Raw genomic sequence first — 71,568 nt, forward strand, 5'->3', positions numbered from 1 at the left:
TTGTTTCTTTCATTTATTTCCTATTGATAATCTTTTTTTTAGGTCATGGGCAGATTTATAGGCATATCACTGCATGTGTATGACTGTGTATGTGACAAAATATTAATTTGAATATATAATAAAGTTGTAGTAACATTGTCGACCCAAAAGGGGGCAGCAGAAACCATCAAAACTGGATCAGAGAGCCTGTGTTGGGGGACTGATATTAAAGACAAGGAGGTAGCCCAGGTAGGTGTTGCTTTATGCCAAAAATGCTAATGTTTTAAATGTAGTATCTCATATGTATCTGTTATTTTTCTCACATCTGTAAGATGTTCATTTGCATTCATCACATCTCTGTTTCAAATTATTCTGCTTTAGGAGGCACTGGGAGAGATGCTGAGGCCTCGTCGCTCTACCAGCCCTGTCAAAGGGGCATCGACTCACCGCAGTCCTATCAGACATTCACCTGTTAAAGTACTATGACCAGCAATACATTTTATGGAGGTTATTATTAAGTCAAGACACTGCACGGTTTTTATTTTTGTTTTTTAATTTTTGAGATTTATTTTTTAATTCATAATTTGCGAGAAAAAATTGTACTCTCAGTATTTTTTTTTTTAATTATGGAGTGATTAAAATCATGATTTTGGACTGATCTCCAAAAATCCCTCTTTAAAAATCATTGACTTTAAGATGTTAAAATACAATAAAGGAAATGAGAATTTGTACTTGACATCAGATGTTTGTTCTATAAATGTATGCAAATTAGTGTCATTTGCATATCTAAACGTGACATTTTAGAGCACTAAAAATGTTTGCAATTTTACAAATCAATTGCAAACATTTTTTAGTATAACAAATGCTCTAAAATGTCATGTCGAAATATGCAAATGACACTAATTTGCATACATTTATAGAACAAAGATCTAAAGTCAACTGGGGAAGTATGGGGTAGCTACAATTCTATTCTCTTGCAGTGTCTTGTCTTAATAATAAAATAAATTACTTCATTCTTTAAATGCTGATTTGTCTCTCTGTTTTATTCAAGGGCGGCTCATTTGATTCAGAGCTGATGAGGGTGTTACGAGAACGAGATGAGCTGCAGAACATGCTGGACAAACATGAGCGGCATCTCTCAGAAACTCAGGCCAATGTTAAAGTGCTCACAGCTGAACGCGACAAGACCAGAATGCACTACCAGCAGGTAATTGATTTGTAAATTTGGGGTTTTGAAACACACATGCACACACATTATAAAACAAAACAAAAATGTCATATACTTCATGTTACTGAGGTACACTCACTGGCCACTTTATTAGGTACACCCTACTAATACTGGGTTAAACCCCCTTTTGCCATCAGAACTGCCTTAATCCTTTGTGTCATAGATTCACAAGGTACTGGAAATATTCCTCAGAGATTTTGCTCCATATTGACATGATAGCATCACGCAGTTGCTGCAGATTTGTCAGCTGCACATCCATAATGTGAATCTCCTGTTCCATCACATCCCAAAGGTGCTCTACTGGGTTGAGAACTGGTGACTGTGGAGGCCGTTTGAGTACAGTGAACTTATTGTCATGTTCAAGAAACCAGTCTGAGATTATTCGCGCTTTATGACATGGCGTGTTCTTCTGCAGGAAGTAGCCATCAGAAGATGGGTACACTGTGGTCATAAAGGGATGGACATGGTCAGCAACAATACTCGGGTAGGCTGTGGCGTTCACACGATGCTCATTTGGTACTAATGAGCCCAAAATGTGCCAAGAGAATATCCCCCACACCATTACACCACCACCAGCCAGAACTGTATATACAAGACAGGATGGATCCATGCTTTCACGTTGTTGAGTCCAAATTCTAACCCTACCATCTGAATGTCGCAGCAGAAATCGAGACTCATCAGACCAATCTTTTCCAATCTTCTATTGTCCAATTTTGGTGAGCCTGTGCGAACTGTAGCCTCAGTTTCCTGTTCTTAGCTGACAGGAGTGGCACCCGTTGTGGTCTTCTGCTGCTGTAGTCCAGCTGCCTCAAGGTTGGACGTGTTGTGCCTTCAGAGATGCTCTTCTGTGTACATCGGTTGTAACGGTTGGTTATTTTAGGTACTGTTGACTTTCTCGAACCAGTCTGGCCATTCTCCTCTGACTTCTGGCATCAACAAGGCATTCGTGCCCACAGGACTGCTGCTAACTGGATATATTCTTTTTTGTAAACCCTAGAGATGGTTGTGCATTAAAATCCCAGTAGATCAGCAGTTTCTTAAATACTCAGACCAGCTCGTCAGGCACCAACAACCATACCATGTTCAAAGTCACTTAAATCACCTTTCTTCCCCATTCTAATGCTTAGTTTGAACTGCAGCAGATTGTCTTGACCATGTCTATATGCCTAAATGCATTGAGTTGCTGCCATGTGATTGGCTGATTAGAAATTTGCGTTAACGAGCAGTTGGACAGGTGTACCTAATAAAGTGGCCGGTGAGTGTATATCCAATAGGAATACTCAAACTCATATACGCCACCTTTTTTTCAGTAAACAACATGCCCTATTTTGTGACTTAACCCCCCTTGCAGGCTCAAGAGGAGATCGCAGCCCTCAGACGGGAGGTGATGAAGTCAAAAGCATCGCGTGGGCCCAAAAGCAGCGTGACCGCCCAGAGCATCCTAAAACGGGTTGAGACCGAACGGGACGAGGCCATCTCAGACCTCAACCGCATGACCACAGAGAGAGATAGCCTGAGAGAGAGACTCAAGGTACCACACACACACTACACATGTCATATTCACATGCATTCGTGTTCTCCAGCCTCATGGAGATGTTATTTAGGAGCACTAAAGGAAAAAATCACTTACACACTGCAGTAATAAATTGAGTCATCTCTCCGGGGACGGTAGCGATAATGCTAGGAGAGAGCTGTGCTTTTTTTAGCCCCGCTGAGTGTGTCTGTGTTCTCTTTGAACGGCACGTCGCCTCAGATCTCTCAGGAGACATCCATCAGCGAGAGAGCTCACCTGGAGCAGACGCTGGAGGACCTGCAGGCCGCTGTGCTCACGGTAAGAGCTCTGCATTTACCTGTGACGAAAGCCGGAGATGAATCTTAATACACACACTAGTTCAGAGGAAAGCAGGGAAAAGTAAAATGACATCTCAATTTTCAACAATAAGACTCATTGGAGAACAAATGAGGGTAGTTCTTCACAAACAAAATAAATGAAAGTTCTGTCATTATTTACTTCTCTACTTGTTCAGACTCTTATTTTCTGTTGAACACAACACTGAAGAATGTTGGAAACTTGTAGCCATTGACTTTCATGTTATTATATGGTTCCCAACTACAGTTTCCAACATTCTTCAAAATATCTTTTTTTGTGTTGAACCTAAAAAAGAAACTCATTAAGGTGTGGATCCACCTGAGAGTTAGTAACTCATGAGGATTTTTCATTTATTAAGTTTTTTGGGGTGAATTATGGGTATGGGTATGTTTTTTGGACTTTTCTTTTTAAAGTCATTTTGGAATTTTTATAAGGGATCTGGATGTCTCAAAGTGAATGAAAATCAGACAAGAGACGAAATTCAAATACACAAATATTTTCATTCATTTATTTTATTTTCGGCTTAATCCCTTCTTAATCCGGGGTCGCCACAGCGGAATGAACTGCCAACTTATCCAGCACATGTTTTACGCAGCGGATGCCCTTCCAGCCACAACCCATTTCTGGGAAAACAAACATTTTAAAGTAATTATAATTTGATTAGAATGTTTTCTTCATTATGAGCATTCCTCTGGCCAATACTATACTGAGCCTATGGAATACTTGATTGTGATTGTGACAAAGGTATGCTATTCCCATAATTTAACAACTGATTAAACTAATAACACTACTTGGACAGTAGTACATATATATACATTCATTAATTTTCTTTTTGGCTTAGTCTCTTTATTAATCAGGGGTCACCACAGCGGAATGAACCACCAACTTATCCAGCATATGTTTTAAGCAGCGGATGCCATTCCAGCCACAACCCAACACTGGGAAACACCCATACACTCTTGCATTCACACTCACACTACGGCCAATTTAGCAATATGGCTGTATATCGGCACTGGTGGGAGGTGTGCTTTAGTGTCCCACCAGTGACGATATACAGCCATATCGCACTGCTACGAGTGTGATATTGCGTTTATACAACAGTTCGAAAATCAAACATGAGAGTCTAACCACCCTTTTGTAAGAGGAACTACTTTTTCCGCCGTTCATTTACATCTGCAGCTGATGTCAGAACAGCAGAAACCATCACAAACGTCACTTTACAGCTAGTATTTAAATGATTCTCTAGCGTAATATCTAAAGTGATGACAAAACAGGTGATTTTTCTCACATTTTAAGTTTATAAGGCTGAACGGCATGAAATGCCATCAGTTTACAGAGATTTCTCCCAGTATTTCTCTGTTGCAATCGGGAGGTCGCAATAATTATCCCCAAAAAAGCCAAAGCAGTGCAATCACTACTAGATTACTGTTGTGTTTGCGACAAGGATAAACGGTAAACACAAGTGGACATTTCTTCTTTCTTTCTTTACTGAACTAGTCTGCAGTAACGAAAACAGGAGACTCATTAGAAACAGATGACCAACCAAAAAATAACGCAGAGCTAATACAAAGAGTGGCCAACACAAACTACATATATTCCTGATATCTGAGTCCCATCTCACACTCAATACATTATAATTACTATGGTATAAATACAGCACTGCAACACACAAAAGAAAGAGATTAACTTAGTAAGTCACTTACCAGTTTAATAATGATTTGATAAGCTGTAGTTGGAAATTACACTGTTTTTCTCTTCTAAGGGCTAATTATGCGGTCTCTGTCGCCATCTTGTGGATGGACAACGTCAACCGTCTTTGGTCTGCTCAATGACAGGCTAATGGCCGCCGACGTGCTGTCTCTCAGAAATGATAAATATTTAAAATAGGCACTATCCTTATAAATAAACTGCATAGTTGCAATCTAAACAACTACATTCTTGACTAAAAAAAGCCTCAAAAGTACATTATGTTGTCCAACAGCAGCAATATTTGTCAAACTGCAGAGTGTATTCTGCTTGTTGCTGTATGTGGGTGGAGTAATACACAAGGGATAAAGGTGAAAGGTTAAGAGGCTGGACGAGTGCTGTTATTTGCAGAATATTTCACGGCTATCAGCCAATCAGATTCAATAACCAGACAGAACTGTTGTATATATATTTTTTGGTTCCTCCAAGGTTCAGTTATTTCTTAAAACCTTAGCACAAAAACGTTGTATAAATAAATATATTATACAAAAAAAAATTAATGGAATGTTCTTACAAACTTTTTAAAAAATATATGGATGCATTCAAAAGTTAACTAAAATTAACAAAAACAAACAAATCAATTTCAGAAATAACTTTCATAAGGCAATGGTTAGCAAAACATGCTTGGAACATTGTTGTTAGCTGTATTGTACTATACTATGCTACAAACTGTATAATATAAATTATTGTTATTGCTATGAATTGTTCTTCTCTTTTGTCATTCTGTTTGCCAGCTGGAGCAGGAGCGCGGGGAACAGAAATGCAGACATACTCAGATGAGAGAGAACATGATGGGGCTGGAGGAGGAATTGCACACACTTACTCGAAAACTCAGTGCCAGTGAAGAAGAACTGATTCGCTGTAGAAATGAGTGCAGCAGCCTCAGGTACATTCACACAGTGTTGTGTATATATTTATATATTAGTAGCATATGTAGTAATTGTGTGTGTGTGTGTGTGTGTGTGTGTGTGTGTGTGTGTGTGTGTGTGTGTGCGTGTGTGTGTGTGTGTGTGTATCAGACTGGCAAATAATCAGATGGAAACTTCTCTAAGTGAGAATCAGAGGAGACTGACCAACAGGATTGGAGAACTGCAAAACTCTCAGGAGAGAAATAAATCGCTGGATGAGATGAATGGTGAGAAATCCAAAAAATAAATGTAAAGTTTAAACTGCTACTAAACAGATGTCTTCCTTTACTATGTTAAAATTTTTAGTAGCAGATGTGAAATTAGGATACATTTGGTTAAAGTATACTACTGTTCAAAAGGTTTTTTTTCTAAAAAATAATAATAATAGTTCAGCAAAGATGCATAAAAATAATCAAAACTGACAGTAAAGACATTTATAGTGTTCCAAAAATTTCTAATAAATGTATTTGAATGTGCAGGTGATTGTCTTCAGAAGCATTTTTTGTTGTGCTGGTTAAAAGTCTCTTCACATTCCAACAGTAATTATTAAAGTAAATGATCTAAATGTATTTACAGGTATATGTATTTTTATATTCTGGGTAAGGGCATAAAGCAAACAATGTTCATCCAATTAAATATTGTTGGGCTGATAATTCTCATGATTCTGATAGGTAACCCAAACTGTCTGTTAGCAAATGTAGATATGGACAACAGCGCACCCGTTCACGCAGATCCGCCGTTAGTGCGTATACATGCACTGTGCGTTCATGTGCACACGAGAGATATATGCACAGAAGTGTTGTTCAGCCACTGAAATCTCTCAGTGAAAGATTGATGTGACTATTTCTGGTTTCATAAGTAATTTTTATTTAGTTTAACAACAAAACAGAAGAAAACAGCGCTATTCCACCTAGCCTGCTTTACTGAGGTGAAGTTGGCTTTATATTCACATCACATTGGTTCATTTTTGAACAATGACTATGTTTACATGGACATCAGTAATCAAATTATTTCCCTTGATCTAAATAAGACAATAATAAGTTTAAGACGTTTACATGAGTTGTTTTTTGAATGTTCCTTTCATGATCCTGTTTTACATATTATAGCACATAATTCGATTAACGTCATTGCGTCACCACGCTATCCTCGTTTCCTCCGGAGTTTTATGTAATTTCAGGTGTTTCATTTTTAATTTGTCGACTTTAACTATAGTTTGGCGCTTTCACTTTCACTCTGGAACATTTCAACGAGATATTGGATGCAACTATAAACTGCTGGAAGAGTGTAGTTTTAATGGAAGTTCATACCGCACGCTGAATGGGAGAAAAAAAAACCTCTGCATTTTGCGATGCAGGTGTCTGTGGTCTTCACTGACTTGGTGCAGATAATAGTGTCAAACAGCCGTGTGTGTATAGACTATCCTGTCGCAAAACGCGGTGACAAGTCCTACATGACGGTAATAGTTTGATTACCGTTTACATGTCTGTACTGCACTTCAATAATGCGAATAAAATCAGCATACTTAACATGTCTTAATTCCATTTCTCTTTAATTGGATTATGACCAGATCACCTACTGCACCTTTAATTTGATATTTCTGTTCACAATGAATCCTGAAAAAGTGGGAAATAATATTATGCGCAATATTGTTTTCGACATTGATAATACTAAGAAATACTAAGAAATACTTCAAAGCAGCATTCATAATAAAATATTTCTGAATATTTATGTCACTGAAGACTGGGGTAATGATGTGGAAAACAATTAGCTTTGATTCACAGGAATAAAATATATTCAAATAGAAAATAGTTATTTTTAATTGTAATAATATTTCTTGATTATTTTTTATAATATATAAATGTTTTTTTAATAAAGTTATATAAAAACTCAAATTTTTAATATCATAAAAATATTACTGTTTTAATCAAATTATTGCAACTTGTTTGGACATGAAAGTGTTTTTTGTCAAAAAAAAAAAGACATTTGATGGATAGTGAATTGTTTTGAATGAATGTTCTGAATTCTTCATTTAGATTGTATAATGAATTCATTTAAGAGTTTTAAGGGTGTTTATGTATCACTGACTCTCAGTTCTATTTGTGTTTGAGACTCTCTGATGCGACAGGTGACTGTTTTGCGGGAGGAACTGAACACACTGCGGGCTACAATCTCACAACTGGACCAGCAAAGAAACACACTGCAGGAACACCTGGAGAAGAAGAGCGATCTGATCAACACAGCCAATCACCAGCTGGAAGAGAATGTAAAAACACCTGCGTACACCTATTTATTTACATGGTTCTAACGGGTCACGGAATTTCTGGAATATCATGGAATTTACAAAGGTCTATTGCAGACATTGAAGGACATAGATTTTTAAAGATTAATTTGTCTATGTCAAGGAATATCAGGGATATTTGTTTGTCATTTAAAATTGGACCTTTAAAAAAATCTATTAATTAATTTTACTTTCTTTTTTACCAAAATTTCTGATTATTGTGGGCAAAAATGGCAGTTTTGGCGACACATTTTCATAAAATTGCAGCATTTGCGGCAATATTTAGCAAATTCTTGTGTTGTTTTGTTGTAATATTATTTACAAATTTACACAAATCTTACTTCTTCATTACTTTTTTTTTTTTACATCTAGAGCCATTGGTTTCTATAACTGATATAAAGAGAACGCTGAGAGAAATAAAGTGAGAACTGTATAACCAGATAAAACCTACAGTACTCTATGACTCTATATGACTCTAAATGCTGAAAATAAATAATTTTTAAAATCTCTTCAACAACAGTATTAGAAAAACCATGTTAAAAATGTACATTTTAGTGACCGATACAAAGAATATAGCTTTGATCAAATAGGCTCTGGCTGAATTTGCGTATTGATGATGAAACATGACACGTCAAAAAATCTCTGGTAGCCTTCAGTTTTTGGTAGCTCAAAGTAAGTGGCCTGAATAGAAAATACATTATTGACTATATAAAAAGAAATACAATTACTATATTGTTTTATTAATTTATTTATTTTCTTTTTATCAATTTATCAATCCTTTTCTTTTGACAATACCAGTTAGCGCTAATGCAAATGGAAAAATATATTAATAGTGGATCCTTGATGCATGAAATTAACATACTGTACAACATAATTTGTGAGCCAGTGCAAAAGCATTGAAATTGGCTATAGATTAATAGACGTCAGACTAGAAGTTTTGCGTGCCCTGCAAAGGTGAATCACACCTGCACTGCCTGACATACTCGAGGTATTGCACACCAGATGTGCACTTTTTATGCACTTTAAACTGCAAATATAATGTTATTTCATATAAAACAAAGCAGATTGTGTGGAAGGAATTTGAGCAGAGTCCTTGCTATCAAAGCACATGTGCACCAATTAAAAAAATGCAAGCTACCCTAAATTTAGCATAATTTTGCGTTCAATTCAGCTTTTTATTATTTTTTTCCATTTAGTTTTTTATTGCAGTTTCCAAATTCACATACAGATAGGGTTTTCCACAGTGTATTTACAAACCAATCAAACATCGGATTCCCGAAATTGTAGAAATAAATAAAATTATAAAATACAAAAAATTCCATTAATAAATATGGTTACATTAATGATTCAAGCACATTATAAGAAACAAGAAAAACAAAACACGTATAATTGTTTTGTATATCATCAAAAAAAAAAAAGAAACAGTTAAAATTTATTTGTTTCTTTTCAGATACAATTCAATTGTGTACTTTTTTAACCATATTGTGGCACCCAGCTGCAATCTAGCCCTTATCTTACTTTTTCCTTTTTTATTATCTAAACTATGTACATATAAAACTGTGAGGATGGTACTTTTTGATCTTTCATGTAATATATATATATATATATATATATATATATATATATATATATATATATATATATATATATATATATATATATATATATATATATATATATATACACACACATATTTTTTTAAATATGTATTGTTCTTCTTACTATCTTTCTGTTATGTTTTCTCTCATTACTAAAAATAATACACAAAATAAACTAAATAAAATTCACATCTTTCTGACTATTCATTCTATAGTAAATCTGGTCTTAATGGAAGAATATATTCTACCCATTTTCTCCATGTCTCATTAAACTCCTCAGTCTGTAAATGACGGTTCATTGTTAGCCCCTCCATTTTATAGATTTCATAAATTATGTCAAACCAGTGACCAATTTGAGGTATTTCACGCTGTAACCATTTTTTTGGTTATGGCTTTTTTCAGCAAAATCAACAAAATTTGTAGCAGTTTTTTGTCAGATTTTTCTTCTAAAATAGGATCGATTCAGCTTCTTAATAGTTGATATTCTGGTTTAGTGTGGGAACCCTGTATTTAGCAAATGCTTTCTGTTAAGTTAGTACTGTACATTTATTGATAATATTATTTTTCTCCAGGAGAAAACCATAAGGAGTTTGAAGCTGAGAGCTGAGGATCTTGAGACGACTCTAATGTGAGTTCTCTGTTCATTTCTCCTCATGCATAGTGACTCTTACCAAAGATGTAACTCACTGTATGATTTTCTGTTCAATGCGCAGCGTGTTATGCTCCCCATCCAGGTATAAACTCACAGCTGATGTTGGTGTATCACAGTTAGATGTCGTAGTTGTTCTCGGCTGTAGCTCATGTTTTTTATTTCATTGGTAGCAAATGATTACACAGTCCTCTTGTTGAGGTTTATTTTGCGCTAAAACACATCTGGCATTGTTGTAACATGTATTATTATTATTATTTCAGTTTTACTTTTAGTTGTTTTAGAGTTTCATGTTAAAATTAAAAAGGTTTTAAATCTTTTATTTCCGCTATTGTTTATATCGCAACACAAAGATTTTTTAATAGTTCATTAAAACTGTATTTATCATATGCATATTCGTTCGGTTACTAAATATTTTTATAGAATTAGTTTGTGCAGTTTTCCCATTACATAGTATCCTCAGTGCATGTATTACTATTAAATAGCATTTGTAGATTTACCTGAGTGTATGTGTTTTAAGTAAGTGTTAGTCAGATTAACACACCCTAATATGTAAAATGGTGCATTTCTTTCTAATGATTTATGATTATGATATACTAGGAGTGGGCGATATGGACAAAACAATCACAATAAATGAATCTATATTCATTATCATGATAAATTTGACATTTCTATTTAAGTTCAAATTTTGTTTTTAATTTTTGCGTGTTTTTAAAAAAATGAAAAATAACATTTACATTATATTGAACATTTTTCATTATATTGTGATAACTAGAAAAGTGAAGTTCGTAGACAAACTGTATGGTGGTTTGAGAAAGCCTAGTCTGAATGTTTATTGCTAGAATGATTTGGTATGTTGTTAGTTTGTTCAATGTAAAGTCAATGGCAGTTTTTTACAATGGAAGTCAATGGGACAGTTGCTAGGGTGCCATAAGGGGTTGCTAGGCTGTGTCTAGTGAGTTGAAAGGCCATCAGTAATTGGCAGATTGGTAGTCGGAGTTAAATGAGCCCAACCTTAGGTCTGTATGACAGTCTGGTACAAAGTTTTGAGGTCACAAAGTTTGGCCCAATGTTAAGTCAATGGCACTTTTCCAAATTTTCCAGTTGGATCAATTGGAAAAGATATAGCAACTTAATTCAGTATAATTAGCAGGTTTGGAGTTAGTTTGGTGGTTGTATGAATGGTCTAGGATGAGATGCGTTCTTAAAATAGTCAAGAAGAATAAGTTCATGTAGTATAACAGTATGTTGGCTTTCTCAAGCCACCATAATTATCATTATTATTTTACACCCAGTCCTATGATAAATGAATGAGAAGTGGGTAATAACAATGTGACTTCCTGCCCGCAGAGCTTTAAGAGACACCATATCTGGCAGAGAAAGAGAGCTGGATGTTCTCAGAAGAAAGTTGTCAGACTCTGAGAAAGAAATGGACACGGTGATGAAGGTCAAAGATGAAACATCACAAGAAAACGGTCAGCTGAGAGATGACCTTGACAAAGCACATCAGGAAAATCAGGTACTCTACACCAAACAATTGTATGCAAAGGCATCCTATTAAATAAGATACCAAGCCCTGAAATTGACTTTTATTTCAGACCCTACAGTTCAAGCTGGATGAGGCGAATCTGGAAATAGGGGACTTGCAGAAAAAAGTGAAAGATCACATTGAAGACATCTCACGTACTGAAGATTTGCTGTCTGCTAAGGTGATGAATCACTTAAAGGGATAGTTCACCCAAAAATGAACATTTATTACTCATCCTCAAGTAGTTATAAACCTTTCAAGTGGTTTCTTTCTTCTGTCGAAAACAAAGCTGGAAAACTGACCATTGACTATTTCAACATTTTTCAAAATATCTTCTTTTGTGTTCTACAGAAGAAAGAAACTGTAACAGATTTGGAACAGGGTTGAGTAAATCTTGGGGGAAAATGCATCATCATCACCTGCATCTTGTTTGCTGTTCTTCAGGAGCATGAGTGTAGAGAACTGCAAGAATCTCGAAGGAAAGAGTCTCTTCTGGTGGAAAGCTGGGAGGACCAGGCCCGACGTGCTGAAACCACAGTCATTGAACTCCGTCTTGAGCTTCACAACGCTAACTCAGAGATTCTTCGACTCAGAGAAAGAGCAGATAGTCTAGAGAACAAACTCCAACAGGTCAGCTGGTCATCATGATGCTTGCTGGTTAATATTGGTTAAAACACCTGAGTAGTGGCTAATGGGGATCTTAATAAACAATAACAAATATGCAGGAGACAGAATTAGTTTACTCAAAAAATGAAAATTCAGTCGTTAATTACTTACCCTGATGAAGTTCCAACCACCTTGAGACCTTCATTCATCTTCAGAACAGAAATGAAGATATTTTAGATGATATCCAGGAGCTCTCTCATCCTCTATAGACAGCTAATGCTTTAAGCCAAACATCATCAAGCACAACCTATGTTGCCAGAGCTCCTCACTCAGGTACTGAGCAGTTATAAGTCAGTCTCTCATTAAGTGCGGTTTGTTGCTGTGTGTCCAGGCACTAAGTGCGGAGAGAAGCTGTACTAGTCAGCTGTCTCAGTTAAACCGAAAAATGATTCACATGGAGGAGGATCTGTGTCAGGCGCGGACTGAGCACACACAGGCGCAGGCAGACCTGGAAAAAACACGGGAGCTCTGCGTCAAACTGGATGCCAGCAAAGACACTGTGAGTGTTCAGATGGGATTAAATCAGTCTGCCAGTAAAATGCTCTTTTTTAGTCTTACCTACTTGTCATTGGAACAAAAATTATTCAATTTTAGCACGTCTACTGATATTAGATCTTAGCTGAGTGATGCTATATATATTTAATAAGACCTTGCTTTTACCTACAGTAAAAATTTCCCCTTTAGACATGATGACCCATGTCAGACTGGAATACTAATACAAGTTAGCAACATGGTAATTCATGGTAGAAACATGCTAGCAATAAATGTGTTCATGTTAAAACATGTTAAAATATCTTAAGTTTAAAAACATGTTAACAACATGTTAATTCATGCTAAAAACTTGCTAGCAACATGCATTTACATGCTAGAAATGTGCTAGTAAATTGCCAGTTCTCAGTAAGATAAAGCTGATTCATATTTACAATTCTGTAATATACAAAACATGCTAGCAACATGCTAATTCTTGCTAGAACCATCCTAATGTTAAAACATGCTAATGACATTCTAATTCACACGATAAAGCATGCTAGAAACATGCCAACAACATGCTAACAGCAAGTTGATTTGTGTGAACAATGTTCTTACATACTAGCACTTGCTAGCAACTTGCACATTTTTGTTAGCAACATCTTAAGGTTAAAAACATGCGAATGACATTGTAATTTGTTATAAAAACATGCTAGCAGCATGCATATTCTAAGTAAAAGCAAGCTCTTTGATATTACTAATATTGTAGCATACTAAAACATGCTAGCAAGATTCCAATTCTTGCTAGAAACATCTTAATGTTAAAACCTGCTAATTACATTCTTATTCATGTTATAAAACATGCTAGAAACATGTTAGCAATGTTCTCAGTAACTGCAAGTTGATTTGTATAACCAAATGTTCTTACATACAAGAACATACTAGCAACTTGCGAATTTTTGCTTGCAATATCCAAATTAATGTTAAAAACATGCTAATTACATTCAAGTTTGTTATAAAAACATGCTAGAAGCATGTGAGTTCTCAGTATCAGTAAGCTGACTCATATTACTTATATTGTAACATACTACAACATGCTAGCGACATGCTAATTATTGCTAGCAACATCCTAATTATTGTTAAAATATGCTGATGACATTTTAATTCATGTTATAAAACATGCTAGCAATTTCAAATTCTAAATAACAGCAAGCTGATTCGTATGAACTATGTTCTAACAAACTAGAACATGCTAGCAACGTCCTAATTAATGTTAAACCATGCTACCTACTTGCTAATAATTCTAGAAGCATGCTAGCAACATACAAATTCATGCTAGAAACATGCAGATTCATGCAGCTTTGTCAAACCAACATCAAAGTTTGACAACAAACTTTACTCATCTAGTTTAAAGTTTATTGTCATAAGCATTTTTCATAAACTGGACTGAAGTGTGCTAAATGTACTTCTGCAGGTGCAGCGTGAGCTAGAATCCTGCTGCTCTGAGATCGAGTTGTTACAGAAGCAGCTGACCAGTGAACGTCTGTCCGTCCAGACTCTAGAGAGCCTGCTGGTGTCCGCTAGAGAAAAAGAGCTACAGAGGCAACTCACCTTTCAGGAAAGACAGACTGAAATAGAAATCCTCAAGGACAAACTTAGCATGGCTGACAGTAAAGCGTGAGTTTAGTACACACACTTATGTTTTTTCCCTCACTTTATTTCAACCTTACAACTGCTGTTTTTTAACATCTCTAGGAATTCTCAGAGCAGAGAAATGGCTCAACTGAAGACACGATCATGCCAGCTGGAGGCAGATCTGGAGATGACCAAGAGACATCTGTCTACTGAACGCTTCGAAAGGTGAGACACAAGCCATAACGGGATACTTAATTCTGTGTGAAATCAAACGTTTGGAGTTGTGGTCCTTCTCTGATGATGTTAATTTGATGGCTTCAGCCACAATATACTTATTATTATTATTATTATTATTATTATTATTGTACTTATTATTATTATTATTATTATTTCCGTCTACACTAATCCAGATACATTTGTTGGTGCCAGATGTGCTGATCTGAGTTTTTCAGAAACTATTCATCAACTGGTATTTTCACACGCAACCATCTCTAGGGTTTACAGAGAATGGTCAGAGTAAGAGAAAATATCCAGTGAGCGGCAGTTCTGTGGGCGCAAATGCCTTGTTGATTCTAGAGGTCAGAGGAGAATGGCCAGACTGGTTCCAGCTGATAGAAAGGCAACAGTAACTCAAATAACCACTCATTACAACTGAGGTCTGCAGAAGAGCATCTCTGAAAGCACAACACATCCAACCTTGAGGCGGATGGGCTACAGCAGCAGAAGACCACACCAGGTGCCACTCCTGTCAGCTAAGAACAGGAAACTGAGGCTACAATTCACACAGGCTCACCAAAATTGGACATTAGAAGATTGGAAAAACGTTGCCTGGTCTGATGAGTATCTATTTCTGCTGCAACATTCAAATGGTAGGGTCAGAATTTGGTGTCAACAACATGAGAGCATGGATCCATCCTGCCTTGTATCAACGGTTCAGGCTGGTGGTGGTGGTGTAATGGTGTGGGGGATATTCTCCTGGCACAATTTGGGCTCATTAGTACCAATTGAGTATCATGTCAACGCCACAGCCCATCTGAGTATTGTTGCTGACCATGTCAACCCTTTATGACCACAGTGTACCCATCTTCTGATGTGTTATCCTCCTTCCAGCAGGATAACACGCCATGTTATAAAGCGTGAATCATCTCAGGCTGGTTTCTTGAACATGACAATGAGTTCACTGTTCTCAAATGGCCTCCACAGTCACCAGAGCTCAATCCAATAGAGCACCTTTGGGATATTGTGGAACAGGAGATTTGCATCATGGATGTGCAGCCGACAAATCAGCAGCAACTGCGTGATGCTATCATGTCAATATGGAGCAAAATCTCTGAGGAATACTTCCAGTACTTTGTTAAATCTATGCCACAAAGGATTAAGGCAGTTCTGAAAGCAAAAGGAGGTTCAACCCGGTACTAGTAAGATGTACCTAATTAAGTGGCCAGTGAGTGCATATACATCATTATACATAAACGCAAATAGTAATAAGTAGATGTAAATAGTACATATAGATAAGGATTTTCTTCCATACCATGCCCCTTTTAGGGGCCGTTCACACGGAATGCGCTTTTCCTTTAAAACACAATACTTTTCTATGGTTTTTAAATATAAATACACTTGACGGATGTCTTTGACCATTATGTTGGTGTCTCGCGTTTTTTGAAGCACCCTACATGTGAGTGTCAAGGTTTTTAGACGGCTTATCAAGTTAAAAGATGTGGGCCAATCAGAATAGCTTGGAAGTGGAACAACCGTTGCAAGCTTCTGTTTATAGTTTTATTTACTATTTTATCATGGTGGAGGAGGTGCTCATTACGCCTTTGTCCAGATATCCTGATATATCTTCACATGCTTATAATAACATGTTGTTTTCCTATTTCTAATGGGTTCACTATTGTCGTTATTACATCAAGTTCATAATATCGTGTCACATAGACCTCGTGCTGTGTTGCACTGTGCTTTTTTTAAAGTCCGCATGAACTGAAAGCTGCAACCGTTTTTTTTTCGTATTGTGATGCAGTTCCTGGAGATATTAAAGGAGAAAACAGTGGGCGTGGCTTGTTTTTTCTACTGCGAGCTGATTGGATGTAGTAAAGTAGGCATTTCATTCAGAAAGATCAGGAAAAAGGTTTTAGAAGAGTTATTACACAGTTATAGACACCTCCTCCTCACCTGTTCTGTTTGTTGTCAAAACTGACAGTTGGAGGGGCGAGGTTAAATATGTTAGCCACGCCCAAAACCTCAGATGTATGCTGAGAATTTTTTTTTCTTAATGACATGCACAGATAAATTGTTCACCACAAAACTAGCAAAGTAAGCGTACAAAATCATATGGTTAGTTTTGATTTCATTTGCATTTTAAACATATTCATGAGGGCTGTGTCTCCCGTTTTAGACGTTGAGATGCGTTCGCTGTAAATGAGCCCTTACTGTTTGTTTTCTACGAGCGAATGATGTGCAAAAAGAAAGCCCCGACACAACTCAATATTCTGTTTCAGTTAAAAGTACATCAACATACTGAAATAAAAGTTTTGGCAGCTTCCATTTCACGCAGACTTTGTAAATGTTAATTCTCTGTGGTCTGAATAATGAGACCTGTCTATGTTTATCAGGGAGCGTGCGGTTCAGGAGCTGCGCAGACAGGGTCTCTCAGCCATTTCTCCTGTCCTCACCTCCACAATGCGCTCCTCATCCTCGTCCCATCGTCGCTCTCTGAGTCCTCACAGATCCTGGTCTCCTGAACACTCTCACCACAGCACTCCTGACCCACTGCTGCTGTCTCACTATCCCGACAGGTGCGATTAAATCAGACGGCCATTCTGGTTAGCACATTTGATTTCGTTTGTTTATTAAACTGTTTATGCTCTAACAGGAATCTAACTTTTAGGGACCTTCACGACTGAGACGTCAATCTTTGATCAGTCTTGGATTTACTCTGAAGACAATCAATAGACTGTGATCTTTTGGGACATTGTGAGCGTGCATTTCAATAAACAGCTTTTTTACTATGAATTTAAAAGGGTGTTTACTGTTTTAAACTGAGTATTAAAGGGTTAGCTCACCTAAAAATGCTAATTCTGTCATCATTTAGTCACCTTTCACTTGTTCAAAACCTAAATGAGTCTTATTCTTCTGTTGAATACAAAAGATGATATTTTGATGAATGCTTGTAAGTGGCACCCATTGACTTTCATAGTAATTTTATTTCCTATTATGGGAGTCAATGGGTGCCATCAACCAGCATTGGTTAGAATACCTAAACAGAAGAAAGAAACTCATAAAGCTTTAAAACCACATTCATTCATTCATTTTCCTTCGGCTTAGTCTGATTTATCAGGGTGGCCACAGGGGAATGAACTATTCCTGCAAATGTTTTACCCAGCGGACGCCCTTCTAGCCGCTACCCAGTACTGGGAAATCAAAACCACATAAGGGAGAGTAATTATATAGATAGTAAGATATGAACCTGATATAAACATCCAACTTTCTCAGTTTGTCACTGACCAATCAAATGCTCTCTAGTATCTCACATGCCCCACCCCCTTCAAGCCACTTCTCATTTGCATTTTATTTTATGCGCTTAAGCTCAACCACTTTGACTGACAGAGCTGAGATAAAAACGAAACACTATTGGCTGTATTTTTGAAGGGGAGGGGCCACTATATGGCCTGCCTTCCCTTTAAATTTCCATTGAGATTGTCAAACATCGAATAAAAATGCACATTTCAAAGCATTCCTGGGACCTTTAATGTTGTACTGTATATAGGTTTAAAGAGTAACTTAATAGCAATATTTGGTTGGTCTCACACGAGGCACCAACAATTTTAGTGCTAATTTTGGTCTTTAATATTGACGCTAATATTGGTATTATCAATATTGATATTTTAATTTGTCCGATGATTGGTTTCATACATTTTTTTAAATCAAAAACACCACGTATTAAGTGAATACATACACTCACCAGCCACTTTATTAGGTACACCTGTCCAACTGCTCGTTAACGCAAATTTCTAATCAGTACATCACATGGCAGCTACTCAATGCATTTAGGCACGTAGACATGGTCAGGACGATCTGCTGAAGTTCAAACCAAGCATCAGAATAGGGAAGAAAGGTGATTTAAGTGACTTTGAATGTGGTATGGTTGTCGGTGCCAGATGGGCTGGTCTGAGTTTTTCAGAAAATTATGATCTGTTGGGATTGTCACGCACAACTATGTCTAGGGTTTACAGAGAATGGCCAGAAAAAGAGAAAATACCAATTGAGCATCGTGTGAACACCACAGCCTACCTGAGTATTGTTACTGACCACGTCCATCCCTTTATGACCACAGTGTTCCCATCTTCTGATGGCTATTCCAGCAGGATAACGACACGCCATGTCGTAAAGCACAAATCACCTCAGACTGTTTCTTGAACATGACAATGAGTTCACTGTACTCAAAGGCCTCCACAGTCACCAGATCTCAATCCAATAGAGCACCTTTGGGATGTGGTGGAACGGGAGATTCGCATCATGGATGTGCAGCTGACAAATCTGCAGCAACTGTGTGATGCTATGATGTCAATATGGAGCAAAATCTCTGAGGAATATTTCCAGTACCTTGTCCTAAAGGCAAAAGAGGGTCCAACCCGATAACTAGTAAGGTGTACCTAATAAAGTGGCCAGTGAGTGTATTTACAAGTATTTCAGACAAGCACTCTTGGTAAAATGGTATTTTTGTAAAATGGAACCTTCCGTGATCTGTAAAGACCTTCATTTCCTTTGTATTTTCAAGAAACATAGGGAAAAACCCAGTTGAGTGACTGAGGCTGGTGGTTCACCTGATGCTGACAGCAGGGAAAATGCTGATTTGGTCACAGTGTCATGCTGATATTTTCCTTCCACATTTAATGATAAAGGTAAAAGGAAAACAAAGCAGTTTCAGAGTGGGTGAAACTATACTGGTTCTGTCACTTCATAAACACTACATGGCTTATGTCAAGAGTTGGTTATTTACTCATACTTACAGCCAATAAGGCGATACTCGTAAACAAAAACAAAAGCATGGATCACACATGAATATGTTGTTCAGTCTATTTATGCTGTCTAAACCATGGAAAAATATGTGGAAGCTGCTTAATCATATAGAGAAAGACCAGTATGCAGGAAAGGGTGCAATATTTTGACAAATTCTGCTAAGCTAGCATGGTTTACATTCTGTGCCTGCAGTAATATGGCTGGCCATCATGAAAACTCTATAGTATCTCATTGTTTATTTACTGTAGTTGTCAAATACTCACATGTACAAATGTCCACACTCGTGGTCCACTTGAGAACTTATGCCTTCAACAAGAAACAAGACTGTCCCAAATATTGTGTCTAAAAAAAAAATGAATTTGCTAACAAGAAGGACTAACATTTTCACACTTGGTGAGTTTAGAAATTCTGTATGTACACTTGTGATCTTGATCCCCATTTGAACCCTTGGGCCAATTACAGAAAACATGTCATGTAGTCAAGTGGCCAAGCCCCCATGTATTTAGACAAGGCCACATACTGAACAGACACATTTTGTAGTTTATAAAACGCAGGACAACTTGTCATTTCTAAAACTTGCTCTATGAAATATGGTTTTAAAATCCAAAAAAAAAAATAATAAAAATAATAAAAATAAATAAATATATATATATATATATATATATATATATATATATATATATATATATATATATATATATATATATATATATATATATATATAACATATTTAGGAGGAGGCAGTCATGTAAATATACCCATAGATTGGTGATTACTTTTGGTACAATATGTTTAAGCATTCTACAAAACGTGATTATGTTTTTTTATTTTTTAAAATATCTTCGTTGTCTGACACAAGTTGTCTGTTTGAATATAAATAACTATGTTCTGTGAACTGAGTTACTGTATATAACCCTATAAAAATTACTACAGTAATTTATATTAAATACTGTACTGTTTTTGAACTAATACTATAGTGAATTACTTGAATTCTTGTTGTCATGGTAACACAACAACAGTACTAATTAAAACAAACAACCCAATATTGTTTTCTTCCAACTATATTTTATACCACAATCATCACAGTTTACTGTGGTAAAAACTAAAGTGTACTATAGTATTGCAGTTTATCAGTTCACTATAGTAGCCTGCAGTATGTTGTAGCATACATTAACAAAGAGTTGTAAATGCTATAATATACACCGTATAATACACTTTACTGTAGTATACTTCAAAAACACTACATTTATACATTAAATATTACATTCATTCAATCAATCATTAATTTTCCTTTGGCTTAGTCCCTTATTTATCAGCGGAATGAACCGCCCAGTATTACATTTGTGTAGTATATTTTCCCGTGGGTACTTAATATAGCGTAAATATTACTTTTCAAGTTCTTGCACAGATTAAATTCCTAATTTTTAGCAATATTAACAATTTTCTTCGCGTATAAAATCCACTCGGACAATCGAAAAACACAAATAAACGACACGCAGGAAAGAGCAAACATAAGCAGTGTATGCTGTATGGCTCATTAGTGGAATAGCACCTGTACGCCTCAGCGCGCCGCCAATGTCGTCATCACGTGGGCGTGTCCAATCACGTGCCCTCACTTCACTAGTTTCGTCGAGCCTCCTGAGCTGCGAGACTATTTTTTGATATTCGAGTCGCAGGTGCATCTTCACCTTCATTCTGCAGAGGTAAGACAAGAATTATATGAATATTGTGCTGCTGTAATCATATATCTGTTCATTCATCTTCTCTATAGATTAGTTTGGTGTGGTTTCTATCTATCTATCTATCTATCTATCTATCTATCTATCTATCTATCTATCTATCTATCTATCTATCTATCTATCTATCTATCTATCTATCTATCTATCTATCTATCTATCTATCCACCTATCCACCTATCCACCTATCCACCTATCCATCTATCTATCTATCTATCTATCTATCTATCTATCTATCTATCTATCTATCTATCTATCTATCTATCTGTCTTTCTGTCTGTCTGTCTGTCTGTCTGTCTGTCTGTCTGTCTGTCTGTCTGTCTGTCTGTCTGTCTATCTATCTATCTATCTATCTATCTATCTATCTATCTATCTATCTATCTATCTATTGTTATTTTGTTCTATCTATCTATCTATCTATCTATCTATCTATCTATCTATCTATCTATCTATCTATCTATCTATCTATCTATCTATCTATCTATCTATCTATCTATCTATCTATCTATCTAGTGTTATTTTGTTCTGTCTGTCTGTCTATGTGCACTTTGTTTTGTTCATTTGCTTTGAACGAATAACTCTGCATAAGGCTTGCTATATGTTGTTTGTTATGATGTCATGCACTAGTTAGGGGGTAGTGTGCTCGCTTAAGCATGTGTGCATTAGATCATTTAATGACACATGGTTACTGTATTTAGTTGGTGAATTAAAGTGCATTTTTAAAGGGATAGTTCACCCAAAATGGAAATTCTGTCATCATTTACTCACCAACCACTTATTTCAAAACAGTTTGAGTTTCTTTCTTCTGTAAAACACAGTATATGTACACATTTTAACCTAGAGGGATAGTTGAAACAAAATGTCAAATTTACTGACCATTTACTCACTTTCAGGTGATTCCAAACATTTTTATGAATTCATTTTTTTATTATTATTTGCTGAACACCAAAGGAAGATATCTTGAAGGATGTTGGAAACCGGTAGCCATCTTTTTTGTGTTCAGCAAATAATATTAATAAAAATAATTATGCATAAAAATGTTTGAAATTACCAGAGAGTGAGTAAATGTTCATTCAAGTTGATTGAGCCTAAAACGATTATGTTGTCCCCTTAAAATATCAAGAATTGTGTTGTGTCAGCTCATTTTTTTTAGGGTTTTTACCTTTAATGTATAGGACAGTAGAGATTATTAACAGGAAAGCATGGGGTGCAGAGAGAGGGGAAGGATCGGCATAGGGCCGCGAGGCAGGAATCGAACTTAGGTCGTCGTGAGCACCGGAGTGCATGTGTCGACGCACTAACCACTACACCACTGGCACCGAAAGCTAATTTTAAATAAGTAGTTTGAACAAGTAGCAAAAGCATATTTTTGAGTGGTTTATTCTTAGTACGGTGTTATAACTTATTATTTAACTCATCACATCATTATATAGCAGGGATATTCATTCACATTATCATCGCTTAAAATGTTTTGTCCATAAATCCCTCCGCAGTGTTGTTTATCAAGGGATCATGTTGTGATTGATCTTGTATTAAACAGGTGTGTGATGTTTGCTATGAAAGGACGTCTGTGTGGAAGCTATGCACACTAAACTGATTGTAATCCAAAGGTCAGTTTGGATTAAGATGAAAGCTGCGTTTAGGAGGGGTCGAGTATCTTCAAAACAGTTAATGTTCAAGCAGATTAGTCACTCTCTCTGTTAAGTTAATGTTTGCAGAGCGAGCACTGCACTGTCCCGAAAGGAAATAGGTTAATGCAGGGCTTTATAGGTAAACCTGAGTGAATAAATCTTTTTCTAGACTAGTCTAGTCTTGCATAGCTACTTTTATAGTGTTTACAATCTCAAATATACATTGTAATCAAATAATTATAACATGATCTGATGCTTTGCATATGCTTACTTAAAGGTTCCGTAAAATCAAACTAAAGTTTTATAGATGTTAGTATCGGTATGTTAGTTTTAAAGATATCTATTAGCTAGTGTGTTTTGAAACGGTGACAAAATTTATGTTTAAAAGATTTAAACCTGTTATAAACATCCAGCCTGATCTTACAAGGAAACGTAACTATTTAACGTTTTGTCAGTTTAGTGGCTAATACGTACAAATCCGTATGAGTTCAGGTTGAATGAAAATGTGCGATTTTAAAAAGGAGGCGTGGCACCCGATCCCCACCCCTAAACCCAACTGTCATTGGGGTATAAGCAAATTGTACTAAATTGTACGAATGAGATTGTACAAATTCATAAGAATTTGCTACTAAATCATAGTTACGAATTGCCGTGTGATTGCATTGAAACATACAAATCTAGCAGTTTGTCATTTCTGCCTAATTGGATCAACGATTTTTTTGACATCATCTTATACTTCAGTTTCACTTCAAATCTTCTGACCAATCAAATGCTCTCTGGTGTCTGACATGTCCCGCCCCCTTCAAAAATGCTTTTCGTTTGCGTTTCATGTGAAGCGCCTGAGTTCAACCACTCTATCTAGCAGAGCTGTGAAAAAAGCAAAACTCTATTGGCTGTTTTTTAAAAATGGGAGGAGCTACTATATGTCCCACCCTCTCTTCATGTTTTAGTTGAGATTTACGTCAGACTTCGAATAAAAATACGCACTTCACCGTACTTTTATCTACTGTTTCCTCACTGCTGTAATTTTTTCAGCAGCATGAATATTCGGTATCAGAATGTTCGTGATCAGTATACCTGATCAAAGATTTTTCTTCATCTTTTCTTCAAAGTTGTCTCTGGTTGTATTTTACTGGAAAAATATGCTGTTGTTGAGTATTGCGCTAATAATATTTCTTTTAATATAACATTTATTTATAAATCTTTTATTTATTAAATGAAATAGCAATAAACAGGTTAAAGAAATTTTTCAGATCTTATTAATTATGATTCAGACAAAAAACTGTGTCAAAGTGCAAATATTTAGTCTACTAATGAGTGAAAACCTCCGCAGATATTCTGACTCTGATTGGCTGTTGTCATTTTCCTTCCTCAACTCCACTTATTATTGTTTATTTTCAGCTCTGGGTTCACTTTTGGGCCACTTCAGCCAATAGCAGAACTGCAACTATACTGGGGAGGTGGGGAAAAAGATAGTAAGTAAAGATAGATATATTGCATTTACTATTATCGCGATAACGATACTTCTGTGATATATTGTGCAGTTCTAATTGTAATAAATTTTTTAAATGTTCAAAAAATTAGCAAATGTGCAAAATGTGCACAAATTTTATTTGAGCATACATCTATTTTATGTATAATGTTTCTTTTGGAAACACTTGGACAGTAGGGAATGGCACTATAATTTTGGATTCGGTACGATACCAACATGTAATACCTCGATATCGATACGATAGGTGACAAATAACCAGCCTCAAAAGATAAGTGAATGGAAAACTTTAGTTGAAAAGCAATAATAAAATAAATGTGAATGTATTTGTTTCATATATAAATAATTTGCATAAAACTGTAACAAAAACATTTATATAAATAAAATTGAATGAAAAATGTATTCAAATATTTAGATGTTATGTATCAGCAAATTAATGATGATCAGTCGTTTAACATTTATTTAATATATCTAATATCTACCTACTTCAGTCCTATAATGTATGCGTTAATGTTTTGTAAGATCATCTCCACTACATGATTTCAAATAAAAACATAAATGCGAAATTTGATCTCACAATTCTGACTCTTTTTCTTCTCCGTTTCCGGTTTTACATCTCGCATTTTGGACTTTTCAAACTCGCAAGTATAGATTTTGAAAAATGTAAACATTACACTTTTTATAACCTAAATGCAACATTAACAAAACGTTCTTATTGTTGTCACTTTGGTATATGCTGTATTATTTCATGTATGCAACATGTATTACATTTCATAGCCAATCTGAAAAGACATAACAGAAGCTTTTCTAGCAATTTTAGTGAATGAACTACAGACTGATGGCCTTGAATGTGCAGACAGAGTAGAATGTGTTTCACCTGAGTAATACAGTACTTGAATTGATGCATTCATTCCTGAAGAAAGAGGAAGGTCAAATCTGAAAGAAAGAAGCCAGAGAGAGAAAGAGATGCCATTTCTGGAGCAGTCTCAGGGTGTTTGGTTACATCGGGTCAAAACATCGGTTGCCAACTACATACTGTACTGTTGCCTGCTTCCTTAGTTGCTCATAAACGATGCATTTAGTGTCATTAGGAACAGGCTGGAAGCTCGGTTAAATCATGTTGACATTCATACGAAGTGCAGCTTGTTGATCTGGAGCTTATTTTTGGAAAGGTCTTCTGGGAAACTCCTCCGGCATTAAACGTAAGCTAACCTGGGAGAGACAAACAAGATGAAATGATGTCATAAAATGTCTTCTTAAAGCAATCTTAAACAGCTTCTTTGGTTGCGATTATTTGTTGTAGGAAATAATAAGATCGGCTTCAATAACATTTCCTGTAATAAATGATAACAATCAAATTGGGAAGTTATTTAAGATGTATTCAAAAGGGCTCTTGAGCATTGTGTGACATCATTTCTTTTCCATCTTGTTTGTCTTTTATTGCAGTTACAGATCGTTTTATTTACCTAATTACAGCTGAAGTCAGAATTATTAGCCCCCCTGTATATTTTTTTTCCCAATTGCTGTTTAACAGAGAGAAGATTTTTTTCAACACATTTCTAATCATGATAGTTTTAATATCTCATTTCTTTTATCTTTGCTATGATGACAGTAAATAATATTTTACTAAATTCATATCTACAATTGAATATTGACCTTAAAATGGTTTAAAAAAATTAAAAACAGCTTTTATTCTAGCTGAAATAAAACAAATAAGACTTTCTCCAGAAGAAAAAATATTATCGCAAATACTGTGAAAAATTCCTTGTGCTGTTAGACATCATTTGGGAAATATTTGAAGAAGGAAAAAAACATTCACTGGAGGAGTCATTAGTTTTGACTTCAAATGTAAAAAAACATTTACCTATGAGTAGGCCCATATGGAATCTGTGTGCACAGAAATTCACAGATTTCCACAGATTTTTAGCCCATTATTTATTCTATTTATTTACTTAAGTGTGTGTAACTTATATTTATTCAGTTTTTCAGTAATATTATTGACTAAAATAAAATTGTTCTTATGATTTATTTACAATACAGTTTGTAAACTAATATTTTCCAAATAAGTGGTTTAAAATAGTTCGCCAAATACAATGATCTAATTGGATTTGCATAGTAAACATTAAATAACAGTTAAAAAGGTATTATTTTTAATTCATATATTAAGTTTTTAGTTACTATCTTCCCAAAATCATATATATCTATTTATAATTACTGTTGCGATATATTGCAACAAAATGTATTGCTATAAATAAAATTATTGACATTTTAACATAATTATATGTCACTCATTATAATAATAATATAATAATTATTATTAATTATATTATAGGTATACAGAATACTTACTTATTATATACTTAATACTTATTATATTTAATATAATTATAGTGATTTTGACAATTTAATAATTAGGCATCAGAATAGAAACATTATTTATTTATTAATTTGTCCGATCCAATTTGTCTGATTGATCATTATTTTTACATACTGTATATAAAAAAATACTGAGGTATATAAATGTCATTTTTACTGTGTTAAAAAATAAATAAATAAATAAATAAATATATATATATATAATAAATGGTTATTTATATATTTAAATAAACTGCAATACTGTAACTGCAATAACAGGCAATAGCTCTATTCTCCACCATCTTTAAACAATCCAGATATCATCTCTAATTTTTAGAAAAAATCCCAGTTATGATAATTTCATTGCATGTAAATGCTTCAAATGGATATTTATTGCATGTTCTGGGACTTTATAAATGCTTTGTGTTTAGTTTTAAATCAGTGTCCTTTATATTGCTCAAAACAATGGACTATAGAGATATGCAAATACAGAAAAATGCACCTGGCATGATCAAACCAGAGGGTTATACTGTCAATATATGGGTAAAATTTGACAGGAAGCATGGGTAGTTAACCAAGTGACATATTAGTCAAACTTGGCCTCGTTTCAGTCAAGTGTTTCAGATGTCACTGTCTGTTTGCATGCATCTAAACTGAGTTCTCTAAATGTCCAGACATGGAACGATTTTTAATCAAAAACATAATTTAGAAGAAACAGACTGTACTTCGTAATCTTGTTTTGACCCTCTCTTTGAAACACGTCATTTTAAAAGGTTTCATTGAGCCCAGTGTTGACATATTTACACTGTTTGACTTATTCGTCCCTGATATAGTGGGGATATAATGCCCATTCATCTTATAGAAACCGTAACTGTGTGACCAAGTTTATTTATAGAGTAGGAAGCAAAATAATTTAGATTAGAGACCATTTGATTGGATAGAAAATGTGGTCAGAATAACTTTTGCAATAACTTCTTATGTGTCATAATATCACAGCAATGAGACATAAATGTTTATGAAATCATTGATATGCAAATGAGCTTTAAATTGAGTAAAACAGACTGGAAAAGTCAGAGGTTTAAGGTGCCCGTTTTTGTCTCCAAGAGGCGTTTGTTGCTTGGTAAAAAGCCATGACCTAGTTTCAGTCAAACCTATTCAAATTCAAAACCACTACTGCTGCTCTTTACAATCACTCATTCCAGAAAATGAACTGAATATTTATTTACTTACCAAGAAAAGACCAAAAACAAAGACAAACAAAGACTGTGTCACAGTGGCGCAGTGATTAGCACGATCGCCGCACAGCAAGAAGGTTGCTGGTTTGAGCCTCGGCTGGGTCAGTTTGCATTTCTTTTTGCATGTTCTCCCCGTGTTCGCGTGGGTTTCCTCCGGGTGCTCTGGTTTCCCCCACAAGTCCAAAGACGTGGTATAGGTAAATCGGGTGAGCTAAATTGTCTGTAGTGTATGTCTGTGAATGAATGAGAGTGTATGGTGTTTCCCAGTGATGGGTTGCAGCTGGAAGGGCATCCGCTGCTTAAAACATATGCCGGATATTTTGGTGGTTCATTCCGCTGTGGCGACCCCTGATTAATAAAGGGACTAAGCCGAAAAGAAAATGAATGAATGAATATTAAATTCCTTCAATTAGATTCAGTTTTGCAGATTTGTATTTATTTCACTGGCAATTAATAAAGTCAGTAACTGGTTTGATGTTATTACGTGTAAGAAGAAATCCACCTGCATACTGTAATTATTAACCCTTAAAGAGGAAAAGATGTTTTAGTAAGGGCTTTTACTACAGATCATTGAGTTCTGAGGGACTTTCCTCATGTAAAAAGTTGACCAGGAAGGTATGTTCAGATGTGCAGAGGTGGAAGAAAATAGGTTCACTTAAAGGCATAGTTCACCCCAAAATAAAAATGTACTCACCATTAAGAAGATATTTTGAAGACCTGTAACCATTGACTTCTATAGTAGGAACAAAACATACTGTGGAAGTCAATGGTTACAGGTTTCCAGCTGTCTTGAAAATATCTTCTTTTTGTGGTCAACAGAAGGAAAAAAATCAAAAAACAAAACAAAAACAAACAAAACAAAAGTTTGGGGTGAACCATCCTTTTATGTTCACTTTAATGGTCCAGTGAAATTAAAATAATGTTTTTTAGATGTTAGTACGTATTTAAGTCATTCATTCATTTTCTTTTCAGCTTAGTCCCTTAATCAGGGGTCACCACAGCGGAATGAACCGCCAACTTATCCAGCATGTTTTATGCAGCGGATGCCCTTCCAGCTGCAAACCATCAAACACCCATACATTTTCATTCACTCGACACAGAAATGCCAACTGACTCAGGTGAGGCTCGAACCCGTGACCTTCTTGCTGTGAGGCGACAGTGCTGCCCACTGCACCACCACGTCGCCCCTAAGTATATTAGTCTTAAATGACATTCATAAGCTAGTGTGATCCAAAACAATGCCAAAATTCGCGTTTAGAGAATATAAAACTGATATAAACATGTAAAGCTTGAAGTTCGTCACTTCCGACTAAATGTATCAACGATTTTTTTCACGTCACCTCATACTTCAGTTTTTCATCGAATCTTCTGACCAATCAAATGCTCTAGTATCTGACATGCCCCGCCCCCTTTAAGACGCTTTTTATTTGCTTTTCATTTGAAGCACTTGAGCTCACTCTTACTGGCAGAGCTGTGATTAAAAAACGAAATGCTATTGGCTGTTTTTAAAAAGGGGAAGGGCTACTTTATGCCCCTCCCCCTTCTCGTTTTTCATTTTAAATTATGTCAAACATCGAATAAAAAATGCACATCTCAAAGCATTTCACAGGACCTTTAAAATGAACATCCAGTTATTATTTACACACCATCAAACATGTACATGACTTTTTAACATTTTTTCAATAAGAAGCAAAGGTAAAAATGAAAGAGTACATTGACTGGTGGATGTCATCAAGCCCTAAAGCTTACAAAAAAAAAAACAAAGAAACCAATGAGAGAATCCCAAGCAGTTTTACAACAGATCTAATTTACTGCCCTCACATCCTGCTCCTATGAAACTGTTCCTGCTCTCTCTCTCTCTTTTTCTCTCTCGCTCTCTCACACACACACAGTCCTTTCTGTCTCTCTTTTCCCTCTCTCTGTGTTTCTGCCATGTTATAATCGACTCTTAAACTTCATTTGCAGATGTCAGAGATCTAACTCAATCAAGGACTGGAGACCACCAGCAACCAGCAAAAATAAAAATAAAACAAAAAAACTGAAGAAGGCAAAGGAAGCTCTCAGACGAGGGAGATCGTTTTGCATCAAGTTAAAGCTGCTGGTAAGTTTAGAAGAGGTTTCAATTTAATGCTTTCATTCATTTTCATTCTACAGTTGATTTAGGAATGTGAAAAAAGCCAATTTCCAAACTGACAAACAGAAAAAATGGGAATTAAAGTGTTTTTAAAATGAAACATGATATATGCAAATCATATTCGGCACTATAATTAAATAATTATTGAAGAAGTTATTGATAATCCAATTTGTAATGAATGAATAATATTTTATTGAACACATTATATTATAATAATATAATAATAAGCAATACAATTCATTGAAATATTAAAAAGTGTAATAAATTGCATAAATGTTAAACAGAGGTGTTTTCTTATGTCGTCTCAGGCTCAGGTCACTTCAATACCATTCAAACTTTTTATTATCAACATGAACAATGTTCCTAAGGTGGGCGGCACGGTGGCTTTGTGGTTAGCACTGTTGCCTCACAGCAAGAAGGTTGCTGGTTTGGTTTCTGGCCGGACCAGTTGGCATTTCTATGTGGAGTTTGTGTTGGCGTGGGTTTCCTTCGGGTGCTCCGGTTTCCCCCACAGTCCAAAGACATGCTCTATAAGTGAACTGGATGAACTAAATTGGCCATAGTGTATGAGTGTACAGTATGTGAATGAGCGTATGGGTGTTTCCCTGTATGGGTTGCGGTTAGAACCTGCATGGACCCAAGATTCTCACAGAAATCAGTTTAGTTTGGTGAAAATGAAAACTGATGCTTTGGGGTTACATTCAGTATGGGGATTTGTGAGAGATCTGCAGAGTGGATGGCAACATCAACAGCCTGAGGTATCAAGACATTTGTGCTGCCCATTACATTACAAACCACAGGAGAGGGCAAATTCTTCAGCAGGATAGCGCTCCTTCTCATACTTCAGCCTCCACATCAAAGTTCCTGAAAGCAAAGAAGGTCAAGGTGCTCCAGGATTGGCCAGCCCAGTCACCAGATATGAACATTATTGAGCATGTCTGGGGTAGATGAAGGAGGAGCCATTGAAGATAAATCCAAATAATCTTGATGAACTCTGGGAGTCCTGCAGGAACACTTTCTTTGCCATTCCAGATGACTTTATTATTAAGTTATTTGGGTCGTTGCAGAGATGTATGGATGCAGTCCTCCAAGCTCATGGGAGTCAGACACAATATTAGGTGTTTTTCCACTGAACCGTGACTTTATATTCTATTCTGTACATTATTTCTGTTAAGTGACAAGACTTTTGTCTAAATAATTAAAAATCAAGGCATGATCATATTTTATTTTGGTAAAATAAACATAATCTACAGGCCTTTGCCTATCATACAAGCCACTTCTGATACCAAATGATCAACTAGAAAACTTGGAAAACTTTGTCAGGTAGTGCATATACCAAATCCTCATTTATCTGTTCAAAAATACTGTAAAAACACTAACAATGAAATATTATTACCATTCAAAATATCCCCAGTTTTATATATTTTTATTTTAAATATTTAATTTTGAAAGCTGATTTTTCAGCAGCCATTACCATGCATCCATATTGTTCTCCTAATATGCAAAACACATTTATATTTATGAACACGACCTGCGGGAAGATGACTTCCAAAAGTGACTCTTCTATCCTCTGCTATTACATATATTATTGATTTCTGATCTTTTGGTTAAACAAGAGTCTTTTGTTTGGCACAGCGTTGATGCTAATCCTGAGCAGTAGCGTGTAGCATGCATGTGCAGCTCTTTTGTCAGCCTGTTCATGTGGCATTATGATTCTGTATTAGCCAGCAAGGACAACAGGACTTCTGGGTATTCTGTCATTAGATTGTTTGGTTAAGGACTGAGGACTGAGCAGCAGGTGTGTGTGCATATGCTAACACTCATGCCATGCGTGGCTATGTATATAGCATTGTTGATTGCTTAGTTTTTATTTTTTTTAATAGAATCATTTCATGATGTTTATAGACCTTGGAGGAGACGGCAGGATAAAGTTACACCCATGACAACTGATAAACTAATGTTCAAATTTATTGGTGTTATTAGCATTTCTAGTTCTATTAGTCCTTAAGATTACGAACAAAAATTTAATTATAAATATTTAAATTTGGTGTCATTAATCATGCAATTTGCTAATGACATCATCTATATAACATTATTAAAAGTATGAAACAGTATATATGAATATCACTGTGTATGGGAGGTCCCCATAAAGATAGCTGTACAAGTGTGTGTGTGTGTGTTTGTGGTTAATGAATTCTAAAAGTTCAGACGAGGGCTTGGTTTCCCAGGTTTCCCCAAATCACGTCACCCCTGTGCATCACCATGGCAACCGCAGTTCAGTCCAAAGTGAACTACTCATTGTCCCCTCTTAGAAGTCACTTTGTATCGCAAGTAGCCTCTGATTAGATCACAACAAAGCCAATAAAAGAAACAGAGGAGATGTTTGCACAGTCTGTGGTTTGCCAGGATGAATGAAAATGCTGTGCGTTGTCATGTTCGCCAATTTAAAACCACTGAAACCCTTTTTTCATCGACTGCACGTCATCAGTCATAAACAATGATGTGGTTATATGACGTACTCTAGCTGAACACTACACTACTAGTGCCAACCAAACTATTTACGATTACAGTATATGGCCTGAAGCTATTTTTATATCCGTTTATATCCGTTCATGGGTCACAAACAAAAAGTGGCTCACTAGATGACTTATTAAAAGGCTGTATTTAATCAAGGTGCAGCCCCAAAATACTGAATGTCAGATTTAATTGTATAATTTTTACCCATTTGCCTGCAACACATACTTAATTATTTAAAATATACACTGTAAAAAGCGATTTGTTGACTTTACTTGTAAAGGGAGTACATTTTTGGTCTTAAAATTAAGTAAATGTGTTAACAATCTGCATAGTTAAGAAAATTAAGTGAAGTCAACTTAAGAGTTCCAAGTTAAAATGAGCTTACTTTTTTAAGTAACATCAACAAATCACTTTTTACAGTGAAACTTTAAAGGGCACCTATGATGAAAATCATCTTTTGTAAGCTGTTTGGACAGAACTGTGTGTAGGTATAGTGTGTCCACATGTTGGAGTGATAGAAACACAATAAGTGTCTTTTTTATATTACCTTGACATTAAAACAGGATCCAAATCCCTTCCATTTTGAGGCTCACCGCAGTGTGACATAGGTTTACGCTTTTCCTCCGAATTGATTGACAGCTGCATATTAACATGTCTCCGTAGTAACGCGTATAATCATATCCACAAGACAGGACGTGCGCAAAACAACCAAGATTAAAAGATCTGTTCAGCTCTCTGTGATCATCTGCACCTCAAGAAAGAGTTTTACAAGTTTAAACTGGTTTTAAAACTACATGTTTGGAATAAAGACAGTACAATCACGTTAAAACAACATTGGGGCATGTTGGGGCACGTTAAAACAACATTGGGGCACAATACGTGGGGCATTGTGTGTGACTCATTGTTGCAGAAAGGTTTGAATTAACTCCACAACAAATATATCAAATAACCATTGGGAATGTTCTTACTGTAGTAAGGGAGATCTGCTTCATTGTTGTCTGTCACTGTGCTGTTTATCTATGTGAAGGCTACATGCATCAGAGCAATACAGACAGATCTTTATGGGAATGGTGGGTGGGGAGAACTAGCTCATTTGCATTAAAGGCACAGGCAACAAAAACAGATACATTCTGCTCAGAGCGCGTAAAATTTTAATATTCTGAAAGGTATAATAAATAATCTGATGGGTGTTTTGAGCTGAAACTTCACAGACACATTCTGGAGACACAAAAGACTCATATTAAATCTTGACAAATGGGTAAAATATGTGCCCTTTAAGTAAAGTCAACAAATCACTTTTCTTTACAGTGAAATAAAACATTGCACGATCATACATATATATGTATTTCTTATTCTTCAATATAAGCACAAGTCAGAATAAGTGTGCCATTTAATTTTTACATTAATATATCTGTCACAATGAATGACAATCAAAAATCTGTACTTATATTTTGACATTTTTACGAAAGCTATTTTGAAACTATACTTGAAAACAGAAGCTAATCTGCTCTTTCCTTAAAAGGCATCACAGAAGATCTTAGCAAATGCTTTGAATGGGACTTATCACCTTTGAACGCAGGAAATGATGTACTAAAGTGCAAACAGAGTGTATCAGTAACTCTGATCAGCTGATTTCTACCACTATAAACAGAAGACATGCAGCAGACACTTCTCCATGAAGTCTGTTGTTTTAAGTTTGCCATTTCTATATTTTATTGATCATTATTTTTTCTTTTTCTTTGGATCTGCAGGTTAAAAAATGGAATCAATCCCTGTCGACATGGACAAAAATGCAGAGGAACTCACAGGTTTGTGGACACTGTTATTTCTGATTGAAATGCATTCACATGAAATTGAAATGAAATGTCTTTGAAATGTCTTTTTTAAGATGTCTTCACTAGAACTTAAAGTATTCCTGAAGACTCGTTGTTAAGACTTGCCTATTTGTCAGGTGTATTTCTTGATCAGTTTTATATTTGCAATGTTTCTGATTTGTTTTATGTTATATATATATAATTTTTATCTTCGGCATAACTTTTTTTTGCTATCCTTTTATTTTTTTAATGTAAAGTGCTTTGAGAATTAAGTTTTAAAGGCTTATTATATTAATATATATTATTATTATATATTATTATTATAATTATTATTGTTATAGTAAATAAGACTGACTACTTTTGCACATGACTAAAAGCATAGTGTCTAAAACTCTTGTAATTGTGATCTAACATCTAACACAGAAGCCACCGTATGATTTTGATGGGATAGTTCACCCAAAATGGAAAATTCTGTTATCATTTACTCATGCTTGACTTTTTCCAAACCTGCTTGAGTTGCTTTATTCTGTTGAACACAAAAGAAGATATTTTGAAGAATGCTGTAAGCCTGTAACCATTGACTTCCATTGTATTTGGTTTTTATACTATGGAAGTCGGTGGTTACAAGTTTTTTGCTTTCTTCAAAATGTATTTTTTTTTGTGTGTGTTCGACAAAAAGAAACTCTAGAACCACTTGAGGGAGAGTAAATAATGAATAGGTTAGAATTTTAGGCTGAACTGTCTCTTTAAGACAAAAAATGGAACAAATAACTGATAATCCCAGCAGGCACAGGATGTCAACATGACGTCAGATTGACTTTGTACCCCAATGTTATAGGACCTTGCATTTTGGGTGGAGATGAAAATCGGGTTGACGTCAGAACCCAATGTCAGACCAACGTCAATGTCCAACATTGGACAGACGTTGGTTTTGGTCAAAAGGGACTAAGCCGAAAAGAAAATGAATGAATGAATGGTTTTGGTCACTTTCCAATGCAACCTAAAAACAACCAAATATCAACATCTAATGATGTTACAGCTTGACGCTGTGTTTGATTGTTACCACTACGGCGTCTATCAAATGTTGGATTTCGGTTGCCATATCTGATGAATAAATGTCAGTATTTGATGTCAATATGACATTGGTTTAAGATGTTGGCTCAACGTTGGATTTTGGTCACTTTCCAACACAACCTAAAATCAACCGAATATCAACGTCAACGCTGGCATAAGAGTCCGAATTATAAAATAAATTTTAAAAAGTCACGATCCAATCAACTAAAGTTTTTACATTTCTGCTTGTTCACCAGGAAGGAAGAAGTCTCGTTTTAAGCAGCTGAAGACTCGTCTGTTCGGGAAATTGAAGAAGAAGGAAAGCGAAGGGCTGATCAAGCAGAGTCAGTCCACTAGTGACATCACTGCTCCAGACGGCAGAAGAGAAGGTGACGACTCTGAAGATGAGTTCACGTAAGTGTCAGTATGTCAATCAATGATCTTTTATTATCAGATCTGCATTATTGATTCAGAACTGTTTCAAACAGTTAAAGGCGCTATACAGTTGATGTAAGAATTATTAGCCCTCCTGATATACAGTATTAGCCCCCCTCGTATATTTTTTCCCCAATTTCTGTTTAAAGAAGATTTTTTTCAACACATTTCTAACATAATTGTTTTAATAACTCATATCTAATAACTGATTTATTTTATCTTTGCCATGCTGACAGCACATAATATTTGACTAGATATTTTTAAAGATCCAAGTATTCAGCTAAAAGTGACATTTAAAGGCTTAACTAGGTTAATTAGGCAAATTATGGCAATTAGGCAAGTCAGGTCTAAAGAAAATTATAAATGATCTTAAGTAAAACCAAATACATATATACAGATGGTATAAGTATATAATTTCACTTACCTGGAAAATGTAGGCTACTTGAACGGTTTGTGAGCACAATTGAGTGCATAGAGCATGCTGTAGTATCTGATAATTGCAGGAAATAATTCCAAAAGGCAGTTGACTTTGTAAAGAAACATTAAACAACAAAAATACGATGTATATGCCGAGTTCAGCGACTAATCAGCTGGAATCAGCTGAGGTGACGAGACAGTGAGCAGCGAGACTTAGCTGTCACTCAAGTGGCCACACCCTTAATTATGCAAACCTAATAAAGCTTAATAAAAACGAAATGTATGAGTTATAAAAAAATTCACCCCCTCAGAGTTGTCATGAAGGGTAATATTAGCTTTAAGCACCAAAACCATCTTTTGTACCAGGCTGTGAACATGTGTTTATCAGCTGTAAAATTGGCCAATTATCTATTGCAGTCAGAAAACATCTGGATTTTCTGGAGCCAACCTCCAAAGGCGAGTCGATGAATTGCAGTTTTAGTTACTTCCGTATTGGCTTCCCAAGGGAGAGCAGGAGGTTGCCGCTTGGTAATATATATAAATAGTGACACCATTGGTCATTAAGTGAACTGCAGCACTCATGCACCTCTTGGAAATTTTTGTTTTACTCTGGATTTACAATTAATAATTATGGTTTTATTCTGTAAAGTACTGATGGCATTTCTTTAAATTTATTTTAATTTAGAGCATTATTTTACATAAAAATTTAAAAATGTGTCATATTTTCAGACATGTTTATATCAATTTTTGGAAAGCACACAGAAGTTCATAACTCAATATTTGGTGGAATTTCAATCACAACAAATGAAACTATTAAAATAATTTGTTGTTTTGTCATTTTCTGAAGAAAAAAAATGCTCTGAATGATAAAATGTTATCAGACCTTTATAAAAATAGAACAAATATTACTCAAATCCACACCTAATAAAGTATTACCAATTTATATATTAAGTGGCCTTAATGTAATTTAATTACATTTAAATAAATAATTTACAATGCACTCATGCACATGCATGTTTTTACATTTTACCAATAGTTTAAAATGATTTGCATGTAACTACATCTGTAATTAATTTCTATAATTACTTGGATAGCTTCAAATGATAGAATTCATAGCATACGTTAGAAAAAAAATAAATTAAAAAGTTTAGCCTGTCAAAACCAATGGCCTATACAGAAATGAAATCAGATTATAAAGTCTTGTTTAAATCTTGATTAAAGTTACTATAGTTATTTAGTGAAGAGCAGCAAATCTCTAATTTTGATCCACTGCTTTGTTTGATAACAGAGTCATTTAGAATGCACAGATCTGTAATGAAAGCATGTGGTTACTTTTGTAACTGTTTATACTCATTTAAGAAAAAATTAGTTGAGACGGACATGTTTACATATTATTAAGTGTATTTATCTGTTTAAACACACACACACAATTTTCGTTGATCTGAGAACAGTGTCTTTATACAGAGCACGTCCATCAGTCAGCAGTTACTTGAATTGACTGATTCAGAGGTTGCATAGAAAGGACGACGATCGACGCATAGTTTTAATGAAAATGAAGTGAATGCAGTGTTTTTTAAATTTATTTCAATGTGCTTTTAAGCCAATACAATATGATCAAAATTAAAAAAGTATATTGTACTTATTTTTTTAATGTAAGCACCTAGTAATTAATGCCGCTTATTATACAGTAAAGTAAGACCAATAAATCCAGTAGATCCAGAGAATTTTGAAGTGTTTTTTTTTCTAAAGCTTTATTTAGATGATTAGGAATAACATATCATGAATGGCAAAAATGCATTTGTATTTTTTTGTTCTATCAATGAATAAATGAATAAAACGAGCGCATTGAATCTGATCTGCAGGTATCCGCAGGGTCTGAGCCCTAGAGCACTGTCTCACGATAGCATCTTCTTCACGGATCAAACCCAGACCACGGAACCCACACGAGTTCTTTCACAGGAGAACGTTCACGGCAAAATTAAAGCCTTACAAGTTAGCAAATGTTCTTTGTTAGAAGTTCAAAGGTGTGTGTTTTTAATCTACTCCTTAAGCAAAGTGTGCATTGGATAAAAGCTGTTTATATTTCATTTTGGCAGTTAAAATTACAGCAGCAGAACTTACATCTGGGTCCTCCCCCAATGCTGATTCCTGGAAAGCGCACAGAGGACTCGGGAGCCACTTCTGAAGATGACGGTTTACCTTGCAGCCCACCTGAAACCTACTTGTATGAGCGAGTGATGCATGGAGCCGCTTACAAGGTTGTAGACTTTACCTTTGACCATACATTAAGAGTTAAAGGGATAGTTCACCCCAAAAAATGAAAATTTACTGACTATTTTACTCACTCACAATCTGTTGAACACACAAGAAGATATTTTGAAGACAACCAAAATCCTGTAACCAATAACTTCCTCACCATTTGTGTTTCCTACTATGCAAGTCAATGGTTAGAGGTTTCCAACATTCTTCAAAATATCTTCTTTTGTGTTCAACAGAATAAAGAAACTCATACTGGTTTGGTACCATTTGATGGTGTGTAAATAGTGAGAGAAATTGTGGACTATCCCTTTAAGTGAATGGAATTCTAATGGGATTTTTTCTTGTAGTATCCCGAACCTCGGAAACATCTGAGCTCTCTGAGTTTAGCAGGAACAGGAAGTGAAGAAGAGGAACAGGTAATATTTCTGCTCATTCATACAAAATTCATCAAAAATTTTTTATATATACACTTCTGGTCAAAGGTTTTGGATCTGTAAGAGAGCTTTTAAAAGAAGATTATTTTGCTCATTTATTTGATTTAAAAAAAAAACAACAACAAAAAACAACAAAACTGTGAAATATTTGACCATTTAAACTGTTTTCTTGTGGAATTTTGCTTAAAATGTCATTTATTCCTGCAATTCAAAACAGAATTTTTAACATAATTACTTAAAACTTTAAAATTTGGTGATTTGCTGTTCTGTTATGATTAATTATTATTGCTATCAATCATTAGGTTATTAATAACTCTTATAATTATCAATGTTGTAAACCTTTTGTCCCTACTTCATTGTTTTGTGGATACATTTAATGAATGTTCAAAATAACAGCACTTATTTATTTTTTTACATTCATTCATTCATTTTCTTTTGGCTTAATCACTCATTAATAAGGGGTTGCCACCGCGGAATGAACCGCCAACTATTCCAGCATTTGTTTTACGCAGTGGATGCCCATCCAGCTCCAACCTATTATTGGGAAACACCCATACACTCTTGCATCCACACACACTCATAAACTATGCATCCTAGTGCTACTATCCAATTCACCTATACCTCATGTCTTTGGACTGTGGGGGAAACCGGAGCACCCGGAGAAAACCCACGTCAACACTGGGAGAACATGCAAACTCCACACAGAAATACTGACTGGACCAGCCAGGACTCAACTAGCGACCATCTTGCTGTGAGGCGACAGTGCTAACCACTGAGCCACCGTGCTGCCATTATAATTATATCATTCATTCATTTTCTTTTCTGCTTAGTCCCTTTATTAATCAGGGTTTGCCACAGCGGAATGAACCGCCAACTAATCCACGATATGTTTTACACAGCGGATGCCCTTTTAGCTGCAACCCAATTACTGGGAAACACCCATACACACTCATACACTACGGACAATTTAGCTTACCCAGTTCACCTACAGCGCATGTCTTTGGACTGTGAGGGAAACCAGAGCACCCGGAGGAAACCCACGCGAACACGGGGAGAACATGCCAACTTCACACAGAAATGCCAACTGACCCAGCCGAGGCTCGAACCAGTGACCATCTTGGCACTACCCACTGCGCCATCGTGCCGCCCATTATAATTATAATTGCATACATTTTTTTTACATTATAAATGTCTTTACTTTCACTCTTAAAGAATTTCTGTGTCCTAGATGAGTAAAATAGGATGCAGCCCAATTGTTTTAAACACTAATAATGGTATTAATCTTCATATGATTCAATCTTCAACGATTTTCAGAAATTCAGCTTTAAACCGCAAGAATAAATTACATTTTAAAAGCAAATTCAATGATAAAATTATAAATTGCAATAATATTTCACATTTTTACTGTATTTATGATTAAATAAAAGCAGGTTTAGAGCAGCAGAATAGTGTAGAAGTAAGCAAAATAGATTCCCAGTACTGGGTTGCAGCTGTAAGGGCATCCGCTTTGTAAAACATATGCTGGATGAGTTGGCGGTTCATTCTACTGTGGCGACCACTGATAAATAAAGTGACTACGCCGAAGGTAAGTGAATGAATTAATGAATGAAAGAAAGAGCAAAATATGGGCTTCTTTAAAAAAAAAAATCTTACTCCCACACTTATGGCTGGTAGTTTTCATCTCTATCCAATCTTAATTTGATCCAGGGTGATCCTTTCCAGTCCTCATCCAGGCCACTCTCTCCAGTCTATAAGCCATCCTTTCAGCCAATCATCTGCTCCGGCTCAGCATTGGCCACGCCCACTGCAGGTGCTGACTTCAGTAGTCCTGCATCTTACACACCCACACTGGATAACTCCGCTGCCCGCCATCGCATGTCCGTCAAACCGAGAAACCAGCGTGCCAGTACAAGGGGAAACAGAGGGCCTACGGTAAGAGCCCAAGGGCGATAAACGCATTTATAATCAGAGCTGATAGCTTCATGCAATTAGCTCAATGCTTTCTGTGTTATCTATACTTTACTATGTAACAAATATAGTAGATAGCTACAGAAAAGCTACTGAACAATGTAGCTACACTCTACTACTCAACACTGCTAGGGTCTATTTGAAATCAACATGGTGCTGGGGTTACAAATAGAGTACAAAAAGATCACTGATTACAGCATAATAACATCACTTTGGTCTCTCGTTCTTAGGTATCCATTTCTCCCAGGCAACGTTCAGAAAGCATCAGTGATTTGGACAGCATACTGTCTGAGAAAGATGATGATGATGCTGATGATGATGATGATGGAATTATGACATCCACAGTGACTGTGCATCATCTTTCACACTCCCCTCCAACTTTGGAGATAAAAGAAGAGACCACTATTCCAGGAGCTCCAGAAACATCAGTGCAGATCCAGGAGGAGAAGGAGGAGAAGCTCAGCAAACCTCTGGATGTTGAAATCCTAAAATCAGAAGAGTCTCTCGAACCTGAAGGCAAACTCACTATGAATCCTCTGTATTTGCAGCCAATGACTTTCGGTTCAGGTCCACCGTCACCTTCAGGACTTCCAGAATTGAGTTTAAGAGAAGCAGAGTCATTCATTCAGAAAGACGATATGAATGATATCCAGATTGTTGCAAAGGAAAGCATGAAAGAGGAACCATCATTTAGGTTTCATCCAGTGCCTTTACCTCGAACCAAAAAGCCAAAAGTGGATCCTCCATCTCCAAAAGCATCCGCCGAATCAGTATCGCTACAATTTTTGCTAGCATCTGCTAAAAATCGATCCAGAACAATCAGCGACACAAAGCAGAATGAAGGAGATCTTAACATGAAGACGCAATCTATTAACTCCAACCTAGAGGTGCTTAAAGATGAAGAAAAAGAGACAAAACCACTGGAGAATCTTCTCTATCGAACGCAAGATACAAAGAGCATTCGTAGAGAAGCTCCGGCACCTGCTGTCATGTCCAAACCAGCAGGAGCTAATGTTAAAAAGAGCGATTTGTCTGCAGAAAACGTGGAAAGCGAAAAGCTAGAGGAACCCGAGGAGCGGCGGATTGCTTTCGGGGTGCATCTCCGCACAACCTCTCTGTCGCTGAAATATCGCTCTGAGGTGTCCAGGATGAAGGATGAAACCAAACGTTACAGTTTAGAGTCTAATACAGCGCTGGCGACCTCAGAAGAGCATGCTGGGAAAGCTGAGGTGTTTAGGGGTACATGTGACAGTAGTTTTAGGAGTAAACCCAAAAAACAAGATGCACAGAGTCTGGAGACTCAGCTCGCTACACAAGACTGTGAGTCTGAAAATTGTTTGTGATAAATGATATATAAAATATTTGGTATGTACAGTTGAAGACAAAATTATTAGTGAAAGTAATTGATGTAAAATTTTAATTCTTTTAAAAAAAATTTCCCAAGTGGTGTTTAATGGAGCAAGGAGATTTTCACAGTATTCCCGGTTATGTTTTTCTTCTGGAGAAAATCTTATTTATTTTAGCAAATAAGTAAATTTATTGTATTTATTTAGAAAAAAATCAGTTCATTTTCTTCTGTTGAACACAAAAGAAGATATTTTGAAAAATGTTGCAAACCGGTAACCATTGACTTCTGTAGGAATGGGTTTCAAACCACATCGGTTGGAACTGTAGTTTGCCGAATGACTAAAACGTTATCAGCATGATGGTAAAAAACTGTACATTCTAGTAAAACCATTCTTCTGCAGTCTTATACCAAAAACGGAAATAAGGGCAGCATTAATAGCTTAAAATGTGGGAGAGCGTTGATATTATGTGATTGTATTGTATTTCAATATGGAGTAATTAAATGTTGATGTTAAATCAAAAGTAATTCTCAAATACTTGAAAATGAAATGATTTAATGACAATAATTCTCTATGGTTACAACTGAATTAGTTGCAAAATAACTGTATAAAATGATAAAATATGAAATGATAAAGCATATGATAAAAATTGTACCCATCTTAAATGTAAAATTAAAGTTACCAGAGGTAGAAGGAGAGACACAGGGGGAGGGAGAGAGAGACAAAGAGAGCAGGCCCAGAAGTTAGCCTGATTACAGTAGAGTCAGAGAAGATAGACTCCAGAGGAGGAGAGGAGCAGAGCAGGAGAGCGCAGAGACAGAAAAGACAGGCCAGGAAAAGAGCCAGAGCAGTGTTTTACCACCTATTTTGTCTCTTTCTTGACCATGTGACTGAAGCCCAAATACTGAGACATTCAAACTGACCAATCAACATGTGACCACATCGTAAAACCCCCAAAGTCCACATACCAGGCCCTGATCTTATCAGTATCTGCCTTTGGAGTCAGTATGGACCTTCTTGAGTCAAAAAGACATGTTTTGTCATATAAACATATGATAATTTAGCCTCTTACACTTCCATAGTATTTGTTTTTCCTTCTATGGAAGTCAGTGGTTACAACATTCTGCTAAATATCTTCATTAGTGTTCAACAGAAACTCATAAAGGTTTGGAAACACTTGAAATCTAGAAAATAGTGAGTAAATTAGAATTTTTTGGTGAACTATCCCTTTAATAACTGGTAACCAATGACTTCTGTAGTATCTGCTTTTCCTACAATGGAAGTCAATGGTTACCGGTTTACAACATTCTTCAAAATATCTTCTTTAGTGTTCAAAAAAACTCATAATTTGGAATAGGGTTGGGTCGATAGACGATGTCATCAGCCATCGCCGATGGCCGATAGACATCACGATGCTGAGCCAGCATTGCGATCCTCAGCCCTGCCCGTGTCGCAGCAGCAACCCACTCACAAAAAATACACACTTAGGCCCCGTTTACACAAAAATGCATCTTAGTTTTAAGATGGCATTTTAGAACGAAAACGATCCACGTCCACACTGGCGTTTCATCTAGCATTTCTGAAACGCCCTCCTTCCACACTATACCGCTGAAATGGACATCATGTGACCACACACACACTCTGTCATGCGCTGTAGCAAATGCGCACGTCTGAACTCCAGGCAGTCAGCGAGTGCTTTAAGCACAAAATCCCAGAGGGTAGTGCATGACAGTTTATCAAGGATGTACCGCTGGATCGGGTCTCACTATAGTTGTTAAACGTGATATGTAGTTAATCCTTGTCTCTATCTAACAACTATTCGGTTTTTTTAATCCATCAGGTAACGTGTCACAGCATCAGTACACTGCTTCAATTCTCTTTCACGCTTGTACTTAGTAATTTTAGTGAAAACCTCAGATACTGTTGGTTGGTTCCTGTTAGTTGTGCACCTTTTTTACCAACCAAGTTTGTCAACGCCCATTATAGCGACACAGATCACTCTGCTTATTCATGCAAGAGTCCCGTGGAAAAAAGTGATTGACAGGTGGTAACTGTTCATTCAGAAATAATTTATTCACCGCCGCCTAAGACGACGATGCCATCATCCATTGCGATGTTTCACATTACACATCGTACGATGCCAAATTGGTCGACATCGTCCAACCCTAGTTTGGAACCACTTGAAAGCAAGAAAAAAAACAAAATTGGCCGTAGGGTATGAGTGCGTGTGTGAATGTGAGAGTGTATGGGTTTCCTAGTACTGGGTTGCAGCTGGAAGGGCATCTAAAACATATGCTGGAATAGTTAGCGGTTCATTCTGCTGTGACCCCTGAAAAATGAGTGACTAAGCCGAAGGAAAATGAATGAATGAATGAATGAATGAAAGCAAGTAAATAGTGAGTAAATGTTTATTTTGGGTGATCTATCCTTTTAATAAACTTGAGGATTGTTTTACAGATGGAAGATCGTCCATCCAAAATACAACCGGGACAAGTAAAGAGGCCGAGCCAGACTGGATGAGTCTCGCCAGGGAGAAAACAAGAGCGTACCAGCCTTTAATGAGCAGATTCTCCACGAACCAGTCATCAGTTCAACCTTCTGTACAGCCTCCGAAACCGGCCTTACAGCCTAAAACACTGACACTGACCACCACCGCGCTTCAGCCACTGAAAACACAGCCAATCCAGACCAGCAGCCAACAGAGCGTACACAAACCTGCTGTTAAACCAACACCTGCTGGAACAAAAGACAAGCCGGTAAAGAGAAGAGCACAAAGCACATTTAGCTAATCAAATACAATTTATTCAGGTCATGACAAAGCATCATTAATCCAGCCTTACCTTTCACGTGATGCTTTAAAAATCATTTAGACATGCTGATCTGATGCTCATTTCTTATTATCAGTGCAGAAAATTGATTTTGGTTTGTGCATTTGCATTCAATTTTATGTAAATTATTGTTTTACTTAGCAAAGGTGCGTTCAATTCCTTAAGTAACAATAAAGCAATTTTTCTGTTTTTATAATCACAGATTTTGTGGCTTAAAGGTGCTGTACTGTATGTAGGTTTTTGACTCTTCTAAAGCATAAAAATACCATAATATGTTTGCAGATATTTAAGAAACATGCCAAGTAAACATTCCTGTTTATCTGAAAAACAATGCTGAAGTCAGATATTCTGCTTTGAAAATGTGCTTTCGTGCCAGAACGTCTGTCTTTTGTTTTGGCCATTTATCACACACAATGCCAGTTTAGCCAATTAGATTTCAGCACCACGAGTTGCCTTGGTGGAAAACAGCGTATTTCATTTATTCAGTTGGGAAGGCTCTCAAAGTATGCTCCCGCGACCTCCGGTGGACAGTAGCAGCCCCAAAATGAGATGCAGATTCAGAGTTCCATATGAGGTGGTTATTAATTAGCAAATAATATAAATATTACGAACGTAAACATTAGGTGAGCAGGTTGCAATGTTACAACGTGATGAGATTTGCAGTTATAAGCAATTTGGCTGTTTGCACCAGACGAAACACAACAGAAATTTAAATACAGCCATTCAGAAGCACAGAATAGTGCACTTACTGCACTTCGACATAATGGTAAGGTTTATAATCTAATTAATACATATTAAACTTCTTTAACATTATTATATGTATATGCGGAATCACTGATATGTGTTGGCTTTCACTGAGGTACAGTTCTGAGATGAACTATCTGCTGCTGCTTTCAGTAGTATGGCAATAAATGTCATGTAAAATGGCATTCAGACTCACATTATTAGCATTTAACACTGAATAAAGCGCATGAGGTGTACCTGAGGTGATCATTGTCAAAGTTTTCTGTTGTTCAGCTGCAAGAAATAGAAGCTGTTTCTGAAATATAAATATCAGGTGTTGGCTTTTATTTAGAAAATGGTTAAAATCAGCCTCAATCAGCCTTTAGGCTCGATAGTCAGGCACACTCACGTCCATCTGATAACCTGCGCTTGCGTGGACTCTTCAGAAAGAGTGAAAATGTGTTTTGATCCAGGAATGCAATACCTATTTCAACCACTGGGTGTCAAACTTACATATTGCACCTTTAATATATATTTTAAGAAAATAATAATTATTTTTTTCATGATTCTTTAATGCGTAATAAAAATAACATTTAATCTGAAATAGAATATTTTTTTTACATTATAAATATCTTTATATTCACAGATCGATTCATGCGTCCTTAGAAAATGTATTAATTTTGAAGAAAAATAATTAGTTTTAAAATGGAGTAAAATAGAAAATTGCTCATTTAAATTGTCATATTTTTCACATTGTTAATGCTTTTACTTTATTTTCCTAAATCGAATCAATACAAACATTAAAAAGTGATGACTGTATAAATGAAATAATTTTGCATAGTAATAATAAATATTTAACATACAGAATGTATACTGGAAGAAAGAATTTACAGACAAACACAATGCAACAGATGCGTAATGTAGAAACATAATAACACATCATATACATTTTTTTCCTTCATATTAACGCATGAAGGCCACAAACACACTCCAAAAAATATTTTTGCTGGTTCAAAATATTTATTAGTAATGAGCTGATTTGTAATCAACACAATTCTTGAGGTTTTACTGGGCACAACTTAATTGTTTTATGTTCAATCAACTTAAATTTGTAAAAACAATCAAGTTAACTTAATCAATCTGTGTTGGGACAACATAAAGGAATTGTGTAAAATTACTAAATTGCTGATGCAAAATAAAAAAAATTACCGATGTAAAATTATTATAAAATATATAAATTACAAAATAATAAAAATAAAGTATTTAAAATGTAATATTTTAATATTTTAATTTAAGATTTAAATTTAACATTTATTTTGAGCTAGATACCACAGTAACCTTTTTCTTTTTTCCATAGATTACCTTGTAATGCAAAACCACTAAAAATAAGTAAAATGCAATTTTTGATAAATAAAATTTATATAAGCTTTTTTAAAAAATTAAAATAAAAAAAATTACAAACTGTGATCCAAACTATGACCTTAAATATACATCAAAATGAATTTAAAGGCAATAAAAAGAATCAATTCTTTTTGCAGGACAACAGTAGGAACAATACAACCGAAGATGACACAACAAAGAGAGCAGCGACTATCAGTAAGATGGACCCCAATGCAAGACCCGTCCCACCTAACAACAACAACACAGAAGGTAAACACAGCTTTAACTGTACTGTTTAAATGTTAGTCATTTGGTGCTGACGTTGATGTGTGTGCATGTATTTTTCCACAATAGCTCCTACCATCCCATCTGAGCCTCCAGCATCATCATCATCGCCATCATCTTCATCTCCAGCAGACGTCTCTGGAGCTCAGCCGTCCTGGATGGAGCTCGCCAAGAGAAAGTCTTTAGCATGGAGCGACAAAAAAACTCTAGAATGAAGAAGAGACAAACAATTAGAGACTGATGAAGTTGTGCAATATTAATGTTACAGGGAATGAATGATGTGCATGTGTGTATGTGTGTGTTAACATGACTGAATGTGTATGATTGAGTTACACAGTTCATCACTTGTTTGCTAATAGATTTTTTTTAATTCTCATTTTTGTGTGTTGGTAAAATTTTACTTCACACAAATGTGTGTATTACCCTGGACCACAAACGCAGTCTTATGTTACACTGGTAAATTACTAAAATACACAAAAATACATAGTATGGGTCAAAATTGCTCTTTTATGACAAAAATCTAATCATAAAGATTCTGTTCCATGACAAATTTTTGCACATTTACTTCTGTAAACATATCAAAACTCATTTTTGATCAGTAATGTGCATTTCTAAGCTCTTCATTTGGACTTTAATGGTGATTTTCTCAGTATTTAGGGTTTCTGAACCCTCAAATTTTAGATTTTCGTATAGGGAATATCTCAGTCAAATAACATCCTGTCTTCACAAAGTGTACGTCAGTGGAAAGGTTATTTATTCATCTTGTCATGTATGAATCTCAAAACTTACGATTGGTTTTGTGGTCCAGGTGGTCACATCATAACAAAAACTACTGATCAAGCCTTATATGTATACTTACTGTATGACCAGAAGAACACATATTTACAGTTATTCAGCAATTTTATACAGTAGTATATTGTTACAACAAAACAGCTGACTCTTGATACAGTAATAATAAACTATGAAGTTTCAGATGGACCATTTTATTGGGTTATAACAGTTTTTTAAAGTATACTATTTAGTGACTTTGAAAGAATGTAATATTACGCAAAAACTTAGCCTTACTATTGCAATATTAGACTATATTTACATAATAATAATAATAATATTACACACAAAACGTGCATTACTCAATGAAAAGTTACACCGCCCTCTGGTGGAAACATTGGGCCTTGGCTTCAAGTATCAGAAATCCATGATGGGTTTGTGAGGATATAAGTATTTCCCTGAAAAATAAGACTATTTCGGAGGGATTTCACATATTCATCCAAACAGGTGACAGATATAATATCCGTTTTATACATTTTAAATATTTTTCTCAACGTTTATTTCAAGTATTTGCTTGTCTTTGGTGACTGGATGAGGAGGAAAATGTTAAATGTAGCCTACTTTTCTCACTAACATTTCAACTCAAACCAGTGTGCATTTATATAATATTTAGGATTATAAAATAAAGTTGTTAACAAGACAATTTGCAATATAAAGCAACGGACTATATTTTAATACTAATTACTCGGAAGGAAATGATGTCATAGGAAGCCTCGCATCGCACTTCCGAGCCTTCTTTAAAACCTATGTAATTTGGCAAAAATATGGCCAAGAATGCCAAAATACGTTAATAAAAGATAAATGCTAGAATTGCCGGCCAAATTTAAAAGCAGGATTAAAAGTAGGATTTACACATGTAACTTTGCGAGGTAATTAAACAAGATGGCTGCCAAACTGGTTTCCTCATTTTAAACGGTAACTTAACTCGCATAATCCTCATTTCTCCTCACTATCTATCTATCTATCTATCTATCTATCTATCTATCTATCTATCTATCTATCTATCTATCTATCTGTCTATCTGTCTATCTGTCTGTCTGTCTGTCTGTCTGTCTGTCTGTCTGTCTGTCTGTCTGTCTGTCTTTCTACTGAAACAAACAGCTTAAACCAGCCAAGCCTGGTTGACCAGGCTGGTTTTAGAGGGGTTTTGGCCACTTCCAGCCATTTCCATCTTGGTCTTAGCTGGTCAGGCTGGAAAATGACCAGCTAAACCCAGCTTGACCAGCCTGGTTTAAGCTGGACATAACTGGTTTTGGCTGGGCTCCCAGCCTGGCTAGGCTGGTCAAGCTGGTTTTAGCTGGTCATCTCCCAGCCTGACCAGCTAAGACCAGGCTGGAAATGGCTGAAAACCAGCCTGGAAGTGTCCAAAACCCCTCTAAAACCAGCCTGGTTGACCAGCTAAAACCAGCCAACCAGCCTAGGCCGGTTTAAGCTGGGGTTTTTCAGTAGGGTATGTATGTATGTATGTATGTATGTATGTATGTATCTATCTATCTATCTATCTATCTATCTATCTATCTATCTATCTATCTATCTATCTATCTATCTATCTATCTATCTATCTATCTATCTATCTATCTATCTATTCACCCATCCATCCATCCATCTATCTATCTATCTCATTCTAATGCATGAATGATTCAAGCTCTCTCTTGAATTTCAACAGAAATGTGTGTAATGAAAAAAAAATCTCTTGAACATCTGTCATCAGAAAGGGGGAGCTGATCTGGAAGAGCTTGGAGAAAAGAGGGCAAAAACAAGGAATGAACAAAAAAAGAGCAAAAGAAGAAGAAGAAGGTGAGCATATGAGTATTGGGCTGTTTGAAGTCAGGCATTGTATCAGGGCATTATTGTGTCTGACGGTGAGCGTTTTAATGAAGATGAAGAAAGTGAGAGATAGGACTGATGTTAATAATGCGTCGGCCCCCCGCTGCTCACACTCACCCTTCTCCATCGCCTAATTGACCGGGTAGGGTCCCTTGAGCCCTCTGTTATTATTTATTAACAATTCAAGGATAAATAATTCACGGTTTGGAAAAGAAGCTGGCGGACAGAAGCTCTTAATTGAGCTTCAGATAGGAATGGCAGCACTCTGTCCTGATTTAAAGCCCTCCTCTTGTTTTATCTAGTTTTTTTCTTAAGTTTATATCACATTCAATGCAGATCAGGCAATACTTCTTTTGTCTTACTTTAAGGTGTGAAGTTTTGCAGAATTTTCCTGAGCAAAATGCAGTCATTTTACTAATGTTACGTAAGTGCTAACTTTCAAACTTTGTAAAACAGGGTGCGCAGCCTGTTTTGTTACTTTTGGTATGTGTTGACTGTGTTGTGATGGCAGTTCTTTTTATATATGTAAATATATAATATCTGGTTATTGAGCAATTCCAGCATAATGGATGTGACATTTGCAGTAAAATCTCATAAATTCATAGAGAATGTATATGTTAAGATTAAGATATTGATACATCAGTTTATATTTTCCAAAATAACTAACCACAGAGTTATGGGATCAGAAAAATATCGATCTGTAAACATTTTTAATATTTTAAATGAGGAAAATAAACATGCATTATGGATGCAAAACATTTTTGGGGTTTACAGCATACAACATACTTGTAGAAATTCTGTGAATAAAACTGCACAACCCAAAAGAAATAAAGCTCATCAAAAGTATAAGAATCGGCTCACTTTAGAACAAAAATAATTGATTTTATTTTAAATTTTTGCATTTATGAGGAAAGAGCTTGGTTATGGATGTGGCAGATGTGAAATTGGCACTTTTGACTGTATATAAATTGACAGTGACATTTTAAAATATGTTTACAGTACTGTAAAATACAAGATTACACAAAAAAACAAAGGATTTCGCTATTTTTGTGAAAACTTAAATTTTTTTTTTCATGGCAAAGTTGACATTTGCATGGAATTGCTCTAATACATTATACAATTTAACATTATAATAACTTTTCAAATAAACTTGACATCTGTATTTGTACGTCCGGACCTACCATTCTTTCACAAATGCAAATGTACTCTCAAAAACAGCAGTTTTATTAGGCGTTGCGCTTGTTTTGTTGTCTACAGATGATTTTAAAACTTTCTGAAGTCATTGGCCTTTTGTTGTTCATTTATGCAAAAAAGCTCTAAATGACAATTATGCCTTTGAGAAAAGCTTTTTTTGTTTTATTCTGTAAAGTACTGATGACAAATGTTTTTTCCTCATTTAAAATATTGTACAAATGTCAGTTAGAACCCGTTATCTGCAATAATATTCTGAAAATATGAATACATTTTAAAATACTTTCAGTATTAATTTCTTAAATTGTATTGTGTGTGTATTTAATAATGTATATATAATTATAATTTAATATATTCAATATTCAATATATTCAATATATATATATATATATATATATATATATATATATATATATATATATATATATATATATATATACTGTATATATATATATATATATATATATATATATATATATATATATATATATACTGTATATATATATATATATATATATATATATATATATATATATATATATATATATAATGCTTATATATATAGAAATTATGTTTAAATTGCAATATGCCACTCCTATTCTGTACATTTTATTACAATTTGTAATATTATTATTAAATTATTACAAATTTTATTGTTGTGTAGTTTACAGTTTTGTCTATATTGTCAATTAGAATTTTTTTTTTTTGCATAAAATAACAAAATGACATCTTTTTTATAAATGAACATATACATTTTTAGACAGCACAATTGGCATTTTGTGGAGAAAAATTTACCACATTTTTTATTTGAATACATTTTGAATAAATTCACATTTTACACCACCCCATACCTGTCAAAACAAAATGTTTGAAAACAAAGTTATTTGTGTTAAATTATTTATCGCTGTAATGTAATTTACAGTAAATAGAGATCTATGGGGAATAGCCTTCCAGTTCGTCTGTCAGAACAAGAAAAGCCTGAAAGTTATTCCACGAGATTTTGAAATAATCGTATTTTGAGAAACGCCTCATGCTCATACGGCGTGCCAAAAGTTTGATCAACACGGCCCTCCAGGGCTTTAGATCATTAATAAACCAATCTTTATTCAAAGCGGCTAATGCGTAAAAGTTTGCTTTGCACTGAAGTACAGTTTCTGCTGGGATATAATAAGTCAGAGAAATATCCCTCTGAAGGTCTGCTTTAGCTCGCTTCTCATCGGGGAATGCTTCATCAGAAGTTTTCAACAAGGTCCATACAAATCTCCAGCTGCAACAGCGCTACGTACCAAGCCTTTAATGATGGCTGCTTTGGGGGGGGAGAGCACAGATGGGGAAGAGAGTTTAACTTTGCTCCCTTTATATTTGTATTTTTGAAGACATCACTGTAGACTTCGCTTAATCTAAAAGTACATCAAAGCTTCCAACGCGGGCTTGTGCTAAGCATTTGTCTGGTCCTTATTACCAAAGTGTACGTTATGCCTGCGGGACACCGAAGAGTCTAAAAGGAAAAACAAACACGCGCCTTTAGCTCACAAATAACTGTTTATGCTAGTACAAATGAGCATTCTGGGTAAACAAATACTCTCGAATGCGCAAATTAAAGCAGTTTTTGGTGCATTTGATCAATGCTCAGATCAGAAGATTCAAATGGTTGATTTTAAGGAGTAGACATATGCCGATATTCGATACTTTAATATATCGCGAGAATATAGACACTGTAAAAAATACCGTTGAGTGAAATTTGTATAAATTTAGTGGATTGAACATAAAGCAATTAAGTTGTCCCCAAAAAACTCAAGAATTGTGTTGTTTCAGCTTATTTTAATTAAGTCATTTGAACAAACATCTCAAATGCCATTTTTTAGAGTGCACGCATATTATTGATATCGTGGGCACCTCAAAATAATGTGAATAATTATTTAATATTTCAACTGTTTAGAATGCCTTTTAGGAATGTTCAGCTTGTTGTTCAGCTGATTAAAATAGTTCAAATAAGACTTAGATGATTTATTTTCAAACATTTTCACGACATAAAAAATTTGCTGACTTTGAAAATATGTTTCTAGTGCTTCCCACAGGTTTGAAATATACTTGCGGTGGTATAGCCGGATTAAAACACACCTTTCACCCACAGCACATAAATGGTTAGCTACTTGCGACAAACAAAAAAATAATGTGATTTTAACTACATTTATATTTGTTATGACACTGTTAAACATCTTTTCTTTTTGAGTTAAAGTTATTAAAAAGGATTTTGAAATAAAAGAAATCCAACATTTCTCTTACTTTTATGCTATTTAGTAGCCATGTGCACCCACAGACAGGTAAAGGCTGCTCTCTCTCTCTCTCTCTCTCTCTCTCTCTCTCTCTCTCTCTCTCTCTAAAATATAAATATATATAAAATATATATAATATATAAAGTGGCTTTATTAGCATGGCATTTAGTACAGTATGTACTATGTATAAAGTATGTAATTATTGTGATGATTAACATCATCAAATTAATAAAATACACAGTAAGTGAGAAATAAATAACAGAACAAAGGAATAAAAAGACATTGCTAAAATGTATAATAATTACTAGAATAAAAAGTGTAGATTATTTAAATAAGGCAAATTAGTTGATTAGCCATTTCTAAAGGTGTATGAATATTTTGCAGCCAGTATATTTTGTTCTCTCAGAGTATATAGTAAAGTTTATCTGAGTCATTTATTAAATGATCAATCGTTTATTTTTTCTCTCGAGAGCTTCGAAAAGGTAATGCAAAAACACATTCAAATAATGGCAAGTTTAGAAAGCGAAAGTAAAATCCGAATCCCAGACATTTTAGGAGATTCATAAACTACGGTCGGATGCATTTTGGCACAAAAGGCGTATCTCTGTGGGTCTGCAGAGCACATGAGATTGTCTGTATGGGTGTTGACTACCAACAGAAGGAAACGTGCAGAGCGAGAGAAGATTTTCCACTGGTTAATCGATCGCAAATGTTTGGCTTTCTTGGGCAGATATAAAAAAGTGTAAAAGGGTGATAATAATAGTGTTATTCATGTGCCACCGCCAAATATACTTGGGCAGCAGTTAATATACCTGGGCGGCGCATCCAAGTAAAGTCTATGTGTGGGAAGCACTGGTTTCCAACCCAGGCTCACTATTGATACGAACTCCTAAATGCGTATCTGGAGATTGCAAGTTACGTCCCAGGAGTTACTTTTTTGGCAGTTTTTGTTTTCACGAATCAACCAGAGGCTGCTGTGTACGCTTTTTCAGATCTCAAATTTCTCTTGCGAGTTCCATTCGCACCTATCCACTATCCACTATAGGCCACTATCAACTGACTGACTGACTGACCGACCGATTTCCCCACCCACCCCCTTCTCTAAACCCAACCGACAGTGTTTTCAAAAGAAATCCAGAAAGAAAAGCCCTTGTCTGATTTTTACCATGTTTTCAGATTTTACCACGTTCTCAACCTGTTATTTACTTGTCTATTTTATTTTTTGCCTTTTGTTTTACCTTTTTTCTGGAACCGTTCTATGCCTGGCTCGAAGCCCGTTGTTGCTGTCAACTCCTCTCTGCGTCTCAAGTCCGCCGACGTACGTAGTGAGTTACTAGGCAAACTGGTAACAGCGGAATAGCCACATGGAGGTAAGTGGTCAGCAGGTAGAGTGAAAAGAAACAGAAGCCGTCTGCAGCATCATACTGCCCCGTAGTGTTCATATTAAAGACGAAAGGCAGCCATACGTAGATATGGATACATAATTTGCACTCTACAGAAATGTAGATGGGATACGTTTTCACAATAAGCCTGTGTTGAACGTTGCATTGGATTTACTTTTTTATTTAAGTGCTTGCAAACAATTTATACGGGCTGAATTTAAACAAATTTATTTGAACATTAAGTTGAACAAGCTGAGATTGCATATCTTAGAGATGCAATGTCAGACACAATGCACTCAATGGAGCTAGTGGTGTCACAGGGAGGGGTAGGGTTAGGTGTGGGAATTAAAAAGCGTTGCATGCAGCACAGATTGCAATTGCACCAGGTCTGCAGGCAGACCTCTCTCCAAAGAAAAAAAGGTGAAAAATACAAAAGGTGTGGAATGAAAACTTTAGGTGTTATAGTTTTGCAACTCTTATACAGTATCTGTATTTTGTGGATACTGCCGTTAAAAATGTTAGTGTTTTGTTTCATAGTGGCGTTTCACATTTCCTCTCTTTAGAACTCCAATTGTCTCATTACAAATCAAGCAGAATGGCTTTGTGCTGGCTTGTGGCAAAATAATTGCATATGTCTATTCAACTTTGAACTGTCTATTGTCCTCATCAAGTTTTCTTTTCCATGAGACTGACATCTTCATCCATTCCAATGATCGCTTTGCTGCGGTGTGTAAAGCCTGGTTTAAGCAGGTGCAATGCGTGCAATTGGCCTGCTCAATCACGTGAAGCCTCGTATAATCACTGGATGTCATGACAACAGAGTCAAGCAGGAAAACATTGAATATTTTTCCTTGGATTTTATTTCGGCCTGTATTATTTTTACAGACAACTGAAGAGTTGAAGGTTTATGCATTTATCAGTGAAGGAAATCCACAATTTGAATCCTTCACGCATGGTCTTGCAATACAAAATAGAGTCGGGTCCGAATTGAATACCCTCGCGGTCTGGATCCAAACTGGAGTCCGGACTTTGAGAAGCCCTTCAATAGAGCAACACATTAAGCATTTTGTTATTATACAATCAAAAAATGACTTTTGCTGCTTGTTCAAACTATTTATTTAAAATGAGTTGAAACAACACAGTTCTTGCGCTGATTTTGGGGACAACCTAATTGTTTTATGTTGAATTCACTTAAATTTGTAAAAACCGCTACGTTAACTTAATCGATTTGTGTTGGGACATTATAAAGGAGTTATGCAGAACCCAAGATTTGTTAAAGTAATCACTGTAAAAAAATTGGTAATTTCCACACAATTTCTTCATGTTATCTCAGCACAAATCGATTAAGTTAACTTCATCATTTTTGAAGTGGATTGAACATAAAACAATTAAGATATCCCAAAAAAGTAGTTTGAACAAGCAGCAAAAGTCATTTTTTGTGTGATCTTATTTCAATATCGTGATAATATAATAATGTGATAAATGTTTCAGCAATAAATCACAATTAACAACAACAATAATCCCATTAGGAGGAACATTTGATCAATAAATGAGTTTTTTTTTTGCATTTATGAGCACAGAACTCCTCCAATGCTTGGTGAGCAGGTCCTGATCCAAGGTGGAAGCACCTCTCAGGAGACACTGCATTTTGCTTGCTTGATCTACGCGAGTATATGTTGCGATCCGTCTCTCGCTCGCTGTAAAAAGCAGATCTCCAAACCCGCTGAGAACTGGGTGAGTTCTGAAGCCCAGGCTGGTGAATAATAGAACAAAGAGAGAAAGAGCCTTCTGAGGTTCCACTGCTTTTCGGTGCCCCTCTGTTGAACGCAGAAGGGGGGAGACGGTGGAAAGAGATCTCCCGTATCATAATAAAACCCACTGATGGCTGCAAAACAAATGGCAGAAAGACGTGTTATTGTGTTGGAGTTGTGATAGGGTTAGATAACAGATGCCCACACATATAGGCACAGGGGATGATGGGTAAAACTTTATCTGAGAGGATTTTGTATTTGTTTTTTTATTGTAAAGCAAAAGCTCTAGTTATGCACTCAGAAAACGATATTATATTTGCTGTTTGTTCAAGCTATTTATTTAAAATGAGTTGAAATAATACTATTTTTGAGGTTTTTTTGGGGGGTGGGGGGGTGGGGTTGGCTTCATTGTTTTATGTTCAATCCACTTCAATTTGTAAACACAATTTGTAAATAAGTTACTTAATTCCTTCATGTTCCAACATAAATCGATTGTGTGGAACCCAGCATTTATTTTCAGTGTTAGTGATGCTTAAAGTGTTTATTTGGGATCAATTTGCTGTTTATTTGGCCATTATGTTTTATTTTGTTTTAGTTTAGAGACTAAGGTACATTAGTAGGAAGATGTGTGTTTTTTAGCAGCTCTGATTTTATCCTCTTTTTTTATTCTAGAAATTGAATTAAAATTCTGGTTTAAAGAATTATGTAAGGTGGCACAGTGGCTCAATGGTAAGCACTTTGACCTTAAAGCAAGAAGGTTGCTGGTTTGAGTCCCGGCTAGACAAGTTGCCAATTCTGTGTGGAGTTTGCATGTTCTCCCCATGTTGGTGTGAGTTTCCTCCAGGTGCTCCGGTTTCCCCCACAGTCCAAAGACATGCGCTATAGGTGAATCAGATGAACTAAATTGGTCATAGTGTATGTGTGAATGTGAGAATGAATGGGTGTTCATGATGTCTTGCAGTTTACATTTTAGTTTGATAATTAATAAATGAAAATGAGTAATTCCTCCAGTTTTATTTAGTAAAAATGTGGAAAACTTATTTTACTGCACCTTTACTGTATTTTTTTTACTGTATTTTGATAATTCACTCAAAACCAGATTCTGTAATCATTATTGAATTTTATTTATCCAGCTAACTACTTGTTTATGGCACCTATTATGACTTCTATATTTAAAAAATCCTACTATGGAAGTAAAGGGGGCCCAGCTACCAGCATTTTTCAAAATATTTTCTTTTGTGTCTACTTCAGGTTTTGAACAAGGGTGAGTAGATTATTTCAGAGTTGTAATTTCTAGCTGAAAGTCCCCTTTAAACACTTTGATTTGATTTTGATTTGATTTTTTTTTTTCAAACAAAATATCATACATAAAATATCAATAACAAAAAATACATTTCAACATGGAGTAAAAATGGAGTGGGATGAAGCACAAGCTTCTATTGAAGCTTCTCACACTAGCTTCTTCACAAGCTTCTCACAAGCTACTTTGAATCCGATCAGAATCAAATGCTGTTTGATTTAAAAACAATGAGTCATTTGAACCTTTTCAGGCAAATAAAACATTGATTTAAAAAAATATATATATTATTGTAAATATCATCACAAATTGTATTATTTTTATTAATATTTCATGATGACCTGCAGTTTACATTTTAGTCCTATAGTTAAAAAATTAAAATAATAAATTCCTTCACCAATTTTATTTAGTTAAAATCTAGAACTTATTTAGCTGCACGTTTATTATATATATATATATTTTTTTTTATCGTATTTTAATTCACCCAAAACCATATACTGTAATCATTTATTCAGTTCTATTTATCTAAACACTGGTAAATGGCACCTATTATGACTTCTATAATCATTTTTTTCCTACTATGGAAGTCAATGGGTCCCAGCTACCAACATTTTTCAAAATATCTTCTTTTGTGTCTTCAGGTTTTGAACAGTCTGAATAAATGATGGCAGAATTTTTATTTTTGGCTGAAATATCCCTTTAAAAACTTTGAATCAGATTAGAAACAAATAGTTTCCTTTTTCTGAAAACCATCACATTTTTAAACTATTTCAGGCAAATGCATGACAATTTGGATATTTATTTATTTATTTATTTTTTTTTTGACAAGGTCAAAAAACATCACAATTTTTTTAACTATACAGTATCACCCAATCCCACTGCCATCTGATCACAGGCTTCGCACCAAACGGCCACATGAATAATGTTCCAAGACGGGACAGAGTGTGGTGTGTTCCCGCGGGGCTCCCACTTACTTTTGAGCGTCCTGCGACTCTTTGGTCATCACGCAGAGCGATTGAAGTTTTGGCAGCTTTGACGCTTTGCCCCGATGATTATACACTTCATTAGAGCTGTCAGTCATTTGGCTCCTGTGACGGAGCAGCACCACCGGGCCCCCTCAGGGCCTAATCAATGCAGCGTCCCAAGAAACATGCCATTGAACAGATAACAGGGAGAGACACGTGCTGTACGCTTCCCCCAAATGTGCCCAGATGGCTGTCATTGATCGCAACACTTCTCTATCTTTGTGTAATTTATAGTATATTTAAAGCCGTTGATTAGTTTTGTATCGTTTTAGATTGTTTTTTTTTTTAGTTGCAAGAAACAATCTTCCAACTAAAGATTCATTTCAGTTTAATTCAATTTTATTTGTGTACAAAAGGTGCATGTTATTATTACATTATGGTCAAAATCAGAAAAGTTGTGTATACAGTATATAAACATAGTTAACCTACAGTTACAGCAGGGTAATATGTGTTGAACACGTCATGTTTTTTCCTGGGGATAATATTTATAAAAGAGCTTTTGAGATGGAATTGAACAAGATTTTGGTAAAAACCCAAACAATACAAACATACAAATATAACAATACAAATTTTTTTTAAATTTGACTTATGTGTATTAACAGTGGGATGGCACAAGGAGAAAATACTTTATATTAAAGGCTTTTTTTGGTAAAGACTCCTCTCGTAAAATGTAAAAATCTTGATGGTTCTGTGGGTCTCATCTATCAAATCTAAACTTTATTTTGTGTTTTCTATTGGATTCAAGTCAGGTGATTGGCTGGGCCATTCTATAGCTTGATTTTGAGCATTTGAGAGTTTTTCTTGCCTGTGTTTTGGATCATCGTCTTGCTGAAATGTCCATCCTGGTTTCATCTTCATCATCAAAGTGTAGATGTTTGACTGAAGCACCGAATATTTATTTACATTGAGGAAGGGCAGAGGGTTGCTGAATAACCACTGAGAGATGTTATATAACTACTACAAATCAACGAAGATGAGTAAATGAAGACAAAATGATTTTTTTTGGTGAATTATCAGTTTCACTTAAATTGTATGAACATAAAATGTTATAAAGGTCTTAATAAACATAAATTGTCAAAAACAACAACAACAATAACAACAACAAAATGTTCACTTTTGGGATTGTTGGAGTAGCAAGCCTTAAGACTGATTACAAACTCTGACCTTTATGTTAGGCTTGCAACGCAATGAAAATGAGTGAATGATGACAAAATGATTATTTTTTTGGTGAATTATCAGTTTCACTTAAATTGTATGAACAAAAATATGTTATAAAGTGCTTGGAATTTACTAAATAAATGACAAAATATAATTTTTTGGAGTTTTTGGAGTAGCAAACAAATTGATTCAAATTCTAACATTTATATTATTTTTCATGTTAGTTTGACATCTTCCCTAATTTTTTGTTTCAGCATTATAAGAAATTCAATTTGATGAACAAAAATCTGTTCTAAAAATTATGATTTTTTTTTCATTGTCAATAATCACTTAACTTAAATTGTATGAACAAAAAATGTGGTAAAAAGGGCTTGGAATGCAATGTCGATGAGAAAATTGTTACAAACAAAAAAATCTAACCTAAGTACATCTTAATTTTTACATTTCTGTTACTATTCACCTTGACATAATCATCTCTTATTTGCCAAAAAAAGAAAGAAAAGAAATGTAATTGTTTAGAAAGAGTGAGTACATTTTAATTTTGACTAAATTAATAAACTGAACCAGTTGGCATTTCTGTGTGGAGTTTGCATGTTCTCCCCGTGTTGGCGTGGGTTTCCTCCGCGTGCTCCTGTTTCCCCCACAGTCCAAACACATGCACTATAGGTAAATTGGAAGAACTTAATTGGTCGTAGTGTATGAGTGTGTGTGAATGCAAGAGTGTGAGGATGTTTCCCAGTACTAGGTTGCGTCTAGAAGGGCATCCTCTCTGTAAAACATATGCTGGAATAGTTGGTGGTTCATTCCGCTGTGGCGACCCCTGATAAATGAGGAACTAAGCTGTAGAAAAAATGAATGAATAAATTATCACTAAGTTAATGAAATTATTATCATTGGAAATGAAATTATAAATAAAACTAATTAGTGAAATTGAGTAGTTTACTGTAGAATTAACACATTTTGTTCATGATAAGCATGAGAAATAAATGGACAGATGGCCACCAAATCTCCAACCTGAGTTCCTGGAACAATGAGATATCCTCCATATTGTATTTCGCAATGCAAATACTTTGGGAACACAAAAAAAGAAAGAGAGAGGCTAAATATAACGAAACAAAACAGACTTTGAAGAAAAGTTGTGCAGACAGAGTTCCTTTCAACAATATACAGAGGCAGAGTTTCTCAGTACTTTGTGTTTTTCAGAGCATTCCTCCAAATATTTTGAGGGAGTGAGTTGAGATGAAAAGAGCAGAACACAATGAGTCCGCTCCGTTGTTGTGGCGTCGGTGAAAGCCCTGGCTCGTCTTGTCTTTGTGTTTGCTCTGAGAGGTCCCAAAGACACCCGCACTGGATCCAGCAAACAGAAATGTGTGCTCTAATGTTTTTTAGGTGAGTCCTATAGTCCAACATTTTGATACAACCTCGGGTGGTTTTCATACAACCCCAAATCAGAAAAAGTTGGGACAGTATGGAAAACGCAAATAAAAAAGAAAGTAATGATTTTTAAAGTGGTTAAATTTACTTTGACTTGTACTTCATTGCAGACAAAACAACAGCAGATTATTTAATGTGTTCCTCATTTTTTTACGTTTTTATTTAATAAACATGTATTCCAATTTTGGTTCTTGCCACACATTTCAAAAAAAGTTGGAACAGTAAAGCATTTACCTCTTTGTAATGTTGCCATTCCTTTTCACAACACTTAAAAGATGTTTAGGGACTGAAGAGACCAAGTGATGAAGTGTTTCAGGTGTAATTTTGTCCCATTCTTCCTGCAAACAAGTGTTAAGATGGGGAACAGTACGGGGTCTTCGTTGTTGCATTTTGCACTTTAAAATGCGCCACACATTCTCTATTGGAAACAGGTCGGGACTTCAGGCAGGCCAGTCAAGTACCTGTATCCTCTTCTTCCACAGCCAGCATGTTGTAATGTGTGCAGAATGTGGTTTTGCATTGTCTTGTTGAATGGGTGTCCCTGGAAAAGTAGGCAGCATATTGTGCTCCAAAATCTCTATGTACTTTTCAGCATTAATGGTGCCATCACAGAAGTGCAAGCTACCTTTGCTAAGGGCACTTGACCATGACAGACCCTGGCTTTTGGACTGCTGGTAACAGTCTGGATGATCCATTTGTTCTTTTGGTCTGGAACACACAGCGTCCATTTCACCCCCAAAAATACCTGAAATACTGATTCATCTGACCTCAGTACACGTTTCCACTGTGCGAAGGTCCATCCCAGATGCCTCCGAGCTCAGAGAAGTTGACGGCGCTTTTGGACACCGTTAACATAGGGCTTCATTTTGGCACAGTACAGTGGATGTGGATGTAACTATGCATTGTGGAACTTGACAAAAGTTTGCCAAAGTAGTCCTGAGTACACGTGGTGATATCGCTTATAGATGAATGACGATTTTTGATCCATTGCCGCCTGAGGGATCGGAGATCACGGTTGTTCAGCTTAGGCTTTTGCCCATGTCCATTACGCACTGAAATTCCTCCTGATTCCTTGAATCTTTTAATGTTGTTATGCACTGTTAAAGGTGAAATATCCAAATGTCTCCCTATCTTTCTTTGAGGAACATTGTTTTTAAACATTTCATTAATTTTCTCACACATTTGCTGACAAACTATCAATCCTCTGCCCATCTTTTCTTCTAAAGGACTAGACCTTTTATTAGATGCTGTTTTGTACCAAATCATAATTACAATCACCTGTTGGCATCACCTGTTTCAAATCACATCATTATTTAACCAATTTACCTGATTACTAGCCCTAAATTGCTCCTGTCCCATCTGTTTTTGGAATGTGTTGCAGGTCTGAATGACAGGAAAGTATGTATAATTACAAATGAAATTAAATTGACATTAAATATTGTGCTCATATTGTCTGCAATGAAATAAGTTAAAGTAAATTTGCAAATCACAACTTTTTAGTTTCATTATTCTATACGGTCCCAACTTTTTCTGATTTGGGGTTGTATTATAAATCACTACAACTAATGAATCTGTTTGGTTTTAATGGTTATTTGACTGAAAATGTGCTTAATCTGAGTTAAAAACACTGCTAATACATGACAGCATTTCTCCTAGTCAAGCATTTAGCTTTTTTTTTGTAAACTCAGCAAAAATGTGCTGAGATTTTGACTGAAACCCTAAAGTACAAAAACAACAAAAGAAGTACATTTTGATGCCTTATAACCCATAAATTATATATATTAGTCCCTTAAAGATATATATCAGTACTTAAAAAGTATAGGTTTTAGCTGTTTTACCTTAGGGTACCATCCTGTGATATTGTTTGAAAGCAGCTTGACTACAAATAGCTCACAACTAGTGACTCTGGCACCAGAAAATCCCTTTAAGATGTTTAAACCTTTGACCTGATATGTATATTGACAGAGACAGGTTGAAAGTAATGCGTCATCCCTCAGTTTGAGCGCAGTTATCTTTGAAGCCGATGGTGCAGTCACTCCAGAGACGGGATCAGATAAGAGTTTACGACTCTACCTGTGGGATGACATTTCATTCATCACTTATTCATAGATGAGAGATCATAGGCGTCATTCACTGTAAAAAAAAAAGAGAAGAAATTGCTTTACATTTTTAAGTTACATTAAACAGCTTGTAACTTAAATCAGTTAGAAACATTTGATTAATGTAGTCCAATATCAACATATTATCATAATTTATTTTACAGTCTTGAGATTGAGATCAGGGGATGCAGTTGGCCATAAGTTAATGCTTTTATTTTTATTTTTTTGGTACTTTGACAGTTTGTTTGGCCAGATATTATGATAATGCTGATAACTATTTAGTGGTTTTTGATTGGCTAAGATGATGTATTGTATGAAATGTCTTGTAGTGATTGATAATGCAAACTTTTCTGTCATATTTACATGGATTTAAAGGGATAGTTCAACCAAAAATGCTAATTCTGTTATCTTTTACGCATTTATTTAATAATGTCACAAGCCTGTATGATTTTTTTTTCTTCTAGGGATTTTAAAAGCCAATATTTACAAGATTGTTGGATAACCAAATTATTTTGGTTGATTTTGGCTATTCGTATATGTGCAAAAAATTGTTTGGATCTCAATGACTTCCATTGTATTCATATAGAAATCTGATATATGCAAATTACATACTGAATATGGCTTTTGTTTGGATTTCACATATATTAAATGTCATCTATGCAACATATTTAAAAATATAGTAAAAATGGCCATTTAATTTATATTTTTTCAACCATCAGAACTATACATATTTAAATATTAGATATAATTTTATATACATATTCATATATGAGCATATATAAAATTCATTTATTTTACCAATAGTATAATTGTTTATTGTGCAGAAGAAAGCAATGCAAACCGCTTTAGAACAGCACAAGGATGAGTAAATGATGATATCATTTTCATATTACCGTGAGCTGTACCTTTAAGTACCATTAAGTACATTTTTACATATTTTACATAGTAATTCAGCTCAATCTTTGAGTTTAGAGAAAACCGAAATTATTTATTTAACTTATTTTTAGACATGATGAACTCCAGAAAGACAGACAACAAAATGGAGTATTGAGCATACTACAAACTTCTTTAACCTCCTAAGGCACAAGGTGTTTTTTACATGCATTTTTTTGTTTCTGTTTGCTTTATGGGCTTATTTGAACCTAATTAGAATAAAAATCCAAGTATCATCTTTTGATATGATGGTCTTTTAGAGAAAATGTCCATATATGTGGACTCGTGGTCCGAATTTACATAATACACTTTTTCCTGATTTTTTTTTTTTTTGCATATATAACATAGACATTTTTTTTTAACTTGCTTTGACTTTCAGAGAGTAAAAACAATTTTTTTCCCCATTTTGGACAGTCAAAAATAGGGTTTGGGACATTTCATATGATACTAAACAGTTGCAGGATGACACTGTATGTCTGTAACAAAATATAAAACATTCAAAGTATTTTAAATAGCCTAGGAGGTTAAAAGACCAAATTTATTATTATAACATGATTAATCTGAGATAAATTGATCTTTTTATAGATGCTACTCCACAGTCTTCCACTTGAGGGCGCTGTGCATTGAACTCGAGTAGGAAACAAAGAACAGTAAATCCTTCGTTTTTTATTTCTATTTCAGATCATGTATCCCTCAGAGGATCGTTTATTATGAAGCTTTTTCTTAAAAACAAAAGATTTTATACAACAAAGGCACATTTAAGAAGCCTAAAAAAAACAACACAGAGCAGGACTTTGCCAAACATCACACGCTCACATCTTCGGGCCTGTATTAGGAGGAGGTAAAGACCTTAGTCAATGTTCACTGTGTGGCCGAGATTATACCCCCTCATAATGGAGTTAAATACTGCAGTCAGCAGATGACACCGCGCAGGGCTCAGTATGTTGTACACTGTGGCTTTGGAGTGGAAAGTGTGAATAGAGGGACAGATTTAATGCCCCAGCTCGGGGTGGATTAGCACGCTAAACTGCAGCCTTCGTCCTGTAGTCTCAGCAAACTCTTGGGTGGGGGGGTGATAACCGCAGACACTGAAAAAGGGTCTCGCACACAACCCATACTAAAAAGGATTATCTCCCGTCCTCCACCACCACCACCACCACCAGATCTCATTGCTTATTCCACATGCCTTTCTTTTGTCCTGTAGGTTGAGTAAGCATCAACACTTGCTGTTTTAGCACATGCGTGTGGCGGAGGGATGGAAATGTTGGTCTGGTTTGTGGTCTGTGTCGATAATCCAGAGCGATCATACAAAGATGAATGACAGTGACCGCTGAGTAAGAGTCCAAAAAAGGAAGAAGGGCTGAAAACTGGATTATTATGGTGGTACACTGGCGTAAAGGAACTGGGTTTATTTCGTAAATGCTCCAGTTTGGCTTCAGTGCTTGAAGAGCTGGCTCTGTGTGCGTTTACATGGATATATGAAATTGAATTATTTAGCTTTTCCTCAATTATTATGATTTGGGTGTTTACATAGAATGTTCCTGATTTACATCCTAGCAGGCACATTGATGTCAAAACGACATCAAATTCACATTGACGTCAGAAAACAGGTCAAAAATGCTAATCTGTTTGATGTCGAAACTTTGACGTCCATTTGAAAGTAAACTACCTAGATGTCAAAAGGACATCAAATAGACATCTAACAGTGGTGTCAAAAAACAGGTAAAAAATGCAAATCGGTTTGATGTCAAAACTGTGTGTATTTACATGGATATAAGGATTTGAATTATTTAGATTTTTCTTAAATAGACTATATTATGGTTTAGGTGTTTACATGCAATGTTCCTTTTATGTTCCTGTTTTACATCCTAGTGGGCACATTGATGTCAAAACGACATCAAATTGATGTCAAAAAACACGTAAAAAATGCAGATTGGTTTGATGTCGAAACTTTGATGTCCGTTTGAATGTAAACTACCTAGATGTCAAAAGGACATCAAATAGACCTCTAACATTTGTGTTAAAAAACACATAAAAAATGCTAATCGGTTTGTTGTCGAAATTGTGTGTACGTTTGCATGGATATAATTAATTGAACTATTTAGATTTTTCTGAATTGAACTATATTATGATTTAGGTGTTTACATACAATGTTCCATTCATGATCCTGTTTTACATCCTAGTGGGCACATTGATGTCAAAACGACATCAAATTTATGTCAAAAAACACATAAAAAATGCAGATCGGTTTGATGTTGAAACATTAACGTCCATTTGAATGTAAACTATCCACCTACCTCATACAGGTGGATGCTGCACACTGGTGGTGGATGAGGAGATTCCCCCCATTGTATAAAGCGCTTTGAGTGTCTAGAAAAGCGCTATATAAATGTAGGGAATTATTATTTGAACTATTTTGATTTTTTGAATTAGACTATATTATGATTTAGGTGTTTACATACAGTGTTCCTTTTATGTTCTGGTTTTACATCCTAGTGGGCATATTGATGTCAAAACGACATCAAACTGACATTGAAGTCAGAAAACAGGTCAACAATGAAAATCGGTTTGATGTCAAAACTGTGATGTCCTTTTGAATGTAAACTATAATTTGTGTCAAAAATGCTGAAAAATACTGAAAAATCCACCTTAAACCAGCCTAGGCTGGTTGGCTGATTTTAGCTGGTCGACCAGCCTGGTTTTAGAGGGGTTTTAGCAATTTCCAGGCTGGTTTCCAGCCATTTCCAGCCTGGTCTTAGCTGGTCAGGCTGGGAGATGACCAGCCAAAACCAGCTATGTCCAGCTTAAACCAGGCTGGTCAGGCTGGTTTTAGCTGGATTTAGCTGGTCATTTTCCAGCCTGACCAGCTTAAACCAGGCTGGAAATAGCTGGAAACCAGCCTGGAAATAGCCAAAACCCCTCTAAAACCAGGCTGGTCAACCAGCTAAAACCAGCCAACCAGCCTAGGCTGGTTTAAGATGGATTTTTCAGCTGGGAATCCTTGATGTCCATTTGACATCCTCACATTGATGCCCCATTGACCACCAAAATAACGACACAAAAAAGTATTATGGTATAAGAAGTTTTATTCGTCTGAAATTTTCAATTGCAAATGACCACTTTACACTGGATTGTGAATCCCTACAATGCATGTACTGTAAACTACCATGATGTCAAAATGACATTAAATTGACATCTAAAATTGGTGTCAAAAATGTATTAAAAATTGACTGCTGTTAAGATTTTTGATGTTTTTGATGTCAATTGAAATAAAACTCTTGCATTTTTGACGTGTTTTTGATGTCATTTTGACATCAAGTTGCCCGTTGGGTTGTTATAATACACAGATTAAGTTCCAACATGACACCATTTGTCATTCTCTAGAATTTCACATATCAACATATAGTTTGGGGTGTTTTTTAATTTTTAATCTTATGACAGCTTCAAGTTATTTGTCATGCTATGCATGCAAACAGAGTTGCCAGGTCCAAGAAAATTGTCCAACACATTTACAACTTAAAACCCACCCAAAAGGAATGAAAAGTAGCCCAATTTTTTCATTGTCCAATCAGAGCTGGATTTCCCCCAAGATGAAAGGTATACTATATGTTTTCAGATATTTACTTGTAGATACGGTAGGCATGCTAAAAAACTGACTTTCCACACAGCAAACAACATATCTAAATACCTTTCTGAGAGCGTAACTGACATTCCTCTCATTTATTATGTGACGGGCCATCAGAGGGTTTTACTCATTCTCTTGCAGTGACCTTAAAAAAAAGAAGTTTATATATTTATATATATATATATATATATATATATATATATATATATATATATATATATATATATATATATATTTATGCAGGAACGTATTCCTTTAACATCCATTAAGAAACAATTCAGCTGTCATTTTGTATTTGTAAGAAAGAAATATTTTGGCAGCCACAGCGCATTACAAAAGTAAAAAAACAACAACACTTAACATATCTTTTTTTTTTATTTACAAAAGAGCGGGAAACCACAACACTCACTGTAAAAAATGCGGGGTTCGACACAATTCCTTCATGTTGTCCCAACACAAATTGATTGTTAGCTTACTTGTTTTTGTAAATACAAGAGGACTGAACATAAAGTAATTAAGTTGTCCCAAGAAATCCTCAAGAATTGTTGTTTTGACAAGCAGCAAAAATATATTTTTTGAGTGCTGGCGCAAAGACATAATTCTCTTTTGTTTGCTGTCAACTGTTGACCGCTGCCGTGTGTATAACTTGTCTGGTCACAGCGAAACATCCTACATGGTGGTTATAGTGTTATTAAGGTGTCTATTTCTCTGCATTTCAATAATGCAACTATAACAGGAAAACCGTACCGTCTTAATTTGATTTGTGTTTACTCTGAATATGACTTAAGCCACATTAAAGTAGTCAAAAATCTCTGTTCGCGATCTTCATTTTTTTCTTTGTTTTGTCTTAATAGTGTTAATATCAGAATATTGTTGTTCATGTAAACACACTAATGCAGTTCTTATCTGTCACAGATACTCAGAAAACTGATGGCCTCTGAGTTAGAGTTCGAATCGGAGTTATGGGAAAACAGGATTATTGGTGTAGCGTCTGGGTTTATTTCCTAAAAGCTCCAAAAACCCAGTTTGGCTTCAGTGCGAGAAAAGCTTTCTCTGTGTGTGTGTGTGTGCGTGTGTGTGTGTGGAAACTTTCAGGTATCCAAGATAATCTTACAGGCCGACGCGACAACATTTCACTTTATTTTGTGCTTTAAAAGCTAATTACGGCCTCATTCAGAGAGGGATAATTCTCCATGGAGAGTCTCCACTCGAGCAGTGAGCAGCTAGCAGAGTGCGGCTAGTAATGCGCTTCTACCGCACTTGCTGCCTAAACCCAATTATGATGATTTTATACATGATTAGCGAATAGTGAGCTAGACATGAAAATATGACTAATTGTGGGTTATTTCGAGAGTATAGATGTCTGTCTCGGGCTAATCTGAGCACACTCATAAACCTGTAGCCACAGGCCTGTCTGCACGCCCTTACAAACAATGAACCTCGTGTGCTGCAAAAATAATAATATTCTGTATGAGTAACCCTGTGTATGAGTTTTTAAAGGTCCTTTTGAAATTTAGCAGTTTTTTATTTGATGTGTAACGTAATCTCAGAGATTTTAATAATCTCCTCCCCTTTTATAAAAAGCAGCCAGTAGCGTTTTGCCAGTGAGAGTGGTTAAGCTCATGTGCATCAAATGACAAGCAAATCATAAGCGTCTTGAAGGGGGCGGGACATGTCAGATACTAGAGAGCATCTGATTGGTCAAGAATTGATGCAATGTAAATTTTGTCACTGTTTTGGAGCACGCTAGCTTATAGATATACTTAAAACTAACAATACTAACATCTTAAAAACGCTATTTTAATTTCACAGGACCTTTAATGTTTATAAAAGTCCCTAACTGTGTGTTCACACCGAAAGCGGTGAGAGCGTCCAAGGTCGCTCTGGCCACCCTGGCGACAACGCTGTCTGCCTTCAGCTCCGGCGGCGAGAGCGTCAAAATTCGCTACTTTGATCTCGTATTTAAAGGGGCCGTTGCAGCATATCAGTTACATGCCAGCATAAAACATGCTTTCTAGCGTGAAAATATTGCGCACTTCTTATCAAATTCATTTAACAATGGAAGATCAATTTGTGTACGGTGTGCCTTTGCTCCACTTAATTATCTAATGTCTGAAATATCCTGAAGCAGCAATACTGTTTTGTACTGTCGCATGAGATTCCCGCTCTTTTAAAGAAAAATATATAAAACATTAATGCACATTGGTAACTCATCAGAAACTTATTTAATGCATGTTCCTGTAAGAAAACATTGTAAATAATTGAAAATCTGGCGACCACAATAATCAAACCCTTGGGAACAACTGTGGTCAGAACTAAAGTTCACAGGTCTGTGTTCTCTGAACTCCTCTCAAGCGGTGGACTTCTTCATTCTGAATGCTTGCTGCCGAACTGTGACATAGCTCAATACCATAGTTGACTTGATTTCAACTCTCCTCGACGCCCACACCGGCGAAGATGCACCGCGCTGCTCGTCGCCGCTTATCGCCGCCGGCTCTCATTGAAAATGAATGACTTCCAGCTACTTTGACGCTCTCCCTGCTTTCGGTGTGAACGTACGGTAATGCTCACTAACGCCCCATTCACACAGGGCATCAGCTCTAAATGGGTGACGTCAGGTGTTGCCGAACTGCATTGTGGATCCGTCAGCGCTGCTTCAGTGGTGTTGCTGGCTGCAGAAGTTGGGAACTTCTCAACTTTTCAAGCGCCAACGGACGCGTCAGCCAATAAAATCATTTTATGCTAAAACACCAGCTCAAACAGTAGTCGATTGCTGACTAATTTCATTGGTTGACACTGCTATGATGATCACGTCAGCCCCAACTTCAGACATGCCCTCTGTCAAGCCTTGACGCTGAAGCCCCGTGTGAATCAGGCGTAAGGCTGTGTTTATTCGACCCCAGTCATAAAAGCAATGTTGTGAAATTCATTCAATGCACTGTCCCCTCACAGCTGGAAGGTCGCTGGTTCGAGTCCTGCCTGGGCTAGTTGCCATTTCTGTGTGGAGTTTGCATGTTCTCCCCGTGTTGGTGTGGGTTTCCTCCGGGTGCTCCGGTTTCCCCCACAGTCCAAAGACGTGTTAACTGAATAAACTAAATTAGTAGTAGCGTATGAGTGTGCTTGAACGAGTG

The 71,568-nt window shown here is 35.7% G+C and overlaps 2 protein-coding genes across 3 annotated transcripts; both read left to right on the forward strand.

Moving 5' to 3' along the window:
• Positions 1-372: 372 nt before the first annotated feature.
• tsga10 (testis specific, 10) lies at positions 373-17,598 on the forward strand. The gene is made up of 16 exons (XM_056466105.1): positions 373-456; positions 1,031-1,186; positions 2,559-2,738; positions 2,961-3,038; positions 5,558-5,709; positions 5,843-5,958; positions 7,840-7,994; positions 10,180-10,235; positions 11,607-11,775; positions 11,855-11,965; positions 12,229-12,414; positions 12,782-12,949; positions 14,393-14,595; positions 14,674-14,778; positions 17,166-17,348; positions 17,426-17,598. The coding sequence occupies exons 1-16, from the start codon at positions 376-378 to the stop codon at positions 17,454-17,456; spliced, it is 2,130 nt and encodes a 709-aa protein (XP_056322080.1). The 5' UTR covers positions 373-375; the 3' UTR covers positions 17,457-17,598.
• Positions 17,599-21,195: 3,597 nt separating this feature from the next.
• cracdlb (cracd like b) lies at positions 21,196-48,583 on the forward strand. Of its 2 annotated transcripts, XM_056456560.1 has the most exons (12): positions 21,196-21,275; positions 29,984-30,119; positions 34,421-34,477; positions 35,794-35,950; positions 38,251-38,380; positions 38,485-38,646; positions 38,995-39,063; positions 40,789-41,013; positions 41,280-42,369; positions 44,853-45,151; positions 47,485-47,596; positions 47,681-48,583. In XM_056456560.1, exons 3-12 carry the CDS (start codon positions 34,429-34,431, stop codon positions 47,824-47,826), a joined length of 2,439 nt encoding a protein of 812 aa, XP_056312535.1. In that variant the 5' UTR covers positions 21,196-21,275; positions 29,984-30,119; positions 34,421-34,428; the 3' UTR covers positions 47,827-48,583. The 2 variants fall into 2 exon arrangements, with proteins under 2 accessions (XP_056312535.1, XP_056312536.1); XM_056456561.1 differs by lacking the exon at positions 21,196-21,275 and having other exon boundaries at positions 29,907-30,119.
• The last annotated feature ends 22,985 nt before the right edge of the window (positions 48,584-71,568 follow it).

This window comes from Danio aesculapii, chromosome 1 (genome assembly GCF_903798145.1).
Source record: "Danio aesculapii chromosome 1, fDanAes4.1, whole genome shotgun sequence".
NCBI classification, from domain to species: domain Eukaryota; kingdom Metazoa; phylum Chordata; class Actinopteri; order Cypriniformes; family Danionidae; genus Danio; species Danio aesculapii.

Coding starts and splice junctions, on each gene's coding strand:
- tsga10 (XM_056466105.1), top strand. CDS start 376: ATGCTGAGGCCTCGTCGCTCTACCAGCCCTGTCAAAGGGGCATCGACT. Junction 457..1,030: donor TCAGACATTCACCTGTTAAA/GTACTATGACCA, acceptor GTTTTATTCAAG/GGCGGCTCATTTGATTCAGA. Junction 10,236..11,606: donor GATCTTGAGACGACTCTAAT/GTGAGTTCTCTG, acceptor TCCTGCCCGCAG/AGCTTTAAGAGACACCATAT.
- cracdlb (XM_056456560.1), top strand. CDS start 34,429: ATGGAATCAATCCCTGTCGACATGGACAAAAATGCAGAGGAACTCACA. Junction 35,951..38,250: donor GACTCTGAAGATGAGTTCAC/GTAAGTGTCAGT, acceptor TCTGATCTGCAG/GTATCCGCAGGGTCTGAGCC. Junction 38,381..38,484: donor GCAAAATTAAAGCCTTACAA/GTTAGCAAATGT, acceptor TCATTTTGGCAG/TTAAAATTACAGCAGCAGAA.